Genomic DNA, 60,948 nt, shown 5'->3' with positions numbered 1-60,948 from the left:
AAAAATAAAAAAGATAATCTTAAAAGCAGTCAGAGAAAATAGGCATATTACTTTTAAAAAGGCAGTAAGACTAATAAGGCCAGGTGTGGTGGCTCACACCTGTAATCCCAGCACTTTGGGAGGCCAAGGCGGGTGGATCACGAGGTCAGGAGTTTGAGAACAGCCTGGCCAATATGGTGAAACCCCTTCTCTATTAAAAATACGAAAATTAGCCAGGTGTGGTGGCAGGCACCTGTAATCCCCAGCTACTCAGGAGGCTGAGGCAGGAGAATTGCTTGAACCCGGGAGGCAGAGGTTGCAGTGAGCCGATATCACACTACTACACTCCAGCCTGGGTAACAGAGCAAGACTCCGTCTCAAAAAAAAAAAAAAAAAAAAAAAGACTAATAATAGCTGACCTTTCAATAAATTATGGAATCCAGAACACAATGGAAAGACATCTTTAAATTGCTGAAAAGAAAATACCCATCCAGAATTCTATTCCCAGTAAAAATATCCTGTAAAAATGAAGGCAAAATAAAAACATTTCAGAAAAGCAAAACCAAGCGAGTATTTGTCACCAGAAGATGTACACTAAACAAAATTCTAAACGGAGTTGTTTAGTTAAAAGGTAAATGATCCCATATGGAAACAGGAAAGCAATGAATACTGGAAAAAGTAAAATCGGAGGTAGGTATAATGATACTGACATACAAAACATCAGTGTCTTGTGGAATTTCACATATATGTCAAATTAAAATACATGACAATAATAATATAGCAAAGGGGGGAAAGAGACAATGGAATCCAGGTGGTCTAAAGTTTTCACATTATAGGGAAAAATGGTACAAGCAATAATTCATATTAAACTATAATCAGAGATAGATCTTTTAATTTAGAGTAATCACATGCACAAAGAATGTCTAACAAGTTATCAGAGGGAAAGAAAATGATACTGTTATAAAAACTGAAAAACCCAAAAGAAGGAGAAAAGAAAGGTGAAAAAAATAAAACATGGTTAAGAAGAAAAAAAAAAACAAAAATGGGAACACAGTTGTTATAAACCCAACTATATCAGTAATTCCTTTAAATGCAAAAGAATGAAATTCTCTAATTGAAATACTAACATGGTCAGATTAGATAAAAACCAAATTAAATAGAACCCAAGTTTGAAATGAGTACTGGAGACACACATTTAAAAAGGGACACAGAAAGATCAAAAATTAAAGAATAGAAAAAGATATACACTGCAAATACTAGCCAAAAGAAACCATACTAATATTAGATAAAGTGGAGTTTAAGGCAAAAGCATTAATACAGATAGAGACATTTCTTAATGTGATATCACAATTGTATGTGTGTGTGTAAGAGAGAGTATCCAAGAATATGATTTCAAAATATATAAGGCAAAAATAAAACAGACAATTTCACAATCATAATGGGAAACTTTTTAACGTATCTCCCTTAATGGCTGTGAGAACAAGCAAATAAAAATTATAAACACAATTAACAAACTTGATCTAATTAGCACATATAAACACTGAATCTAATAATAACAATCCATATTATTTTCAAATGTATATGATACATTTATCATAATTTCCATATGCTGGGCCATGAAGCAAGCTTCAGCAAATTTCAAAGAATTGAAACTATTCATATTATGTTTTCTGGCCATGGAGAAATTAAGCTAGAAATCAATAGCAAAAATTTAACTTAAAAAAAAAAAGCCCAATTGCCTGGAAATAAAACAGTGTATCCTTATATCTAACTCATAAGTGAATAAAAAATTCCAAACAAGAATTAGAAAATATTTTTAACTGAATGACAATGTAGATACGATATTTCGAAACTTGTAGGATGCAGCTAAAGTGGTACTTAGGGGTAAACATAGTTTTAAATACATATATTAGAAAAGAAGGAAGGTTTTTAAAAATTATGTTTCAACCTCAAGAAGCTACAAAAAATGAATCAAAATCAAAAACTAAAGAAAACATAAATAATATAAATCAATGAAACAGAAAACAAATGTACAAAAGAAATTTTAAAAAATAAAATACTGATTCTCCGAAAGATTAATAAAGTTGATAGTCTTCTATCTAGCAAGACTCACCAAGGAAAAAAATTGTGAGGAGATATGTATGACTGCAGATACATATTACCTTCAAAAAGACGAGGATATCATGAACAACTCTATGCCAAATAGATCAACGATTTAGATAAAATGCAGAAATTCCTTGAAAAACACAAAACTGAGTAATAAAAATATATCTAGTCCATATATAAGATATAATTTATTATTAAAATCTTCCCATAACCACCACCACAACAAAAAAACTCTAGACATGATGCCTTCAGAATATTCTTCAAAGTATTTAAGGAAAAAATAGCACAAATCTTCTACAAACTCTTCCAGAGAACAAAGGAAATGTTTCTTCACTGTTTTTATGAGCCCAGCATAACCTGAGGTATGAAATTGACAAAAATATTCAATAAAGGAAATTATGGACCAACTCGTCCCATGAACACAGTTGCAAAAATCCTCAAAAAAATTTGCAGATAGAATCTAGTGGTTTGTAAGGAAGATAAATACATCTCAAAGTGGGTTTCTATCCAGAAATGTAAGGATAATTTAACAGGTGAACATCAGTTAGTGTAGTTCATCACACTACATTAATCAAAGAAAAGGATAAAAATCACAATAATCTTGATAAATGAAGAAAAAGCATTAAATTCAACTTGTAACTCAATAGTAATAAAAATGCTTTAAGAACTAGGAATAGAAAACTTCCTTGATATGAAAGGAACACCATTGTTAATACTGACATGTAAGAGCTTTCCCTTGGAAATCAAGAAAGGATGTTTGCTATTACTATTTCTATTCAGCATGATATTGGAGCTCAGGCTAATGCAACAAAGGGAAAAAAAAAGAAGTGTGGCATATAGATTTGAATAAAATCATCTCTATCTGCAGCTGACATGATTATAAGTAAGTATAGAAAACTAAAACTTTAGAATTGTACAAACTTTTAAAAAGTAAATTTAGCAAGGTTGCAGGATATAAGATGAATATAAATTGCTTTTCTATAAATAATATATAAATATGAAATGAAATGAAAAATAATTTTATAATAGGTTTTAAAAACTTGATACATAGGAATGAATCCAATGAAAAACGTGCAAGACCTCTACACAGAGAATTACAAAACAATTAAAACAATTACCCTATAAAACAATGACAATTAGAAATTAAAGACCACCTAAGTACACTGAGTGATTCATGTACATTGGAATGACTATCAGTAAGACATATTAGTGACCCCAAATTGTTTCCCAAGGAAAAGTAAGGGTCTATGTCCACTTTCCTTGAATTTGAGTGAGCTTGTGACTGTTTCATCCAATGAACTACACAATCTCTGACTTCAAAAGCTAGATCACTTAAAAAGGCAGCTTACTCCTCATTCTCTTGGAACACTTATCTCCAACTGCTCCCTCTTGGAAGTGGGCAGCCATCTTGTGCAAAGATCAAACCACATAGAAAGGCCATTAATAAGTGACCTAGAATATAATACCTGTCCTGGTGCCAACGTATGAGTGGAGAAACCTCCAAATGCTTCCAGCCTCAAGCCATCTGAGTCATCCTGAGCTAAGAACCTAAGTACCGGGGAGTAGACAAGCTATCCCTCCCGTGCCTCATCCCAATTCCTGACCCAACAGAATCCATGCGCATAAAGGAATGGTTGTTCTTTGACACTACTTAGCTTGGGGTGGTTTGTTGTTCAGCAGTAGATAACCAGAACAAAAAATGTCAACTTTACCAAAATTGCTCTACAGATTCAATAAATCCCAATTAAATCTCAGGACAAATGGCAAATCTTACCCTAAAATACATACGGAATTACAAGGGGCCTGAATGAATAGTCAAAACAGTACTGTGAAAGAACAGAGTTGGAGGGCACACACTTCCCCATTTCAAAAGCTACTACAAAGTTACAGTAATCAAAACAGTGTCATACTGGGATAAGGCATACTGATTGATGGAATGGAACTGAGAGACCAGAAATAAACCTCTATGGTCAGTTGGTTTCCAACAAGGGTACTAAGGCCATTCAAAGGGAAAGAATAGTTTTTTTCAACAAATTATACAGGCCTGATCTTTAGAATGGCCTGTTTACAAGGTTTGCCCTTGGCTGACATCTAGAAACCTGGCTTCTGAAACCATCCCTGAGTGATAAGATGTGCTTGCTGTGCTAGCCTGACTAGACTTCTTAAATAAACAGTGTGATTTATGGTGAACACCTGCTTTCCTTCTAGAAGACTAGAATTTTGGAAAACAAAGGATGCTTATGTGATTAGCCCCCAGTAAAAACCCTGGACTTTGCGTTTCACACTAGCATCCTAGGGCAGAAACACTATGCCCATGCTACTACTAGAGGAAGGCTTTACTCTTGTGGCCCCTTCAGGGAGCCTGCACGTGGATTCCTCCAGACTGCCTGGTCTGTCTTTCCCCCTTACTGCCCCCGCTGTGTATCCTTGCCAGGTGGCTGTAATAAATCTTAACTGTTGAGTATGATGGTATGTTGAGTCCTGTGCATTCTTCTATCGACACATTGAATGTGTGGGACTGCCAAAACAAGTGTACCAAAAGTGCTAACACAAGTGGTATCACAACTGTTCCCACAATATGTATATTAAGAGTTTATACTGAAATATTTCATATGCAATTCATGGTGATCTTTTGCACTCAAGAGATCTTAACAGTTTTTCCTGCCAAGTAAATTATATGAGGAAAGCAGAGTTCAGACCTTCAGCATATGCCAGTATAATAAAAGCAACCTCCTCTGAGAGAAGAAAGGCACATCTCTCCCTCGACAACAGTAGGACCTAAGAGAGTGCTAACCAAGTTTTTAGAGAAATGTTTCTTATTACATAAAATGCCCCCCAATACTAATACTCTCAGGTGAATTTTCTCTCTTCCTATTAGTTCAGTTCATTTACAATTTAAAGTCACATTCTTATATAACAGGATAATGGGAGCAGAATTGTAAATGTAACAAAATACAAATAAGGATATAACATCTATTAGGCATCTACCAGGACACTATCAGCCGTCTACAAATTTTCAGTTATCACCACTACTGAAAAAAACTAGGGAAAACATATTAATTACACAGTTTAAGAAGAGCTTACAGACACATTACTCAGTTCAAAAACAGAGAGAGTAGAAATGACTAGTTATCTACCTATAAGAACTTTTGTAAGTGAAATTAGATGAGACTCTACCTGCTGCCCTATTTGTGCAACACAACCATCAGAACAATGAAAGAGAAGCATTATAAGACCTTTCATAAATAATCTGCATTACATTTTACAGCTATTAAATTGTGATTAAGCCTCTGCTTTAAAGAAAAAAAAATTGTGAAAGTCCTACTTTACAGTTGAAAAGTGATAAAACTAATTTTTTAAAAATCAGATTTTTTATTGTAGTAATAATCACTTAAAAGACTGAAACAAACAAAGATAAACAGTACTTTCAACAATCTGAATACAATGAAGCTCTGTTTTTATGGCCATGGCTAAAGCACTGATCACATTTTTCATGGCTGGTCCTAAGAAGATAGAATAACAGGACTGATGATTCTACTGCAGAGCTCAAATTTTAAAGCATTATCAACTGGGCTGGGCTTTTGTACAGTTCAAAATGACTACCAATAAACAGACATGATATAGTTTCATGACCAATAATTTCTTTTAATTTGGGAGGAAAATTAATTTCCTTAATCTCTCCATTTAAAAAATACAGAACTGTGGGAGAGCAGGATCTTGACAAACATCAATGACTGAATCATTAGATAGATCACTGTGATAAATAAGAAAAATTTAAAACTGCAATGTATTATTTTTTTCTCATGAAAAGTAACTTTTGAACGTTAACTCTTAGAGTTGTCCTTGATATGTAGTTCATTTATAATTTTTAATTTTCCCTATCAGCGTTTAAGAGGGGTGAAACAGGGAAATAATGCAAAAATTAATAAATAAGGTTGACGGAGGCATATATGTAAAGCTTGTACTTCAGGAATTGTATGCTTTTGAGATAGTTGGAGGATGGTGGTGAGGCTGCCCCTTACAACCCATGTCACTGATGTAGGTAACTGCTGTATATGGCAGTTATAAGCGTTCAGAATCCAATTTGAACATGGTTTTCAACTATGCAACTTCAAGAGGTGGGATCCTAAATCCCCAAAAGACTACCTATTTCTCTCACTCCAAGGAAGTCCTTAAATTAATGCTTAATCCACAAAAGGCCCTGACTTTTATTCTACAGTTTTAAAAGGTAACCGATGTTCTCCTTGTTAGAGTTAAGCAAAAATAATATACCCAAAATGGTGTTCTGACCGATCATGACGCCACTATGGAACTCAAGGTTTTTAGCTAATTATGAGAACTTCTGCTTACTCCTCAAGTCCAGTACAATCCAGATGTAAGCAAAGGCAAACAAGTTAGGCAAGTTTCAAAAACTTTAATAAAGAAAAAAAAGAAGACACTTCCAAAAATAAATGCCACACAAATGAAAGTTGTTTTTTTTTTTCGTTTAAAGTGAAGATATTCAAGAAACAAAACCCTTTACTATCAAAATATACTAAATATTTAAATCTAGTGATGTTGAGTGTTCAAATTCAGGGCAAATGTAGCTTATAATAATATAGCTAAGTAGAATTTTTCATGATATGGCTGTTTTAAGACATCATTTTATAGATTTACTTTTTAAGCCTATATTTTCTTAAACATCCATTTCACAATTCATTTAATTATTTTACATTCATTTATAAAAACACATATTTTCTAACAATAGGTTATTTTGTGCTTTAATAATAATGAACCATGACAAAATACTCAAGTGATTTAAATGCTTTGCTAATGACTACACCCATCACATATTCTTACATACTTCTACAGCTACTGCAATAATCAGAAGGGCTACAACTGTTCTTAAAAATGACACTCACTCAAGGTTGACAAGCATGCTAAACATTAAAGAGATGTATTTTTTCCCCAAGTTAAAACATTAAAACTTTCTAGTTTTCTTTAAAATCTATAAAGATAACCTGCTTATTTAAATCACTTTTTGATGGCAACTTATAAAAACAGAGGGAGGCATAATTTTAGAACTTCCTTTGTAACTTCTATAGTAAAAAAAAAAAAAGTTTTTCAAATTGTGATGGCATTAAATTCCATTTTAGAAACTCTAGATTTTAAAATGTTAAGAAATGTAATGTCAATTACATCAGGGTGGGGGCATTTTAATGAATTAATCTAGTGACTGTGCAGGTCTATAAAGACCTTTCTTTTGGATGGGTGATACTGCCTTATACTCATTTCAGTACTTTTAACAAATAATCCATTTAGATATAATTCAAGACAAACCCCAAATTACTCTAAATTCTCCTCTACAGCAAGGGATCAACATATATTATCTTATAGACTGACAATTTAGTAAAGAGATACTAACCTAAAACAATAAAATTTATATAACTAATGGTGACTAATGGCAAACAAAATAGATCTGATTTTCACAATTTGGATGTAATTTTCATGCAAAATTTTAGAGTTTTGATCCTTACTTATATTTTTATTTTTTTAAGTAATCAAGACAAATAGTAGAAAAAGCATTTTATTTATATGGAAAAAGCTACAGTAAGATCTGTAAAAGGTGTCAATATAATATTGCCTATACAGGAAAAAATTCAAATGTGAATAGCAACAAATAAAAGTTACACATCTTCCTACTTAGCAGTGCAATTAATTCACATTGCAATAAAGTTAAGTCAAGTATAACAAAATCAAAACAAGTGTTTCTCCATAATCAGTATGCTGAGAATTACAGTGTAAAGATCATTTCAGATTTAAGAAATCTGCAATCAATCTACAGAATATCCTAAGACAAGGGAGACACAGTTAATTCACTTAATTATCAGCCGTTGGGGTTTTTCAATACTGTTCACAGGAAAAAAGTAATGAGTTGACGTACATGTAAATAGAATATATTTAGTCTATACAGTAAAAAAATACAAATTATAAAGTGAGCTAACAAAGAATGAAATCTGAATACAGATTTATAAAACTGACATCTTAGACAACACATACAGTATTTCTCATGTAAAAACATCTAGTTTCAGCAAAAAATAATTTGGTTGCTTTTCAGCTGCATTGTAGATCTTGTAAGCTGAAGATGCAGATGTCCAAGTATCTTAAAAACCATAATAAATGTCTTTCTCAATGCATACAAAATGATAAATGCTCTCATCACAGTCTTAAGGGTATTTTTGGAAGTTTGTTTTGTCTTGCTTCAGAAACACATTTAAAATGGGTAAAAATCAAATGGTTTCATGGTACAATGAAACAGTAAACAGTGCTCAATTTACTGCTAATGTTGAAAAAAACCTAGATTTTACAGTACTCTGGTATATATGAAAATGTTTTTGATTTTTACATTGCATATTTCTGAGTCCATTCTCTTGCATGTCTGTTGTATCTGTAGATACACAAAAAGGATATAGTAAAAACATACAAAATTAATATTTCAGAAGCATCTGTCTAATAAAACTATATATTCTACCTTCTTATACTTAATTGCAATAATCACACATATATCAATTACTGGGTCAATGTGACTTAGGTTCATGCAGAAATAAAACAGGAAAAATAATTTTTTAACTCATGGATTTCTCTGCAACCTATATGAAAATGTATCCAAATATACAAAAATCAAAATGCAGAAACCAGCTTCTAACAGAAATTTACAAAAGCCAATCCTGAAGGAGCATTATCTACAAATTGCAAATGAACCTACAGTACTAGCAAGATGAAGCAGCTTGAGAATTAGGTCAGTTTGGATGGGTACAGAGAGAACTCCTCTTCCTTGGAGAAGATAAGCAATACATATTTAATATTTTCCAATGATTAAATTCTTTCATTTTTAATTTATCACCTAGAATATATACACCTATTTTTCAAATACAGAGTATATACTATTGAACAGTAAGTGGGAAGGAACAAGATTTATCATAAAAGGTCTAACAGAGTTCTAAAAGAAAGGTTTACTCCATTGGAAAAAGATAAACAATATACATATAACAACCATAATCAAATTGACTTAAAACATATTGATAATATTTGTGTTTTGTCATACTATATAGGAATGTATCCATACAGAAACTAAAATAAGTAAACACTTACTTTTCTTTGTCTGATTTATAGATTTGTGCAATATCTGGTACTAAGGGGTCATCTGGATTAGGATCACAAAGTAGAGAACATATGGACAATAAAACTAGATTTAAAAGAGAACATCATATTAGACAATAACCCTTCTACTTCATACAAATTACATATGTGAAAATAATTTTAGTGAATATAGATACTGTACTTATAAAAAAACATAAAATGAACACATCAAATTATATTTTATTCTACTTTGGTTGATAGCAAATTGATCTTCAATTTTTAAAGTTATAAAATTACCATAGGATGCATAAAATATAAAATTATTTTAGCTTTTGAAGTTTTAAATTCCGAGTTCCCATTTATTTAAAAAAATGTGAGCCTCCAAAGTAGCTATTAACAACCTTTAAACTTGAGAGTTCTCTACAGAACAATCAAATCACAGTTAACAGTCCAAACCATTTTGGATACTGTGCTCATACACTCTTTTGCTTTGGCTTAGAGCTATAGTCTGTCTACAAAGAAGAAAAATTTGTAAAATTTTTTTCAATGAATCTTTACTTAATGTAGTTTATTCGTATTGCATGCATTTAAAAATAATGTGAACAGCTATCTTTATATAGCTTGCATATTTTAAAAAAGAAATGAAAATTGAAAAAGTAGTTGTTACTCCAGTACGTCAAAATTCTAATGCAAATAGCTACACTAACACACACACACACACACACACACACACACACGATCTAAGTATCTGAAATAAGAGGGAACAAGGACTCTGGTTCCTCATTTGTCTGCTTCAATTGCATGCCACCACTTCTGAGGAGGTTCATGGAACCTCTGGACCAACCTCCCATTTCCACTTGCACCCACCCCACTGCGTTTCCTTTCTATTTTCGTACTCTTTCAAGTCCAAAGGTGGATTTATAGAGCAGAGTTGACTCTTACAATGACAGGCAAAGGGGGGGGGGAGGTGTTATGAACTAAAGAAAAAATTAGTATTTTATTCATCTTTCTTATCTTCTATCTGCCCAATGAAACTTAAAAGCCTTGTATATTAAACCAACAGGGCAGATTTTCAGGGATAACTTACAGCCCCAGAATGCTTCCAGACTAACCTCATGATAAAAAGCAAAAGAAGACATTTAAAATATGGAAAAGCTCCAGGCAATGGTGGTATGTGCCTATAATGCCAGCTACTTGGGAGGCTGAGGTGGAAGAATCCTTGAGCTTAGGAGTTCGAGACCAGCCTGGGCAACACAGCAACTCCATCTCAAAAAATAAAAAAATAAAAATAATAAGCTGGGCAAGGTTGCTCACACCTATAATCCCAGCACTTTGGGAGACCAAGGCAGGAGGATCACTTGAGGCCAGGAGTTTGAGACCAGCCTGGGCAACACAGCAAGACTCTGTCTATATTTAATTAAAAAAAAAATCTTTTAAGATAAACAAATTAAAAATTTAAAAAAATATAGCAAAGTAAAAAATATACAAACAAATGAGCAAGGTATGATCTATCTTACAAAAAAGTAAGCAAGAAGGAAGTTCCTCCTCTGCTCACCCCTACTGCCAGGAGCCATTTGCCCCAATTTCACTATCATGCACACAAACCATGTCTATCCTTTAAGGTAAGGAAAAGGGTAACAGTTAACATTCATGTAAGTGCCCACTATGTGCTAGGTACATAGCAACCCTGTATGGTAACACTATAAGAATCCCCATTTTACTTATAAGGAAACTGAGGCTGTTTCATTTCTCACAGGATGGTTTCCAGAATCTAACACTACTGATTCTTTATAAAAGGCTACCAATGTCAGAATATAAGTACTCAATATCTGGCAGTTTGCCATTTCTTTTATATGTATAAGGACTTGGCAGTTTATATGCCAAGTGAGATCCATTTTGTGACACCATTCCAGGAAACAGCATATGAACTTGAATTACCCTTCAACACAGAATCTTCCATATATCTAATGCATGACAGTTACACTGTGTGAAAGATTCTTAAAAGAATATGAGAATCTATATGAATACTGTAGATGAGCATCTTAGGTCAGAAAAACTATCGTTCATAAATAATTGAACTGAAAGAGCTATTATTTATCTAATATTTCAAAGAGCTACGGCTGTGGACCCTGCTTCCTATAAACCTTATTACTTTTAAAAACATGCTGTATATTCAAGTAGCAATTATTAAAAATAAAAAATGAGTACAGATTGCTTCCATAAATCCCTTCAAGAGAAACATTTTCTTCAATTTTTTAAAAAGGGAAAACTTGATGGTTGCTTCAGTGCAGCTACTTCTAACCTAAACAGTATTTTCCAACTGTCAGGTTCTCTTCTTTCAGAGAAAAAAGACATAAATTAAGAGTGCTAGCACAGTAAGTAGCAGTGGCTAATGAAATAAAATGGCTTCAGATGCCTATGTATACACCTGATAATCCAGCAAAGAACAGCTATACACCTGTAAAAGTTGAGAATCAGCACAGATCTTGTGTCAGTCACTATAATGATGCTACCGATTATTTGAAGTTTAGACTAACATGCTATATGTACTGCATTATCCTACAGTGTGAAATGTCTTTCATTTTAAATCATTTATCAATCAAATCTGGTATTTTATTCTTGGATGAAGTAAAACAGCTGTAAAGCTTTATTATTGTCAACATTTCCATTTAATGAATGGGACAACCAGTCCCAAAATCTTCCTTTTACTATCTCTTATTCTCTCTCTTCTTTTGCAGAGATGGGGTCTCCTATGTTGCCCAGGCCGGTCTCGAACTCGGGCTCAAGCAATCCTCCCACTTCAGCCTTCCAAGTGTTAGAATAACAGGCATGAGCCACAGTGCCTGGGCACTCTCTCTTTTTTAAAAGACAACACCCAAGCTAAAAGGATAAAATGTCAATAGGTTTATCCCCAAATTTCTAGCTCTGATATTTTAAGGTTTTTTCTCATTTCATCATTTAGATTTGTCCATCCACACTCCCCTCAACCAAAGCTAACTGCCAAAAGCCATAGTAACATAAGAGCAAAGAAAGCAAAACAAAATCAAAACAGGAGAAAGCACAGTTGATTGTTGTTTTAAAACTTTAGTCCATAGGTAATTCTGCTGTATTTTTCCTGTCTCACTGTTATCAACTGTTTCAAACCTGATCAATGAAATTACCTTTTGATACAGTCAGAGCTGGTGACCATTGTGACCTCAGAATATCGAGACAAATACTTCCATTACTGTTTATGTTTGGATGGTAAATTTTTGTTGTGAAAGCAATCTAAACATAAAACAAAACAACAAAATATGACAATCACCTTTGAATCAACTATGAATAAAACAGAACCAATTTGCTCTAGGGTAAAATATCCTCAACTTTACATAACTTTAGAGGAGAAAAGTCATCAACACAAATCAAATAATTATCTACTTTGTGCTACACACAGTTCTAGCTAGTGAGAATGTGAACACAAACAAGTCAGCTTCCTTCTTTTGCCCTCAAAGGAACTGAAGAGTATTTTGGACAGTGTAATAAATAAGTCTCTAGTAGCCGGTATGACTGGTTGAGCAGCATCTAAAGTAATTAACCATGGCTTCCATCATATGTAGAAGTAATCCTTTTCTTAATTTGATTATTGGTGATACCTGGAAGTAACATTTGGATCTAAAACGAGGGTGCTGACGCTGTTTCAGGGCAAAGTTGAGGCGTCTCAGCTAAGAAACCCATTAAGAATCCTAATTTTCCACAAGAGTTGTCATATCATTTCATAAACACAATGTTAATCTGTTTTTAACTATTTAAAATAATTATTTCCTGAGTGACAAAATCTGCCCACTTTTCCCCTCCCTGATATCCCCATCATTTGTTTCCTCTTTAGAGCAAATCTAAATCTAACATGGGTTTCTCTCTCCTACCATACTAAATTAAGGGACTGCTTCATATTTACTTTTGGATTCCCCAGTGTAGAAGAACACAGTAGGTACTCGGTGAATGTTTATTGAATACTTAAAAAAAAAAAACAGAGAAAGAATGATCAACTTTGTAAGGATAATCCCATGAATAGAAAAGTCTGACTCTTAATCATAAAAACGTCCCATACTACACATATCCAATAAGAAGGAAAAGAAAAGCAAGGAATTTAATTTATAGCATGACACATACTGACTTTTGTTTTATAGACTTAATACAGTATTTCAATAAGAAATCAGATTTTAGATTCAGTAGTTTTTACAAAACAGTTTGAAAATGCTAACCTCCCTACAGTCTTTGACATATCAAATGAGCTCTAGATAATCAAATGAGCTCTAGATAAAGAGTAAAATCCCTTACATGGGAGTCACATCAATCATAAAAATAAAAATACCTTTGGTGGTTTAAAAGGATAATCTGTCGGAAAATGTACAGTGAGAAAGAAGACTCCACCTTGATATGCGCTATCAGGCTGAAATTACAAAAGATTTGCATCAGCATTTGATTACTATATTTATTTATAACAACAAAATTATTTCCCCCAAATATTATCAGTTTGAAAAAAATGCCATGTTTAAAATAATTTCATTAAATATTACCAATATGAAAAAAATGCAACCATTTTGTCATAAGTTCAAATCATTTACCTTGAGAACAGGTTTCTCTGCAGGTACGAAGGAGGATTTTCCAACAACTATGCCGACATCATAAAATTTAAAACAAAACAAAAACAGGACACACACAGTGCTGTGACTTGTCCAAACAAATCTGGTTATGAGTACAAATTGTTAAAGATCAGTATACACACAAGACTGCTGTGGGAAAAGATCATTTTCTGCAGCCGTAATCAGTATTTTTTTTGAAAAAGGGTTGAGGATAGTAAAACTTAAGTTCTGATGTTCACTTGATGACCAAGAATGGAGATGAACTGAAGAGGCTGTCATGAAAAGAAAATGCTAAGGACCCTGCTACACAATTTATGTGCCAAATCTTCGTTTAGTAATTATTTATAAAATAACGTAGAGAACCCAAAAAAATCCAAAACAAAATTATATATTCATGCTACTATCAAATTGGGAATCAACTTTACTAGAGAAATTTAAATTTGACCATGTTTCTTTATGGCCATTAGAAAATATAACATTACAAGCAAAAAAATTTAAAAAAAAGAAAAATGCTAGCAAACTATACCTATAATTCTATTTTAATTCTTTCATATTTAATTAAATATATCATGTTATATTAGCACTCTGGTAATAACACCAAGACTCATTACTTTCTCGTTAAGTTTCCACATATATGCTAGAGGATTTTCCTGTATAATAATTCTTACTATATATATTGTTTAAACAATTCTAGTTTATCAAAAATTGTAAGAAATATAGAAAATGAAGATAAATTACGATGACAGATATGGTCCAGAGTACTGTAAATATTTACATTACTAAAGTAAGGGAGTTATGAATAACATGATTATAACCATTTGTTACATGTGATTCACCTAAAAAATATTTGTGAAAGGCCATAATTCAAAAGGTAAGGGTGGGCCTTTAAATGAGAGTATTTTGAAGGTTCTTAGTAACTAATTAAAAACAAACAGAAATAAATGGATTCTTATTGAAAGTTGTTCTATAAATACATTGTATTTTGCCTTTTTAGAAAAACAAACTTAATAAAACAATAATTTGAGACAACTGCCCAGAGTACTGCTTTGAAATTCAGTAGTTTTGGTGTTTTTTAAAGTTAAACACAAGGTCGTATGATTAAAAACTCTATAACTCACTAGATAAAGCTCTTTCAGGGGAGGGAGAAGAGAATGGTGTTCATGGAAACATGTTACTTATGTACTCTCACCCAGAAAGTAGATTTGAGCTGTCAGTGCTCATTCTTATGCAATCAGACTTTTTGCTCATAGAAAGAAAAAGCCTGTTTCAAGTCTTGTAACTGCCTCTAAAGTATTGAAAGAAATAATTTTAACAAAAGTAATAAGTATTGAGAGTAGCCAATTATCAAACAGCAGATAATTTTGTGTTTAGGACAATGCAACAAAATTAAAAGCAGCAAATTTATAAGGAGGTAAAGACAGACCCATTGTAATATTTTATTGATTCTCTTTCACAAAAAAGAACAGTGATGAAACTTATGGCAAACTGACACTTGTTACTTGTAGGAATTCAATTATTGGCTTCATTAGACTAATTTCTAACCTACCAAAACTGTGGATGTGAGAATGATTATGGTTAATTACAACTGACTCTCTGTGACTTAAAAAAAAAAAAAAGATAAACACACAGCCTGGTTGCGAGCTGTGGCACTCCATTATGTGTAATGATCTAGGATTCAGCAAAGGAAAACATAATAGTGATCCCAGGAAATATTTGCCACCAATGCTTTAGAAAATCATTGTAAATCCTTAATAATATTTTGCTTCCTAGGTGATTCAAAGTACAAGAATATTCAACCTTCATCACAAACATCTGATCAAAGGTGAAATGGCAAGAATGAAGTATGGCTGAGGGGGTTAATTTCATAGATATGAATCATACTTACAGGCCCCATAATAGTGGCTTGCCAGTGGAACACTGAAACAAACAAAGGAGTTTTGGAGTCATTAACAAATGTTCAAACCTATATTTTTAAAGGTAGCATAATCCCAGAAATAGAGCAAAGCTTACAGTCATCTCCCACAGGTCCAGCTGAACAGTGAGCAGGTGGATCGCGCTGTAGATCACTCAATTCCTGAAGGAAATCAAAAATATGTAAGGTTAATTCCTTCTTTTCCCAATGAAACAAGGGTAATGATCCATTAAGATGCAAACTATTAGCTTTAAAAACATTTAAAGCAGTTCTATTCAAAATATAAAAACATAAATTGTACTCTGTCATTGACTGGTAGAAAGAATAAGGTACTCAATTCCTCCATGAGATAGCTTCAGACCTTGAAAAGATTAAATGGAAAAAAATACTGTTTTTCTTTAACATCCCTAAGAGAAAAACTATTTAATGAGTACCTACTGTATGTAAAATAATTTATGTAAATGCTAGGTTGATAATATATCAGAAAACAGGTACTATTTTAACAGGTTACAATCTATTGAGGGAGCATGAAGGCTCAGAAAGAATAATACTTCAGGATAACTTTTTTTTTTTTTTGAGACAGGATCTCACTTTGTCGCCCAGGATGGAGTGCAGTGGCACAAAAGCTCACTGCAGCCTCAACCTCCTGGGCCTAAGCGATCCTCCCACCTCAGGCCCCCACTCCTACCCCGAGTAGCTGGCACTACAGGCATGTGCCAGCACACCCGGCTAATTTTATTTGTAGAGATGGGGTCTCGCCATGTTGAACAGGTTGTTCTCCAACTCCTGTGCTCAAGTGATCCACCTGCCTCGGCCTCCCAAAGTATTGAATTACAGGCATGAGCCACTGCACCCAGCTCATTTAAGGACAACTTGAAATGGGAAATAAACGAGCAGCAGTCAGGCCATGTTTTGAAACTTAGAACATTGATTCATACCCTGTTTCCTGCCCTCAAGGCAGCAAAGATCACAGAAAGGACACAGCTTTAGAGTTCACCCCGCCCCTGGGTTGTAATTCCAGTTCTTTCAATTTTTCTTCTTTTCTCTTTTTTGGATTTTTTTTTTCCCTCTAACAGAGAGAATTCCAGTTCTAATAGATCTCACTCTTTGGGCTTGTGGAAGTTACTTCACTTCTTTAGCCACAGTTTGGGAGAAACTGATCATCCCAAAGAAGAAAGGCATACATTCAATATAAAGGACTATAACTGAAGAACTTAATTTAGTTTGGAAGATCAATAATCATCTCTGAGGAAGTGACATTTAAGCTGAAATCTAAAGGATGAGTAGGAGTTACTTTTGGAGGAAAAGAGTGATACTGGGAGGCAGAGTGGCAGAGGATGAGGCTGGAAATGTGGGCAGAAGCCAGGCAGGAAACAGACAACCATACAGACCACATTAATGATGTGGTGTTTTATACCAAATGCATTAGGTAGGGGGTGAGGGAGGTCTTAAGAAGTGGCATGTTCTGATTTAATGGATGGTTGTGACTGGATTAGACATGGGAAAGAGGAGAAGCTACAATATTAGTTACTGCATAGGCAAGAAAAATGGGGGCTTAGATTGGAGAAGTGGCAACAAGATAGAAGTGGTAGATCTGAGATACTCTGAAGGGCCTATCTATCACAGGAGTTGATGAATTACATGTGCAGAGGAAGGAGAGAAGTCATAGATATGTATGATGAAGATTAGGGACAGCTAACATTTATTCAATGTCTTAGTCATTCTAACAATCCTCAGAGATAGGTGTTATTATGTTCCCCATTTTACAAGTGAATAGTTAAGGTGACATACTTCACTGCATGCTTGAGTAACTACTAAAGGGTGGAACTGGGATTCAAACCCAGGTGGGCGATCATCTCATGTTTTAGTTCCACAAATGTACAAATGTGGATGCCATTCACTGAGATGGAGAACAGTAGAAGACAAACTGATTTGGAGAGTAGATATGTTGAATCTGTAATCCTTGTGATATGAAGAAACAATGTGGTTCAACATACAGGGGTGGACCTTAAAAAAGGATAGAAATTGGAAAATCATTGCATATATCTGATATTTAAAACCATGAGAATGATGTAAACATTTTTGTGGGAACACACAAAAATAAATATGCACTTAATCAAATCTAAGATGTCATCAACTGTACAGCACATCCTTATTTTAAGTACCAATAATTAAGAAAAAATGCTGCCAATTTATTTTAAAACACCATCAATTGTAAAATGCATCCACACTTTAGAAAAGTTAAAATGTGAAAGATGTCCACCTTAAATCACTGCAATAAGGTAATTATGGCAATGAGTTCAGTGCTCTAATAGAGACAAACAAGAAGGAGGGTGTGACAGGGAAAGGCCTTCCTAAGAAAGTGATAAATGAGCTGAGTAACTGAGCCAGGTACAAACTCAGGTCTCCTTCCAAGCTCAATGTTATTTTCCAGTATACCTTGGTATTTTCATTTTTGTTTTGCTTTTTTTTTTTTTTTTTTAATAGCTGGTGCGGTTTCTCTTCCTAGTAAGAATTAACTAACAGGGTTAGCTGCTTCTTTGGTCCATGTTACAGTTAAGCAATAACGGACCGAGCAGGCTGATTCATGCCTGTAATTCCAGTTACTTGGGAGGCTGAGGCAGGAGGGTCGCCTGAACCCAGGAGTTCGAGGCTGCAGTAAACTATGATTGGGCCTCTGCACTCCAGCCTGGGTGACAGAGCAAGACCGCATTTAAAAAAAAAAAAAGAAAAAGAAAAAGCAATAAGGAAACAGATTTCAGACTTTGACTTAACTATGCTGGGTAAAAGCAGCAAGGCTTTGAAGTTCAAGTCTGGGTGCCACCACTCACTTCCCACATGATCTTGGGAAAAATCTTTTTTTCTCTCTCCAAAGCTCAGTTTTCAAGTGGCACTACCTCCATCCACAGTTTCTATGACAACCAAGTGAAATGATACATGTCAAGTGTACAGCACAGTCTCTGGCACATAGTAAGCATTCAAATAAAGGGAACTGACAGCGTTCCAATTCTCTAGCAGCAGAATACAATTATTAAAATAGTTTAAATGACTGAGGGAGGAACAGTTCCCAAATCACAGCCCCATTTTAGAAGGGCTGTGCCTTGTAACAGTTTTCTAATTTGGGCTTTTAGGAGATTGCCTCTGTAATTATTCATCATGTTGAATTTTCTAAACATTAGTGTAAATGGGACTTCTTTGCCCTCATTTTAACTAGCAAACTAGTTAATCAGAAAATGACAGTCTCTGTAGTTTTAAAAAACTGTTAATGACTTGCATGTACATATTTTACAGAGTTAATGTGTATGTGAATAAATCATACATATGCACAAATACATATTGATTTTCTTTATTAACAAGAAAAATGAAAACCTTATTTTAGTTGGAACAGCCTTGAACCATATTCAAATTTCACATGTCAGGCTGTTCTTCAAAACCCTTTAAAATATTATATTATATATAAAAACAAAGGTTATCTTGTTATTATTATTATTTTTGATGCACTAATTCTACCTCCTCTGTTAGAAGTTAGGGCTAAGGAAGAGAGAGAAAATCTAACACACACCTGAAAAGGCCGAGTTCTTAAGCTGTCACTTTATTACAGCTCATCCACATAGGAAAGAGGCAGCTGATAGCATATCAAACATCCTTAATATTCACATGGATCATTATTTGTCACAAATAATTACAGCAATGCTTTGGGGAGGAGACTTACATAACCTAGACTTTTTAGGAGGGTCTAGATTCCTAATGTTCTATCCCTTTGTCAATCCATGTGTCTGGAAATACATCCTGTTATTTTTTCAGAAATATGTAACTGAAACTAGGATGCGTATGTGCAGATAGAATGACCTACAGAAAACAAAAGGTACAACACATTCCCACTCTGGTCCACAAAAATACAGACTTTAAATTTGAAAAAAGAAAAATGAAGATATTTTGGAAAATTTTGAGATGTGTTAATGAGGTGAAAATATAAAACAAATAGAAACTACAACTAGACAAACAAAAACCCCACTTTTTTTGCTTAGTCTGTGCAGCAGCCAGTGTACTTTTAGATGACAGACAAAATCAAGGATCACTTTTATTTGTTGAATTCTTTCTTTTGATTTAGATTACTCTAAGTTTTTCTGGAACTGCCTTACTACCTGATCTATGCTTTCTCTGCTATAACTGCCATTCTTAGTTATCTGCTTTTAGCACCACTGCTACATATGGGGTATTAAAGATAATTTAAGGATTTTTATGTTATTCCAAACGGATATGTTAGGATTAGTACTCTCTTCCCTTGCCCTTCTCCCCTACTCACCAAGTAAGAATTAACACTGAATTAGACAACTTGCTCAAGCCATAGGAACCTCTGAAGAGCCAGGACTTAACTCCACATTCCTCACTCTAATAGAAGTCCCTCTTGAGAACAATTTATATACCCCAGATTCCCACTTCTTGAACATTTCTTCCTATTCCACCACTACCTAGAAATCTAAGATGCACCCTATAAATAGCCTCCCAATAACGATTTCATAAGCCCCCCAGGCTTCCTGCCAAGAACTCTTCATGGCCATGCTTTTGTCTTTATCACATGCTGCATTAAAAGATCTCAAAGACAAAGGATTTAAAAGCATTCAATATTTTCATTAAGTATTTTATCTACATATGTGTGTTACAAAAGCAAAGCAATGATTTGTAGGAAAAAAGAGAGAGAGCAATGTATAGTTAAGCACCCACAAGACCATACCTGGACCAAACCATTGTCAATTACAATACTTCCATCCACAGCTTTGTTGGGAAATAAGCATGTCACTCACTGTTGGAGGGAGGATAAGTTGATACAGTTTTTTGGAGGGAAATTTGGTAATAACTGCAAAAGTAGAAAATGGATATGGTCTCTGACCCAGCAATTTCACCTCATAGAAATTACTGCCCTGGTAGCTAAAGATACATATATAAGGATATTTACTGCAGCATCTTGTATAAGTATGAAAACTGAAATAACCTAAAGGTCCATCAATAAGAGAATGGCTTCATGAAATGATACAGCCATATTATGAAATACTGAGTAGCTATTTAAAACAGTGAAACAGATCTATATATATTGACATTGAAAAATGTTAAGTGAACGTAATATACAATTGAATGAAAAACACAAGTTACAGGACAGTATGCCCATTATGATCTCATAATATATATATAAATTCTAGGCAAAAATAAATAAATAAAAGGATACACAACAAATTGTTAATGGTAGTTATCTCTGGGAGATACTACTGGGTTGCTACTTCTTTATGTTTTCTACACCATTTAATTTTTTATAATACTTTTGTAACTTTTTAAAGAAAAATAAAGATTTTTATTCAGGTTCTTAAGCATTTTAAAAGATAAAATATCCCACTCTGAGAGAATGGAGGTAATAAATAAATACATAAATATAAAAAAAGAGATAAAATGGCATTGGTTTTTTTTCCTCTACATATATATTAAGCATCTTCTCTTTTCATTAAAAATGTTTTATAAGACAATGAAAGAAAGACTGAGGTACTGTCACAGATTGGAGGATAGCTACTAAGAAGACCCAACAATTAAATCCAGTGTGGGATCCCAGATTGGATCTTGTAACAGGAAGAAGGCATTAGTGAAAAAAAACTGGTGAGATCTGAATTATGTGTGTAGTTAATAGCGTGATACCAAGGTTGCTTTCCTTGTTTAACTGCACAGTGGTTATATAAGTTGTATTAGGGGAAGTTAGGTTAAGGATATATATGAACCTTATTATATTAACAACTTTTTTGTAAAACAAAATTATTTCAAAATGTTAGAGGTAAAACTTTTTATATACAATCTAAAACTTAATTCCCTACTTTCTTTCCCAAGCTTAATTATTTTCCTGTACTCCCCATGCCTGTTAATGGGACATAAGCCAACCAGTCATAAGGCTCAAAATCTTAGCACTGTTTTGACTTTCCTCTTTGTCTGTCCTTTGTATTTAATCAGATATACTATATTTATATTCTTCCTCAAAACCCATTACGTTGCTTACCACAGTTACCTCAAATATCAATTACAGTTCAATTGTAACTGCTTCCAATACTCTAGGCATTACTTGCAATAAAAAAAATCTTCTAAAAGCACAGCTCCTTTTATTTCACTGTTCTACTTTATTTCAGTGGCTCCCCATTGCTTAGTAAAGACCAAATTCCCCCAGTGAACATCTTTTCATTATCTAGTCCCAAACCTACACTCTTATTTGGGTTCCCCTTCACAAACTTGCCCAGTGATTCTCCAAAGAACCCCCTTGGGTTTTCTAAAATGCTTTCAGGAAGTCTATGAGATCAAAATTAATTTCATAATAAAACTCAGATGTTATCTGTCTTTTCATTCTCAATATCTCATGAGTATATAGTAGAGTTTTCCAGAGGCTTAATGACATGTGATATTTTAACAGATTAATGCATAAGCATATGTGAGAATCCAGCTGTCATCTGTAAGCTTGACTATAACGAGATTTGAAAACATAAAACAATGCCACTCTACTTTTTTGTTTGGAAAATATAGTTATTTTTCATAAAAAATGTTATTTATGTTAATGCAGTGGATTTGTTATTCTTAAATTATTTACTATTTAAGATGTTTTATTTTCTATTATTTATTTACTTATTTATTTGAGAGACGGAGTCTTGCTCTGTCGCCCAGGCTGGAGTACAGTGGTACTATCTCGGCTCACTGCAACCTCCACCACCCAGGTTCAAGTGATTCTCCTGCCTCAGCTTCTCAAGTAGCTGGGACTACAGGCATGTACCACCACGCCCAGCTAGTTTTTGTATTTTTTAGTAGAAATGGGGTTTCACTATATATTGGCCAGGCTGGTCTTGAACTCCTGCCTCAGCTTCCCAAAGTGCTGGGATTACAGGTGTAAGCCACTGCGCCCGGCCAAATATTTAAATTGTTCTAATCTCTCATATGGTAAATGATAATACAAATAACCCACAGAAACAAAAAATTCTTTGGATTCTACAGTACTTAATAATATTAAAGGTTAATTTGTTCAGTGGCAACCAAAAAAAAAAAAATTAAAGGGGTACTGAAACCAAAAAGTTTAAGAACTGCAGGTATAACCTGACTACTTGGATGTTTCCTAGACACAGTTAAGTTTTCTGGCCCTTATAATTTTCTTTCTTCTAAAATAACCTTCCTTTCATCTCCCATGATCAAATTTTACCTGCTTTCCTTAATGCTATCTTTTCAAAGTCCAATTACTAGCTGTGTGACCTTGGGCAATTTACTTAACCTCTTTGAGTCTCAAGTGTGCCGTATGTAATATGGGGACATCTCTGGTTACCTTTAAGAACTGTACTGAGAATTAAAATTTCATACCCATGTATAAAAATACATAGGTAAAGCACCTAGCTTAATACCCGACATGTATAATAGATGCTTAATAAATGCTAACTTTCCCCCATCTGTTCCTCTTCTACCGGAATGTTTTTTAAAACTAAGAATTTTATGCACTTTATTTATGGATCCCGCCATAATACTTAGCACAATGCCTTTCACATAAGGTGTTTGGTATTATTTGAATCAGCAATAAAATTTAAAGAAAAATTTCATCAGTAGAAGATAAATATCTCAAATTTCAATATTTTACAAATGCAAGTGATTAGATTTGAGAATCAAATCAAAATAAATTATTCTTTTATATAGATATGCAGATTGCATACAGTAAAAAGTATAACAGGTGTTAGAATAGTGCAGGTCACTTGAAAACACTATGGTGAGCTTTTAAATAACATGTGAAACACAAAAATGAATATCAAAAGAATATTAATTACTAAGATATTATGCCATTGTCACAACTATTTTCAATTTACAGAATGTATTATATATTCTAGCAAAGTATCCAAAGCCACACAAAATTCCTGTTAAATTTTTGTTTCCATTTCTCTAGTTCAGAAGATCTCAAAGCTCTAAACATTCCTTACTGTTTATTTAGGATGGTATTGACCTACTTTCAGGACACAGCTATGGGTTGCTTTCCAAGGGGAGTTAGGGGTTTGTGCTGAGCTGACCTCATCTCAAAGTCTTCTAACCACTGGCAATCCTTAGTGACAGAGCTGCCCACAGACAGGGCTGCAGTCTGTGGCGTGGACAGAGATTTTGTTTGTTTGTTTATTCCATGGTTAACTTAACCAGATGGGCTAAATGTAGAAATTTATTAAGTACTTCTACATCCTTTCTAACAGGCATTATTCAGATTTTATACTTTCATCCCAACTATACCCCTCCAAGGCATTAAAGATTTAATGCAATAGTATCAGATTATGATGCTAATAAAAATCCTCATAAATCACTGGTCAGGCACATTGTTGATGATTAAACTGGGGCATGAAATTAAAGGAGAACTTACTCATTTGTGGAAAAAATATTTTTACAAGATGTAGCTTAAAAGGTATAGCAAAGAGGTCCTCTAGGTTCTTAGAAACTTAAAAGTAGCTACAGAAGTTGTACCTCCAAGGAAATACAAGAGTAGCTATAAGTCTCAAGGGTCCCCTTCTGAATGTGTCACTAAAGTTTAGAATACTGCAGGGAACCCTGGAAAGAAAGTTTATCCTAGGACAGAAGAGTGATCTAGTAAGGAACTAGTAAAAATAACTGATGTAAACTACCTTCTAAATCAAAAATAAGGAACTAGTAAAAATAACTGATGTAAACTACCTTCTAAATCAAAAATAGAAACTGATATATGAAATATTAAAAAGTAAGGTGATAAGACCTGGTAAATTCTGAAAAGTCACAAGGATTGCCTCAGAGTTTACTTCCTATCCATCTCTTTAAACTTGGGGCACACTTTAGTACCCCTATTTGTGAAATGGTAGATTGCTGGGGGCATAGAAATAGTAATTTTTTTTTTCGATTTAAGAGATGGGGGTCTCCTTATGTTGCCCAGGCTGGACTCAAACTCCTGCGCTCAAGCCATCCTCCCGCCCTACCCTCCCCAAGTGGTTGGGATTCCAGGCACATATTGCCACATCCATGATTTTTTTTTTTAATTTGCCAGTTATTACAAGTAGGACTCAGGGCTGCTGCCATCTTGCCACACAGACCGTGTGCCACTGACAACAAAGGACACCATTCACACAGGCCCCAAAGTGAGTGTTGCTCCCTGGGAGCTCTGCAAAGCCTTAATACAGAAAGTTGCACATAGGAAATAAACATATCCTTTAAACCTAACTTAGCATATCATCACTGTCTCAGGCAAACAAAAGTGCTTCCACTTTTGATGTGGAAGCAAAAGTGATGGTGTTTGGCATCTGAATGGGACCAAGAATACTTATTTCACCTTTAGCTACTGTGACAATGTGTTGAAAATGGAAAGAAAAAAAAAGAAATGTGAAACCCAGAACTCAAAAATTAAAAAGTGAAAACAATGACATTTCTAGTAGAGGGAAAGTTTTTTTTCAATAGATGGTGCTGGGTCAATTAGGTATCCATATGAGGAAAAAACAACCTTGATCCCCCTACCTCAAATAATATACAGTTACGTGCCACATAATGTCTCAATCAACTGATTGCATATATAGTGGTCACATAAAATTATAATGGAGATGAAAAATTCCTATCACCTAATGACCTTGTAGCCATCCTAACATCGCACTGCAATGTCTTACTCATATGCTTTAGTGATGCTGGTGTAAACAAATCTACTGTGTTACCAGTCCTATAAAAGTATAGCACATACAACTGTGTATGGTGCATAATAAATGATAGTGATAATCCACAACTATGTTACTGGTTCATGTATTTACTACATTGTACTTTTAATCATTATGTCAGCATGTACTCTTTCTACTTATAAAATAAAAAAAGAACTGTAAAACAGACTCAGGCAGGTTCTTCAGTAGATATTCCAGAAGAAGGGACTGTTATCAGAGGAGACGACAACTCCATGCTGTCCCTGAAGACCTTCCAGTGGGACAAAATGTGGAGGTGTAGAGGTGGAAGACAGTGATACTGAGTATCCTGACCCTGTGTAAGCCTAGGCTAATGTGTGGGTTTGTGTCTTAGTTTTTAACAAAAAAGCTTAAAAAGTGAAAAAAATGTGAAAAAAATTAAAATAGAAGCTTATAGAACAAGGATATTAAAAAGGAAATATTTTTATATAGCCATATAATGTGTTTTGTGTTTTAAGCAAAGTGCTATTACAAAAGAGTCAAAAAGTTAAAAAAATAAAGTTTATAAACAAAGAGTTACAGTAAGCTAAGTTTAATTTATTATTGAAGAAAGAAAAATATTTTTCATATAAATGTGTATATACTAAGTGTATGTACAGTGTTTATAAAGTCTACAGCAGTGTACAGTAATGCCCAAGGCCTTCACATTCACTCACCACTTACTCGCTGACTTACCCAGAACAACTTCCAGTCCTGCGAACTCCATTTATGGTAAGTGCCCTATACAGGCATACCATTTTTTCTCTTTTATACTATATTTTTACTGTACCTTTTTAATGAGTAGCTATATTTAAATGCACAAATATTTCCCACTGTGTTACAATTGCCTACAGTATCAGCACGGTAACATGCTGTATAGGTTTCTAGCCTAGGAGCAACAGACTACACTATATAGCCTAGATGTATAGTAGGCTGTACCATCTAGGTTTGTGTAAGTACACTCGATGATGTTTGCACAATGACAAAATTGCCTAACGATGCATTTCTCAGAAATTATCCCTGTCATTACACAATGCATGACTATACAAAAATCAATCCTAAATAGACTGTAGGTTTAAGTGTGAAAGCTAAAATAATAAAGCTTTTTAAAACCCCATAAAGGCAGAGATTTAACAGGACACAAAGAGCACTAACAATAAAAGAAAAAATGAAAAATTTGGACTTGATTAAAATTAAGAACATCTGTTCACCAAAAGGCACATTAAAAGTGTGAAGAGACAAGCCACAAAGTGGGAGAAAATATTTGCAATATTACATATATCTGACAAAAGGCTCATTCAGAATATGTAAAAGATATTCCTACAGATCAACTTTTTAAAAAGCAGCTTAAACATACACAGGCATTTTGCAAAAGAAGCTACCCAAATGGCCAATACATATATATATCAGAAGGGGCTCAGTTTCATTAGTCATCAAGGATATGCAAATTTAAACCAAAATGCTATGCCACTACATATCCAACACAATGATTTAAATGAAATAGAAGAGAGTACAAGTGTTGGCAAAGATTTGAAGCAAATGGAACTCTGGAACTCCTGGTGGAAGAGGAAAACTGATAGTAACCACTAATGGCAAACACAGAAATACTCTATGACCTAGCATTTCTACTGCTAAGTATATACCCAACAGAAAAGTGAATATGCATGCCAAAGTGCCATTATTTGTAATAGCCCCAAACCAGAAGCAACTCAATGTCCACCAACAGTAGAACGAACCAGAAGCAACCCAAAGTCCACCAACAGTAGAACGAACAACTCGAAGCATATTCATGCAGTAAGAATGAATGAACTTACAGCTCCAGGCAACAATATAGATGAATCTTACAAATATGGTGAGCAAAAGCAGCCAGAGACAAAAGATACATACTGTATGATTCCCCTTAAATAACGTTCAAAAACAGGCTACAGTAATGTACGGTGATAGAGATTAGAATAGTGATTTACCTTGACGACAGAGGTAAAGCTAAGAAGGGAGAAGAAAGGGTTTCTAGGGTCCTTGTAATACTATTTCTTGAGCTGGGTGCTGGTTTCACAGGTTTGTTCACTTTGTAAAAATTGGTCAAGCTGTATACTTTATGTCTGTATAACTGAAACAAAAAGTTTACATTGTAACTTTTAAAATGTATTTTGCCACAACGAATAACATAATGATAACATAAAAAAAGGGCAAGGATCTATAGAATTCATATAATGGAAAAGATGGCTATCAAATAATAAGACTAGTAATAAATCTGTATATGAAAAGAATTCATTATAGAAGCACACTGTGTGAGTATACATATATTTTGTGTATTTCGGTTTCATTTCCAGTGACTTTTAATCTAAAATTGAAATGCATTGTTGATTCTATTTCCTTCTTCCCCTTTGAGACAAAAATAAGCTTAGAACAAGTCAACCCTATACCTAAACAGATCAAGCAATAAATATCATCAAACTGGTGAAAGTATGTTCCACAAAAAAGTAGTCTGTGCCAATGAAGCAATTTTCTATTCTAATGTGATTAATATTCAAATAAAAAAACTAGCTAGAAGTATCTAAATTTTAAAATAAAAATATAAGATATTAATGATCAGTAAATTAAAGGATAGTGCCTTTATATCATGACTAGAACTATAAAAGCACTTACAATAAAGCCACAAAAATGTATATTTAATGGATTTATACAGCCTTACATTGCTAAGCACCTCTATTCTAGTTCAGATTTCTATAAACAACTAGACACAAAGAAAAGTACTGAAAGGTCTGAAACTGAATTTTAAATTGCCACAGATGGCATGTTTATAACACCCCCACAATATGCTGAGTGTTCTCCATAAAACCAACCTAGACACAATCCCTGCCTCTAGGGGACTTAAAATCTAAAAGTAGATGAGGCAGCCTAATTCAAACAAAGTAAACAAATAAAAGGAAACAAAGAAGGGAATGTAAGAGAAGAGGCCTGCATTAATCTCCTGGCTCCCAGAAGGGTAACAGGCCAATCTGAAGAGAGGAGAATAAAAGCAAACAAGTGAGAGCTGCCATATTTACCATAAAACTTAATATGACACAATGCAGTAAATATTCCCTAAAAAATTACGCTGACCAGACTAAAAATGCTTTGTTGTTTTCTAGCTTCAACAGTCAGAAGATCTAAATCTCCATAACAGATATAATACATACCCCACTGGTTGTGTGTAAAGGACATTAAACAGTCCATGCAAGGGGCTGACTTACAGCCCAAAATTTAAATTATTGAGTCCAAAGCCTGTGAAAGCATTATTTCAAAACTCCTGGCTCAACTGGCAATTAATCAACATGACACAACAATCTTTACCTCAAAATTCCTAAAACAAGACAGTGATTCTTACTGGATTGCATTTTTCATGTTGCCTCTAAAAGGATATATGAGCTGTATTTGGTTTGTCTGTAAATAAACATTTCATGGGCTTACAGTTCAGGCCCTGATCTCCTTATCCAGTTGACTACAGCTATTTCAATAGAAAGATGTCAAACGATCATCAGAAATGTCTCCAAATACAGAACCTCTTTAAGCCTGTGAATTAAAGTACATTTGCATTTTAAACCATGTAGATTCTTCCTGGAAGACTTCAAAATGCTGACAACTTCCAATTAATTAAGTTATAGGAACCAAACTCACTTCAACAAACTGGTCCTATCTGCTTTGCTGTTTCCTTGGATCAAGTCTCTCTGGCAAAAGCTGTTTATTTAAAAAATAATAATGCAGCCAACTGCCACAAAAAAGGAAGACGAAGAAAGCAATAATATGTGACTTTGCCACATCAGTCATATATATTGAATGTGAACTATGAAGAGTGTAATTTAGGGCCGGGAACGGTGGTTCATGCCTATAATCCCAGCACTTTGGGAGGCCAAGGCGGGGAGATCACCTGAGGTCAGGAGTTCGAGACCAGCCTGGCCAACATGGTGAAACCTCGTCTCTACTAAAAATATAAAAAATTAGCCAGGCTTGGTGGCACATGTCTGTAATCCCAGCTACTTGAGAGGCTGAGGCAGGAGAATCGCTTGAACCCAGGAGGCGGAGGTTGCAGCAAGCCGAGATTGTGCCATTGCACTCCAGCCTGGGCAAAAAGAGCAAAATTCCGTCTCGGGGCAAAAAAAAAAAAAAGAGTGTAATTTAGAATAGAAGCTTGAGGTCAGAATTACAGACATTATTTACTCAGTGCCTCACATCTCAACCACTTTCCCCCAGTTTTCTCTGCACCAGGCATAATGATTCAATTTCCCAAAATGCTATCTTGCCTCTACTTTCAAACACGGCTTCCTGTTTAGATGGCGGACTCTTGATCACACTCTCTACATATAATATTTCCATCAGAGGAATTACATAAATAAAAATCTATTTTAGACAAATCCAAAGTAGCCAAGTAAAAGCTGTATTTGAATCTGTTTTATGAAGGCTTACAGTAAAAATGCATTTATTCGTTCTAGTAATTCAAACTCTAAACCTTGGAGTTACCATCTAATTCTTCTCTTCACATCCCACTCCTTCACAATTTGAAAAGTACCAAATTGTTCAGATTCTCCTTCTGTCTAGATCCCTCCCTCTGAAAGGGTCCCAGAAGGCCCATCAAATAGGACAGCTGAGGTCCAACATGAAGAAGAGTCTGATATAAGCCAGAGGAGAGGTAGTTTAGGATAAGAACCCAAAGGTTCCAGCTAGGCAGACAATATTAATATCTGGGACCAGACTGGATAACAGAAGGAGGAATCTGAAGAGATTGCCTAGACCAGGGAGCCTGTGATACTTGACTTGAAAGGCCAAGAAGGTGTAGGCATAGATGGATCACACCAACTCAAAAGGGCCAGGTGGTACAAACACCCTGTAATTTTTGTCATATATCCCTCTTTTCAATGTCCTCTGCTAACACTGTAGCTTAGACCCTCTTTGGATCTCACTTAAGTGCAATATCTTAACTTACCTACTGTCCTCCTATTTGTCTACCTATACACTGCTGCCAAAATCATCTTCTTGAAGAGCCATGTCAAACCTCTTCGATGTTTTCCATTCACCTTCATGTAAGACTTATAAGTCCTTAAAATGACTTGCCAGACCTTCCAAGATGTGACTTCTTTCTAGCGTCATATCTGCAACACTTTTCCCCAGTGCTCTCTGCACTAGCCATGACTTTTAATCTTGCCTTTAGTTGCAAACATGGCTTCCTTTTCGGCAGAAGATACTTAATCACCTCCCCTCCCCAAAACACACTTTCTCCCTCAGTCATTCATTTTATCTACTTTACTTTTACTTTCTTGTCTCATCTTAAACATCATTGCCTTCAGGTTTTCCCTGAAACCTTCAATGGGTCCCTGCTATATTCCTAGAATACTCCATGCATCCCTTTTCATGACATTAATCAAAATTATAATGACAAACAGTAAACAATCTTGAGTTTGATGAGGGCAAGGATGCCTATGATTAAGAGTGTTCATTCCGGCCGGGTATGGTGGCTCACGCCTGTAATCCCAGCACTTCGGGAGTCTGAGGCGGGCAGATCATTTGAGGTCAGGGGTTCGAGACCAGCCTGACCAACATGGTGAAACCCAGTCTCTACTAAAAAATACAAAAATTAGCCGGGCATGGTGGTGCACGCCTGTAGTCCCAGCTACTTGGGAGGCTGAGGCAGGAAAATTGCTTGAACCTGGGAGGCGGAGGTTGCAGTGAGCAAAGATTGTACCACTGCACTCCAGCCTGGGTGACAGAGTGAGACTCCGTCTAAAAAAAAAAAAAAAAAAGTATTAGTTCCTATTACTCAAAAACCTTCAATGGCTTCCCCAATCTTCTGCATTAAGTACATATTTCTCAGCACAGGCCTTCAAGGTTGTCTACAATATGAAGCTTTATGGTCTACTGTTTCTGAACGATTCCCAAAAGCAGGATTATCTGCTCCTTCCCAAATAAGCCAAGCATATTCTAGTGTCTTCATTTCCGTAGCTTCCTCTACAAGCCTGGCTCCCCTAAGTCTTTCAAAATGCTATCCAGTCTTCCCAACCTATATCAAATTCCATCTTCTCCACAGTTTTTCCTGATTTTCCCAAATAAATTTGGCCTCTCCCATCTTTGACTCCCTTCCTGTTTAAATATATTGTATTTTCTGTTTGGTACTTTCCTAAATCCATCTAGTTGTTACAGGACTTTTCTTACACTTATTAATTTTAAATTTCTTAGATAATGGTGATACCTGTTTTTCTATATAACTAGCATCTCCTTACTGCATTTAATATATGCCTTGTATCAGAAGGTGTTTGATAAATGCATTAACTTGAATCTTTTGAGACAGGGTCTTGCTGTCATACAAGCTGAAGTGCAGTGGCACAATCACAGCTCACTGTAATCTTGAATTCCTGGGCTCAAGTGATCCTCCCACCTCAGCCTCCCAAGTAGCTCAGACTACAGGCACGTGCCACGATGCTGAGCTATTTTTTAATTTTTTTTTTAAATAAATGGGATCTCACTATGTTGCCCAGGATGGTCTCAAACTCCTGTGCTCAAGTGTTTCTTCTGCCTCGGTCTCCCAAAGTGCTGGGATTACAGGCATGAGCCACGTGCCCAGCACTGAATCTTAAAAATCTATTACATAGGCTGGGCACCATGGCTCTCACCTGTAATCCCAGCACTTTGGGAGGCCAAGGCGGGTGGATCACTTGAAGTCAGGAGTTCGAGACCAGCCTGGACAACATGGCAAAACCCTGTCTCTATTAAAAATACAAAAATTAGCCAGGCATGGTAGTGCACACCTGTAGACCCAGCTACTCAGGGGGCTGAGACATGAGAATCCCCTAAACGCAGGAGGTGGAGGTTGCAGTGAGCTGAGATCATGCCACTGCAGTCCAGCCTGGGTGACAGAGCCAGACTTTGTCATTAAAAAAACAAAAACAAAAAAACTATTACCTATAAGGCAGCTGTGCGGCTGTGTATGGCAGTTGTCTAAATATGTGGATAAAACAATCTTAAGTACAAAAGCTACCCGTCAAATAGAGAAAAGCTAAATGGAATTAGAGAACCACGTTATGTTACCAGTGCAATAATAGAAATATATTTTATTTGCATCATAAATAATTGCTCTTTAGTTAGAGAATAAGATTTATTGACCTTATACATTAAGAGATGTCAACATTTATTTCAAATCTGATATTTCAAAGTAAATGGAATTTTAAGTCAAGTCTAATATAGCTCCATAGCACAGTGCCAAAGCTCAGTGTTTTTGTGATCACTGTTGTTTGCTGCAAAAAAAATAAACAGCAAATACATTATTTAGGTTTGCCTAAAATTATGATTCAGAAGAGATGATAGAAAGTATCAAGTTCAATCCATTAAGTTTCCAAGTGAGGAGTATAAAGACTGAGTCTCCTGGCCAAGGTCACAAAGCCAAACTAGGACAAAGGGACAGACCATCTGACTTCTACTCCAGCACTCTTCCCACCCCAATTCAATACTCACCTCAACACTGTAACAGCTAGAGCACATTATTTTCAACCAACACTGAAGCAAACAATGCTCCAGTACTGTATTAAGGCCATTTGCACATTTTTAGCTATGCTCCAGAGAAACAAAAGTGTGATAAGTGAAGGAATGAGAAGGAATTCTTATCTTTTCTCAGGAGCTTATATCATATAAAAGGTTAGAAACGAATACTATTTCATAAGCTTTCAGGAGCGTTGTGTTTAAAGACACTCTGAGAGTCAAGAAAAACTTTACAGGAAATTATACACAACTTAAAAAAATAGAATTTTCACATAAAATATGCAAATGGAGCATTTTGAGTGCTCCATTATCAAAACTAACTATTTACTTTACAGTAACCAAAAAAAGATGGAAGAAAAAAGAGAGAAAACCTAGCTGCCTATTTATTAAAACGTGTGTAAAACATGAACATGCCTACCAATACCTACCAAATATTTGTTATTAAATATTGCTTCTTACAGCTCTATACCTAATAACTGGCATATAGTGGGCACTTGAGTGTTTCATAATAAATTCTCTACTCTCTGTTAGTATCATCCAGTATTATTCTTGAATATTATGGTTGTACATCAGTCACTAAAATGTTGCTACTTGTAGAAGAAAACAATGCATACAGTCTGTATCAAATGCAAACGTTTCCAAGGCTAGAACAGTTTACATTATGTGTATATGTGTATCAATATATTTGTGTGTCTCTGTGTATGTGTATATGTATTCATTTGCTCTCCCTATATATGTATACATGTATATGTATGGTTGTATGGCATGTATTTTTAACATTAATTTTACCTAAGGATCTTATGTTATGGAACAGTGATTTTCCAGCTTTCCTTACAGCAATTTATAATATGAAAAAGATTTTACATTACAACCTAGTACACACACACACACAGACACACATACGTAACTAAAACAAAAGTTTCATGAAACAACACCCTTACTATATGCAAAGCACTAATATTTTCTATTCCATTTTAAAAAGTGGATGTTTATTATTCACTAAACTGTTTGGAAACTCATAAAAGAGAAAAAAAAAAAAGATACTGGGAAGGTGTACACCTTAGTTTGGCATCCATTTCTTAGAAATAACCTACAGTCAATAGATACCAACTGGAAAATATCAAAATGAAGTCTACAAACTATTAACCATCATTCATTCAAAAGTGCTGTTGAACACCTGAAAAGGCTGGGTCATAAAACAAGTCCCCACTTGGGAGGCTAAGGCAGGTGGATCACCTGAGGTCAGAAGTTTAAGACCAGCCTGACCAACATGGTGAAACCTTGTCTCTACTAAAAATACAAAAAATTAGCTGGGCGTGGTGGTGGGCGCCTGTAATCCCAGCTACTTGGGAGACTGAGGCAGGAGAATTGCTTGAACTCAGGAAGCGGAGGTTGCAGTGAGCCGAGATCGCGCCACTGTACTCCAGCCTGGGCGACAGAGCAAACTTCATCTCAAAAAAAAAAAACAAAACAAAAAACAAAAAAAACAAGTCCCCACAATTTAAAAGGAGTCAAATAATAATAGAATTTGTTCTCTGACCATAATGGAATTAGAAATCAACAACAGAAAGCTATCTGTAAAATCTCCAAACATATGGCAAATAAATAATGTATTTCTAAATAATCTAAGGGTCAAAGAAGAGATAAAAAGGAAAATTAGAAAATATATTTAAATTTAAGTGAAAACAAAATACAGCAAAATTTGGGAGAAGCAAAAACACAAGCCAGAGATTTTCTGGTTTAAGAGAAGAGAAGAAAAATGAGCCCAGACCATTCGTTAGGTCCACTTGGTTTTCTCTAGACAATCCAACCATACTACTCCCAAACTCTGCTCGCATAAGGAGGGTGGCCACCTAGAATGAGAACAATCAGATTATTATCTGAGGAAGCTTAAGGTGAAGGAACCAACTCCTCAGCTCACCCCCACTGGAGAAGTTTCTTAAGTCTGAAAAAAAAACCAGGAATCTAAATAAGAACTGTGGTGTCACTAAAAGAGATGAGCCATACAAACGGGACCATATGAATAGAGGACAGTGGGAAATACATCCAGAAAGAGGTAAGACAAGAGGATGCAGAGCATGATGGTGGAATGGACAGCACTAGACTGTATGCTTCTAGATAGCAGCTTCCTCCCCATACTAAGGACAATCCTGGAACACAACAGCCTGTTATTGTCTAATGTGTGAAACTGAACCTTCACAGATTCATCTCAGAACCAAATTAAGCACAGAAAAACCTTAGCTTCTCAGAGACCATCAAGACCAAGATGGGCCAGAAATAAAACCTGTCCTGCCTTCAGACACATGTGCTAAGGTGGCCTGAGGACCCACCCCTCCAATTCCCAAACTCTGCAAATATGGTCATATTATATATTCTAGTATCATTTATTCCAGCATTTCACAGGAGAGGAGAGAGGATAAGTATCTCAATTCCTGTTGTTAATTCAATGTAATCAGTTTATTCACTATTAAAAAGGCAGGGACTATTACATTAGTAGATGACCATTAACTCAGTTTTATGGCTAAATATTAGGTTTATCGTTTCTATTAGTAGCACTCATTAAATGAAAATAAAGGGCCCATATGTTTTCTATGCGTATTTCAGGGAACTAAAGCGAGTAAGGACGCTATTTTGCTTTCCTGGAGGCAATCCCACATCCTGCTAGGTTTGGTTTTCATATGTGCCTGGCTTCTTAAAATAGGCATAAACAGCTTTATTTAGTTCTAGGCTATTTATTTCCACAGAGAAGAAATCTCAGAACTTTTTAACTGTCATAGGTTACCTCATTTTTTTATACCTCTATTGCGATGAAGAAAGAAAAATACAGTATCAAGGACAAAAGAAAGACTGAGCTTAATTACAAAGATTTTTAAAAAAATTTACATCGTGGCTTATTAGAGAAAGAACACTATCTCGCTCTCATCTCAAGGAAAACCATTTATCCCAAAATGCATAAATACCGTGCTTCTTTAAGTTATATCATTCTTTCTAGAAAGAACTGGAGTCTTGGATTTAATCTCGTAATATGAACAGTTTACTACTCAAAACCACTACAGGAACTAAATGACTCTGTCAATTCAAAAAGTTATCTCAAATAAAAACTTCACAATGCAATGATACTTTTGACAGAGTATTTATGAACTACAACCAATGTTTCAAAATCCTTTTGGAGGAGAGAAATTCAAAGTGATGAAACAAAGATGATCTAAGTTATATTACTGATTTACAATGTTAAACGATCTCAGCATGCGTTACTTTGGAGCAGAGATTTACGAAGCACAATCAACACATTTGAGCAACGTGTCAGTGAAAATGATCAAATATGCCAAGGTCTTAATTATAACACCACTTTACATTTGTATAGAACATTCCAGTTTGCAAAGCACTTATATCCCATAAACCCATTTGACTCTATGTCTTCCAGTTTAAGTACAATAGATACGAGTTCATGTGGATAAGAGAAGCTATGTACTGAAGTGGTTAAGAATATGGAATTACATAAGACACATTAAATTTAATTTTGCTTGCTTCTACTTCCCGTTTTAAAAACGTGGCTACTAGGAAATTTAAAATTAAAATGTAGCTCACATTGTATTTCTATTGGATAGCATTGTTCAGTCAGTTTATTGACAGATTTTATTTGCTATCCTAGGGGGCACAATCATTGGCATATAAAAAGATTAAGACAAGGAAATAACACTCTCTCCACTAAAGGATTTGACATTTTAAGTGAAGTGTCACAGGTTCAGTAATAATATTACAGCCAAGCTTAAAAGCAAAATAAAAAGTAAAGTCATACAAAACTTTGTCAGGGAATGTGGCTGTTCTCTTCTATAAACAGATTACTGATATTAAATTATGGAAAGTGATTTAAGAAACAATGTTACCATCTTTAAAAGCCCACAAATTTGCTCTGCTGAACAAGGAGGAAAATGCTCTGCCCATGGTCTGGTTTCTAGAACCTGAATGTAAAGACAGAATAAGGCAAGTAGTACTCTGATATCGTTTACTCCTTCATTTTACAGAGAAAATGAGTCTTAGCCTGACTAGGTGGCTTATCCAAAATGTCATCATTTCAAAATTTAATCAATATAAAAATGTTTATAAATATCTCATTAGTAACAATTATTTAGATTTGTATACTAGGTCTTCAAATTCCAGTACATATTTTACACTTCAGCACATCTCAATTTGGATACTAAATTTTCGTCAGCAATATTTGATCTATATTTAGATTTCATAAAGCTCAAGGTTGAAAACTAAATTTTCATACCCAATTTGTTTCCATGTGGCTACTGGCTACATTAGACAGAAAGCTTTATAGTATATCTGGTGAGTTCAGTAATCTCAGTGAATGCTCTCTTCAACATCCAAAAACTATCATTCTCTCCTAAGGAAGAAGTGGAAGAGAAGGATCCTTGACTCTCTCTTCAGATAGGCAGTTTGGTAGCTTTCAGTAGCGATATGTAACTGCAACTATTTTTGTGTTAACTGGGCATGAGAAGGTATTAAATAAAAGATTCTAAGACTAAAAAAAAAAAAAAAGAATGTGGAATTGAAGCCAACTGTTTGTTTTGGAATCGTAGCATTGTCACTTACTAGATAACGCGATCATGAGTAAACTACTCAATATTTCCCTGCCTTAGTGTCATCATCTGTAAAATGGAAATAACACTGTTTCTACCTCTTGGGTATACTAAGAATTAAGTCAATTAATATATGTCAAGTACTTAGAAGGCAGAGTAACGATTACAAACACCCTGGTTTTTGAGATCAGCAGCCTCATATGTATGGATATCCATACATATCCATTGTATGGAAATGTATGGAAAATATGTACTAGCCTCATTGTACGAAGCTAGTAAGCCACACAGCCAGGAATAAAAACCAGACCTTTGGCTGCGTGAGGTGGTTCACGCCTGTAATCCCAGCACTTTGGGAGGCTGAGGCGGGTGGATCACCTGAGGTCAGGAGTTCGAGACTAGCCTGGCCAACATGGTGAAAACCCATCTCTACCGAAAATACAAAAATTAGCCAGGCGTGGTGATGCAGGCCTGTAGTCCCAGCTACTCAGGAGGCTGAGGTGGGAGGGTCACTTGAGCCTCAGAGGCAGAGGTCACAGAAAACCGAGATTGTGCCACCGCATTCCAGCCTGGGTGACAAAGTGAGACCCTGTCTAAAAACAAAAAGAACTCAGACCTCCTTCTTCCATTTGATGCTCCGTCCATAGAGGGCTGGGTTAAGTATCCTAAAGTTTTCTAGACTGACATAAACAGTTTAACATAAAATTCTACAAATCAAAAAAATTCAGCAGCTCAAACATTTATCAAATTTGATTTTAATCTATGTCTCTCTATATATGTTTCAGATTACATTGATTATTAAAAAACAAAAACAACTAATGTTCCATTTGGGGGCCAGAATTACACACTAAGGAATAGTTCTCTGAATTGCTATGTTTGTAAAACGGAACTCTATTGCCTCACTTTTCAAAAGACAAAAATGTAAATAAACTTATCACATCACATCACATAATGCTAGTATGATGTTCATTACCTCAAATTCTTTATCAAATAAAATCTATGATGATGATAATGACTGTTTTAGGATTTCCTTTTTTTTGCCCTTTAGTTTTCAAAACATTTGGTATTGGGATATTAACACCTGTAATTTAAAAAATAATCCTCCCCAAAAAAAGTGTTTCAAGGAATGAAAATAGTATTGATAGAAGAAACAACTTAGAAATTACTTCTAGAAAATAGATACCTAGGTGAAAAACTGTCCTCCTCTTTTCAGACATGTTTTAGGTATCTTTCCTTAGACTTTGTTCAAACTTTTTTTCTTTTAATGATTTAGGTGACTGTGATAACATCTTTCACTGTTATTTAAAAATAGGGCATGGGTGTGTAAATTTATGAGCTGGAATGCAAAACTGGCACACTAAATCAGAGCATTAAATCATTTAGTATATTCTAGTATAGTTAGTTTATTCTACTATAAAAATATATTTTAAGCATTGATATCTCCATGCTCTGTCTTTACATATAATTTTAATCCAATCATCTTTATTCTTTTTCATAGTGAAGAAATGTGAAATCATGAACTTTTTAACACTCTCAAATAGCCAAGCCAATTAAGAGATTATTGGCCGGGTGTGGTGGCTCACACCTATAATCCTAGCACCTTGGGAGGCCGAGGTAGGTGGATTGCCTGAGCTCAGGAGTTCGAGACCAGCCTGGGCAACACGGTGAAACCCCATCTCTACTAAAATACAAAAAATCAGCGGGGCATGGCAGCATGCGCCTGTAGTCCCAGCTACTCAGGAGGCTGAGGCAGGAGAATTGCTTGAACCCAGGAGGCAGAGGTTGCAGTGAGCCGAGATCATGCCACTGCACTCCAGCCTGGGAAACACAGCAAGACTCCGTCTCAAAAAGAAAAAAAAAGAGATTATCTTTGGACAAAGCACTCCTCCACTCCAGGCCTCTGGATCCTTCCTTGAATAAGGACAGGCCAGAACATCAGTGGTCCTCAGTCTTCTTTCCACCCCAACCGATCTGAGGGATTCAACATCTCTCCATTTATAGAAGTGATGACAGTCTGAAAACGTCCCACAGGTGATTCTAAGACACTGCCTTAGAAGCTGTTCCCCTGCTTGTACCCTCTACTACACTACAGCAGGCTTATCTGAGGTTCCACACAGCTCTATGGCCTGCCACCATCTATAGGTACAGGAAAATTATAGTAATACTTCAGTGAGCTTAAGAAGAAAGGCCAAAAGTTAGTATACATCTTCATTTGTTGGAACATGAAAGATTCAAATAAGAATTTCTATACTGATGACATCAAAGAAGATGGTGTAAACTGTTCATACAGCAGGCAGCACATCTAACCTAGAATTGGCTTCTAATCAAGGAGGTAGGTAAAGGAGGAGGAAAAGTAGGGAATCAATCAAAATAATCACCCCTAAGGTTTGAGGGATTGGTCTGAATGTGTGATTAATGGAAAGAAGATTTGTGTAAGTCGATTTTCCTGATATCAGAAAGGGAAGCCAAAAATGAACACACAGAGATGTGATGGTGTGTCATCCCCAATTTCTTCTCCAAAATATCAATTTGTCACGTTTGATATCAATTCTATGTAAGTAATTTTTTTTTTACTCAACAATTCTATAAATAACCAATAAATACTAAAAAGATTTGGACACACGCCATATTATAAATATAAATCAAATACACTAGTTCAGCATGGTGATTGATGAGAACTGCCAAGGGTGGTATTTACAAATAATGTTCATATTTCTTTGAATATCCACTTACTGTGGACAAATTATACAGCATTTAAAAGCTATTGTTAGTTGGGTATGGTGACTTGTGTCTGTAATCCCAGACTTTCTGGAGGCCAGGAGTTCAAGATCAGCATGGGCAATATAGTGAGATCCCCATCTCTTAAAAAAACACAATGAAATTTAAAAAGCTCTTGTATGTGCAAAATCATGTGAAAAATTCTCACAACTAGGAAAGAAGGAAATAGAATTTTAAAACTTCCTTGGAAGATGTGCATTTTCTGATCCAAATGTGAACCAATATTACTTCGTCATTAATAAGTATGCAAGGTATGGTAAAGATGCTAAGGCTTCAAAATTAGGGTATTTATATAAAACAATGTGTAATTGCGCTACCTTCAAACAAGAAAACATTATTACTTAATAAATGCTGATGCTGATTGTTAACTGTATGTTTTACAATGAGATGACCTTTAAATGGCACAAAAAATAACAGGTGATCCACAGATTTAGAATTTGAAAATAAAAAACTGGCAGGCTCTAAAAGTTGCTGTCCTCTGTACCTAAAGATGTCACCAGTGGCGAGTCAGAATGCAATGCGTACGTCACTATCACTGCTCTAACATATACTATTGCTATAATGGACTCCTGGTCAAAAAAGTGGATAAAAATGTGGGCATCAATTTCTTCTGAAACAACTACAAAATACACTGTCCATTGTTGCTTAACTTAGTGAAAAGCACTCCCTATTTAACAAACACATTCTCAATGTTGCCAGTGTGAACTGTAACTGTAAAACCTAAAACTTGGGTCAGTACACAGACCAACAAGAAATAAAAATGAACAGAAAGAAATGCCCGAATCTGAATTCTGAAGGATGTTCGCATCTGAAATGGTGGCAATAAATACTGTGAAAAAAAGACAATTCCATACACAGGGTTGAGATGGGTAAACAGTTGTTGGATGAAGATATATATTTCTTCCTCATTCTATACCCATGTGTCAAAGCATCAAAACAATTTATTTGCAACAGTTTATGTTGTGTCTCGAACTTTACATCTAAGTTTATCATGAGGGGGAAAAAAACCTGTTTGGCTTGACTCACCGTGAATCACAGCCAGGAGGTCATCTTGTTGTGTATCAGCAACTATGTTTTCGCTACAGCTATGTGACCTGAAGTGGCAGCAGCAGAGGCACCAAAATAGAAGGGGCAGGAGCCTTCTCCTGGCTTCTTGGCCGCAAATGGGCTTTCCAGCCCATTCGGGCAACTGAGCAAGAGCCAACCGCAGAGGAGAGAAAGAACCAACCCGACAGCTCCGCGGAGAAAGGCTGCAGGCCCACCCCACCTTCCGTGCCCTCCCGGGGAGGCCGGGTAAGCAAGAACATAAAAGAGGACAGGCTTAAGAAACAGCCTGGAGAAAACACAGCATGACAGGGGTCAAAACTAGCCCCATGGAGGGCAAAACCCGGCCGTGACCGTGAAGCACAGATTTCGGGACGGTCTGGACGCGCAGGAGGCTCTCTACCCTGGGGCTCCGGGAGCGGCTCCGGCGCGAACGCGCGCGGGCCCCCAGCCTTCAAGCTCCTCCGGCCGCCTGGGACCTGACCCTGCTCCCACCTCACCTGTCCGGTGCCCGCTGGCCCGGCCCGAGCCTTCAGCTCCCTGCCCGCACCCCGGCCCACCCTTCCATCCCTTGCTCTCCCCGCATGTCTCTCGGGACCACTGGCCGAGTCAGCGTGGGCAGGGGGCCGCTGCCCCGCAGCCCCAGGCCCGGCCCCGGCACTCACTTTCTGAATCCTCTTCAGCGCCATGGGTCAGGGATGGCGGTGGGGACACCGGCCGGCAGGGGTCGGCTGCGGGGCTCAGGGGCGTGGGTCGTCGCGGGTTGGGCTCGCTGGCAGCTAGGCTGGCTCCGCGCGGTGGGTCCCCGGTTAGCCGCTCCCTGGCTCGCTCCGGGCGCCGGTCCCTGCTCCGTGTGCGCCCGAGCGCGAGTGTGCGCGAGTGTGCGGGCGGGGACGCCGGCGAGACTCTTTTGTTTCCGCTTTTGCTTCTGGGAAGGAGCCTGCGCCCTCCCCGCCGCGCCCCGCCCCGCCTGGCACACTGGGAAGTGTAGTTCCAGCCCTGTCCTCGGCTGCAGGCCCCCGGACGCTGCCAGGTTACTTACTGCTGACCTCAGCCAGGCAGCTTAAGGTGAGAGCTGCCGGGGGCTGGAATTAGCCTCTACAGTCTCATTTAGAGCAAATTGCTGAACCTGGGGTGCGCATCTGTAAAATGGGGATAACAAATGAGCTCCTAACGCACATACAGGAATTTCTAAATCATCAGTTAGTAATTCCTTATCCAATAGGTGCCACAGCTGGTTTTATTATTTTTACCTTTAAAGATTTCACTGTCTTTTCTCAAATATATGGATTGTCTCAGTCACCCTGCACACATGCACAAACTCATATCAGACCCCCTACTTACCTCCTTGGTTCTTATTGCAGAGGAAAAAGGTGTCTCTTCTGTCCAATGTGCAAATCTTCCTTGTCTGAGTGCATTGTCTGCTTGTAGGTATTCCCCTCCCATAAATTACCCGCTTCGAACACCGAGTTCTGGGCTCTCACTCCCATCATTGGTTCCTTCCCTTCCGTTGACAGTCCCTGACCAATAGTCAACTCACGCTCCCCACTCTCCAATTCCTATGCACTTGTGTACCCATTAAAACTTGGCTTCTTGGCCGGGCGCGGAGGCTCACGCCTGTAATCCTAGGGCTTTGGGAGGCTGAGGCGGGCGAATCACCTGAGGTTGGGAGTTCAAGACCAGCCTGGCCAACATGGTGAAACGCTGTCTCTACTAAAAATACAAAAATTACCCAGGCATGGTGGCGGGCGCCTGTAATCCCAGCTACTTGGGAGGCTGAGGCAGGAGAATTGCTTAATCCCGGGAGGCGGAGGTCGCAGTGAGCTAAAATGGAGCCATTGCTCTCCAGCCTGGGCGACAGAGTGAGACTCTGTCTCAAAAAAAAAAAAAAAGGAAAAAAAAGTGCAAAAATCAACAGATGTTGGTGAGGCTGAGGAGAAAAGGTAAAATTTATACACTGTTAATGGGAGTGTAAATTAGTTCAGCCACCGTGAAAAGCAGTTTGGAGATTTCTCGAAGAACTTAAAACAGAACAACCATTCGACCCAGCAATCCCATTACTGGGTATATATCCAACAGAAAACAAATTATTCCACCAAAAAGATACATGTTCTCACATGTTCATCAGTACTATTCACAATAGCAAAAACATGGAATCAACCTAGGTGCTCATAAATGGTGGACTGGATAAAGAAAATGGGGCATACACCACGGAATACTATGCAGCCATTAAAAAGAATGAAATAATATCCTTTGCAGCAACATGGATACAGCTGGAGGCCATTATCCTAGGCGAATTAATGCAGGAAGAGAAAATGAAATACCACATATTCTTACTTATAAGTGGGAGCTAAACATCAGATACTCATTGTATTAGTCCGTTTTCATGCTGCTGATAAAGACATACCCAAGACTGGGCAATTTACAAAAGAAAGAGGTTTAATTGGACAGTTCTATGTGGCTGGGGAAGCCTCACAATTATGGCAGAAGGCAAGGAGGAGCAAGTCATATCTTACATGGATGGCGGCAGGCAAAGGGACAAATGAGAACCAAACAAAAGGGGTTTCTCCTTACGAAATCATCAGATATTGTCTGGACATAGTGGCTTATGCCTGTAATCCCAGAACTTTGGGAGACCAAGGCAGGGGCATCACCTGAGGTCAGGAGTTTGACACCAGCCTGGCCAACATGGTGAAACCCCGTCTCTACTAAAAATACAAACATTAACCAGAGGTGGTGGTGCACGCACCAGTAGTCCCGGCTACTTGGGAGGCTGAGGCAGGAGAATTGCTTGAACCCCAGAGGCAGAAGTTGCAGTGAGCTGAGATCACACCACTGCACTCCAGCCTGGCAACAGAGTGAGACTCTATCTGAAAAGAAAAAAAAGAAAGAAAGAAAGAAAAAAAAATCAGATCTCATGAAACTTATTCACTACCAGAAGAACAGTATAGGGAAAACAACTGCCATGATTCAATTATCTCCCACCTGGTCCCTCCCACAACAAAGGGAACTATGGGAGATACAATTCAAGATGAGATTTGGGTGGGGACACAGCCAAACCATATCACTCAGGGACATAAAGATGGCAACAAATAGACACTGTGGACTACTAGAGAGGGGACCGAGGGAGCAAAGGTTGAAAAACTGTTGGGTACTATTGTCAGTACCTGGGTGATAAAATCATTCATACCACAAATGTCAGCATCACACAGCATACCCAGGTAGCAAACTTGCATATGTAGCCTCTAAATCTAAAATAAAAGTTGAAAAACAAAAACAAACAAACAAAAACAGAATCTTGAGCCCCACTCCAGACATGCTACATCACACTTTGCAGTTTAATAAGACTCCTAGGTGATTCAGATGAACATTAGGGTTTGAGAAGCACTATGCTGGAAGGCATAAGAGGAGATCCTAAAAATGCAGATTTCCTTTAAAGGATTTAATTTAGCAGTAAGTTTTGGGTGAAGCTCTGGAGTCTAAACTTTAGAACAAACTTCCCAGGAAGTTAGGATGCAGGTATCTGAGGACACTTTTGAGAATCTCCACCTTGAGCAAATCTTCAAATCCTTCTAAGCCTCAATTTCCTCACCCATAACTAATGCAATAAATGTTGTATTTGTTTAAAGGGAATAGAGCTGAAACTTTTGGTGCCCTTCTAACTCAAAGGTCTATGATTTGCACAAAAAATGGTGATTTTTTTTCTCTTCTTTATAAATAGAAAGAAACCTAAAAAGTAAGCTTACAAGATTATTTTTGTCTTTCCTAGGGCAGTTTACCTCCCAACAAAAGAGAAATTAACACTTATTAAAAAAAATCTACGTTGGCATCTTGCAATAATAATTTACACTTTAAGATTGCTTTAAATGGGCTGGGCACAGTGGCTCACGCGTGTAATTCCAGCACTTTTGGAGGCCAAGGCAGGTGGATCACCTGAGGTCAGAAGTTCGAGACCAGCCTGGTCAACATGGTGAAACTCCTTCTCTACGAAAAATTCAAAAATTAGCCAGGCATGTTGGCACATGTCTGTAATCCTAGCTACTTGGGAGGCTGAGGCAGGAAAATCGCTAGAACCTGGGAGGCAGCAGTTTTACTGAGCCGAGATGGAGCCATTGCACTCCCGCCTGGGTGACAGAGTGAGACTCCATCTCAAAAAAAAAAAAAAAAATTGCTTTAAGCTTTTCAAAACATTTCACACACATTTTTGCAACATGCAAATACATGTGCAACATATAGTAGTTCAGTGTGTTACTTAATCTCCTACTCTTTCTCCCAGGGTGTAGTTTCAAAACATAGTTTGTGATCAACTGCATAACTAATTCAAAAATGTTACTTAATGCTTACTATATGCCAGGCACTGAAGACACATGATAAAGAAAATAGACAAGATCCCTACTCACAAGCAGAACATCAAAATCCTATGGGGTGGGGAGGAGGGTACAAGACTTGTTAAAAATGCAGATTTCTAGGCATCAGGCCACACTGTCAATAAATAATCCTTGCCCTCCGAATTATCTCTGTTTGGGATACTATACTGCACTAGGTGGTAAAATATATGCAAAAGAAAGATTATATTTGGTCTTAACTTCCATAAACTTAAAATCTTCATGGTAGGAAGATAAATGCATAAAACAAATAAGTAGCAATGCAAGATATTCATTCATTCAGTCAGTCAGTCAGTCATGCAGACAACAGCAACAACAAATTTCAGGAAAATTTCCTTAAAGCAAAACAAATGGTGCAGAGGATAAGGGCTAAAGATGTTCAAAAGGGCATTGCCATGGACGGAGAGTAAGGGAAACTTTGTAGAGACAATAGAACTTGAATGCAAGACACATTTGGAAAAGCAAAAGAATAGGTGAAGAACTTCCAATCGTAAGGAAATGCATGTGGAATGGACATAAGTATGAAATGCTCAACATGGAGGCCAAGCAAGGAAATACAACTAAGTCCAATGGTTGAGATCAGATAGTGAAGGACATTGACTGTTAGTCTTAGAAACATGAAATTGAGCTTAAATGCAACAAGAGGTTGTGTATCAGGAGAGTATTATTGTGACAGTGATGCATTAAATAGACAATTAGTCTAGTGGAGGGACATAGAATGAGGACAGAATCGGGAAAGGGAAACAAGTTCAATTGCTATTGCAGTATTTAGGACCAAAATAATAAGGGCCTGCCTGTACAAGGTCGATAGCACTAGAAACTCAAAGAAGAACTTTTTGAGAAAAAAAAAAAAGCCATGGAACTTTGTTGCAATTACATACAGAAGTAGAAAAATAGAAGAGTAAATATGAACTCTAAATTTATGAGTGGTGGATTGAGTTAAAGGTGTTAACATTGATAAGCTTTTGGAGGGGAGAATGGTAAACCGAGCTTAAGACATACACATATATGAAATGTATGTGGTATTCAAGTGGAACTTCCCTAGTGGTAGGTAGAGATATGGGGCTGAGAATATGGATATGACAGCAATCATGTGAGAGAATGATTTTGAAACCGTAAGATACAAATTGCTTCCCAAAGAGGTAAGGGGAAGACAGAGAAAAGAGAAGGCACTAGAAAATGGGCTTTGGGGAGCAGCAACAGTGAAGACTTATGAGGAAAAAGATGGGTCATGGGTGGGAAAGTAAGTGGAATACCAAGAGTGTTTTGTGTAGTGGCAGCAAAGAAAAGTGAGAGCTTTAGGTAGGAAAATAGCTTCAAAAAGATGTATTTTGCAACAGGGATCTAAGGGAATAAGGAACAGGAAATGGATATCAGAATTAGTGAGGTGCTACCTTCAAGGATAGTGTTTAAGAAGGGTGATGGGTAAATAAGACATAGTGAAAGATAAATGGGTAAATTAAATGGAGTCAAGCAGTGCTTATCACACTTTGGAAAATGCTGGGGAGGAAGGGGCATGAGATAGGAACTAAAAGAGGGCCTGTGATTTTTCCAAATGTGATCTCTGCATGCTTGAAGGTAGATGTGAAAGAGTTAGTGGGTCTATTATGTATTGCTTCAAAGCAAATTACCCTAACCCATAGCAGCTTAAATCAACAATCAACATTTATCATCTCACATAGTTTCTGTGGGTCCGGAATTTGTGAGCATCTTAGCCGGGTGGTTCTTCCTTGAGGTCTTTCATAAAGTTGCAGTCAAAATGTCGGCCAGGGTTGCAGTCATATGAAGTCTTGACTAGAGATAGAGGATCCACTTCTAAAACACTTCGCTTACATGGACAGCAGAATGGCCTTTTTTTCTGGCCATCTGGACTTTTTCATAGGGCTGTTTGTGTGTCCTAACAACATGACAATTGGCTCCCCCCTTATTCCTTCTTCAAGGAAAGAGCAAGATGGAAGTCACAATGTCTTGGAAGTCGCACACTGTCAACTTTACCCAATGTGGAAGGAAATTACACAAAGATGTGGGCACCAGGATATGGGAATCCAAGATGAGGGGCCATCTTGGAGGCTCGCCACCACAGAGGGAAAGGAAAAGTTAATGCAAGTGTTAAGGGAAAGGCAGAAGCCCTTGATACTCAAAGTATGGTCCACTGAGTGGCATCATTTGTGAAATTGTTAGAATTGTAGAATCTCAGGCTCTACCTCAGAACTACCAAATCAGAATTTGCATTTTTAAAAGATCTCCAGGTGACTCATATGCATATTACATTTTGAGAATCATTGATCCAGGGTACAGAAAGGATTCTCTTTAGAGAAGGAAACTGTAGCCTATGCAGGAGGAAGGAAGTGTAGAAGTGAGTCTTGTGACAGAGGTGAAGCAGAATAAATAAGAGTGCCTACAAATTGACTGCTTACCACACAGAGTTAGCAGTTAAGGCAACATACGACAAAATTAGACAACTTAATGAAAATAATCCTGTTTTATAATAGCTAATTTAATGCAGTGGAAAGAGTATGACCTTGGAATAAAAACATAGATTTGTATCCTGTTTCTATTGCTAATTAGCTGTATGTCTTTGGGCAAGTTTCTTAACCACTCCAGTTCTTAGTTTTTTTCTTAAATTATATGATGGCAATAATACCAATTCTATAAAGTGGGGTAGAAGATGAAAACAACAGACTATATAAAGCACTGAGTTCAGAATAAGTACCCAATAATGTTATTTTTCTCCTTTCCTCCTTGTCTTCCAGTGCTTTAAACTCTCCATCTAGGTCCTATCTTTTACCCTTTTAATCATGGTTGCTACCTGTAGGAATATTTCTGTTTAATTTTCTAGATTTTCTGTCTCAATCTTAATGATTTTATTAGAGACAACATATTACAGTTGCAAGTGCATATCTGAGAAACCATAGATATTTGGGAAACCCCTAAATCTTCTCTCATTTCATCAGAGTTGATGGAATAAAAGGTGTTATATTGAGCATGTAGTACTGGCCAAAAAATACAGGCCAATTGCACAAGAGAGGTGGAGATTGTGACTAGTGTTAACCCTACCTAAGATTATGAATATCCCTTTCCCCACCCTAGTATTGGCTCTGCATCTCCATTGTCTGCTTCTCCCCCAACACCAAGCCCCCAATTTCCCCCATTTTTATCCTGGACCCTCTTGGAAACCTATAACAGGTTTCCTATTTCTTCTTCTCACATCCTTTCTCTAAATTCACAGACACCTTTACTTTGAGACTCTTTAGAAGGCATTTAATATAAGTAACAATATGGAAACTGAGAACATCAACATACATAATGAACTACAGTGGCATGACAAATTTATAAGAATTATTTAGAAAAAACATACTACAAAACTATTAAAGATTGGTTCTCATCAAGAAAGTGAAAAGGACCGAGTGTGGTGGCTTATACCTACAATCCCAACACTTTGGGAGGCCTAGGCAGGAGGATTGCTTGAGCTGAGGAGTTCAAGACCAGCCTGGGCAACATAGCAAGACCTTGTCTCTACTAAAAATTAAAAAATAGCCAGGCATGGCAGTAGTATGTGCCTGTAGTCTCAGCTAGCCACTCAAGAGGCTGCAGCGGGAGGATTGCTTGAGCTTGGGAGATCAAGGACGCAGGGAGCCATGATTGTGCCACTGTACTCCAGCCTGGGTGACAGAGTGAGACCAAGAAAGAAAGGAAGGAATGCAAAGGAAGGGAAGGGAAGGGAAGGGAAGAAAGAAGGGGAGGAAGGAAAAAGACAACCCACAAACTTGTAGAAAATATTTGCGAATCACACATCTGATAAGGGACTTGTATCTAGAATATGTAAACAACTCTTATAACTCAATAAAATAAAGATAAATAACCCAATTTAAAAATAGGCAATAGATTCAAATGAATATTTCTTCAAAGATATACAGATGCATGATAAGCACATGAAAACATGCTCATCATTAGTCAATGAAGAAATGCAAATCAACGAGATAAAACTTCACGCTCACTGGATGGCTGTACTCAAAAAGATAGACAATATCAAGTGTTGGAAAGGATGTGGAGGCATTGGATCCCTCATACATTGTTGGTGAGAATGAAAAATGGTGTAGTAACTTTGGAAAACAGCTTGGCAGTTCCTCAGTATGTTAAAAATGAAGTTTCCATATGACCCAGCAGTTCTACTTCTAGGTAGCCACCCAAGAGAAATGAGAATATATATCGATGCAAAAGCTTGCACATGAATATTCCTAGCAACATTATTTGTAATAACCAAAAAGTGGAAACAACCCAAATGTCCATCAACTGGTGAATGGAAAAACAAAACATGGTATATCTAAACTATTGAATATTATTCAGCAATAAAAAGGCATAAGGTACTGAAATATGCTATAACAGGGATCCCCAACCAGTCTGTGGCCTGTTAGGAACTGGGACACACAGCAGAAGATGAGTGGTGGGCAAGTGAGTGAATGTTCATCTGTATTCACAGCCACTCCCCATGGCTCTCATTACCACCTGAGCTCCGCCTCCTGTCAGATCAGTCACAGCAGTAGATTCTCATAAGAGCATGAACCCTATTGTGAACTGTACATCTGAAGGATCTTGGTTGCATGCTCTTTATGAGAATCTAATGCCTGATGATCTGTCACTGTCTCCCATCACCCCCAGATGGGACCACCTAGTAGCAGGCAAATGAGCTCAAGGCTCCCACTGATTCTACATTGTGGTGAGTTGTACAATTATTTCATTATATATTACAATGTAATAATAATACAAATAAAGTGCAAAATAAATGTAATGCACTTGAATCATCCCGAAACCACCACCCCATCATCCGTGGAAAATTTGTCTTCCATGAAACTGGTCCCTGGTGCCGAAAAGGTTGGAGACTGCTGTGCTACAACATGGATGAACCTAAAAACCACAATGCTGCTGGGAGGAACGGCACATGCTCATAGTCCCAGTTACTCCAGAGGCTGAGGTGGGAGGATTGCTGGGCAACATAGTCACCCCAACTCCAAAAACCCAAAAAAACAAAGCCCAAACCATTATGCTAAGTGAAAGCAGTCAGTCAAAAAAGATTACATATTGTATAACCTCACTTATATAAAACGTCCAGAACAGGCAAACCTATAGAGTTGAAAAGTAAATTTGTTATTTGCTAAGGGCTGGGAGCAGGGAGGTTTGGGGGAGAATGAATGACTGCTCATGGGTATGGGGTTTCTTTGGGGGATGATAAAATTGTTCAAAAATTAGATTATGGTGACGTTTGCAGAATTCCTTAAACACACTTAAAACCATTGAATTGTACACTTATTAAGCTTTAAGGTATGTAATTATATCTCAATAAAACTTTTGTTAAAGTCAATTCTGTCCTCATTGGGATTTGAACCCTCAGGCCTCATCACCGTCACTTTCTTTCTTGGGGATTCTTTTTGAGGACAGCCCTATCTGTCTGTATGTAGCTTCCATCTCAGGGATGCTGTTTCCGTCATTCCATCCCACCAAATAAGAAAGGAAAGAAGATCTCAAAATCTCCCAGCCCCAGCATCTGTAAAGTAGAAATTCTCCACCCTGGCTGTGCCTCAGGACAGCGTGAGTCACTTTTTAGAAACCCCGATTGGCTGGAGGCACAGGGAGCGCAGGCCCAAGCAGCTTATCCAACGGCCAGGCCAGGACCGCGTCCCGGGAGCCCCCGCCCAGGACTGTTCGACCCCTCCCAGCCTCGGTTCGCCAGGGCTGACTCGTCACCTGCCCCGCTCCGGGCGGCCAGGGAAGGAGCGAGGACGCCGCAGGAGCCGGGATCCATGTGACCGTCACCCACAGCAATGCGAAGCCTGGGCCTCCTGTCACCCCGCAGTAGGGCTGCAGCAACCCAGTTCTCCCACACCCGGCCCAGCTTACGGAAGAGGCCACAGGGATCCTGCAGCCTTCAGAAGCTCAGATTTAAGAAGTCTCTGCAGGATACGGAGCAGGCAGCAGGAGTTGTCAGCGCACGGAATACAGAGTGGTTCCCGGGTCACGATGGGGTGTGGAGGCGGGGGTGGGGGGAGATGGTCCAGAGAAAGAGGGTGAATTAAGGAGAGGGGCAGATTTGGAGAAGTCTTTGGAGAGGATCACTGGCCAAGTGGAAGAGGCGGATGAAGAGCTCCCTGGGTGTGCTGCTGACCAAGGCAGATCTGGAGGAAGAGTCAAAGCAACAGTCGGCAATCGGGCAATTTATGAAGACGTTGAAGGAAGGAGTTGACACACGGATTCAGTCAGAAATTTCAAAGAGAGTAGAGTGAAAAGAAGGGTTTGGTGAAATGATTCAGGCATTCCTGGTGGAGGTGACATAGTGGAGCAGGACATCTACCAGAAGTCCCGGGGCTATGGTCCATGAGCTTGGCCCTGGCGGAGTGAGGCCAGTGCAGCCTGGCTCCGCTGCAGGAGATGCCAAGACAAGGCTGCCCTCTCTGGAACAAAAGTGACCTCATTTCTCAGGTACTGCTGGGGACTGCCGGCCAATTGCCAATTTTGCCTCTCCTTCACTCAATGAAGAAGTGCTTGTCTTTGCAAATACAGGAAGCACTCTTTTTTGTTTTCTCCTTGTGCTGTTGAGGCTTTGCTGTCCAGGAGTGGTTTCTGGGGAGGGCCACCCCATCCAATGTCCCCACCTTTTTTGACCTTTGGGTGCTTTATTTGGGCTGGTGAGAACTCTCATTTGTCCTGGGGGCAGTTCTGAGCTTATAGGCCACTGAGGTCTTCATATACAACAGGGCCTATTCCTTTTGTGATTGGGTAGTCCCACCAACTGTAACACCAGAATCATCAGGAGGTAGAGCCCAATCAGGAGAGCTGGGAATGAATGGCTCAGAACCGGTGTTTGGCACACATGTAGGACAAGCATTCTTCATGTGTCTTATTTTGAACAGCTGTCTGGATTGTTGTCTCACAGGTTTTGGCATTATGTGACCCCCACATCCCCAATTCTGTCCTGCTACAGGCCATAAGATTTCAGGGGGACCATTCCCAGGGTGGTACCTGTGGTTGATATATGAACTTCCTTGTCCCCCATAAATCTCCACAGGGTTCAAACCCAGTGTTGAATGAGTCTCTGTTTGAAATTAGATTAGAACCACCACTTGGGAAGGGCAAAGAGCAGACAGCCTCAACAGTGGTGGAGCCAACCATGAACTTCTCAGGAGTGACCTGTGCTTCCTTCAAGGCTGTTTCTGTTATGTGTATCCTTCTAAGACCTGCATTTCTTTCAAGACTGATCCTGTCCATTTTGTAGCCCATTTTTCTTCATTAACAATAAAACCAATTTTGAGCACCAAAGAGCAAGCAGAAGAGTGTTTAAACATTTTTTCTTTCTTTGATTAATGAAGTACGAGAAAAAAAAAATCCCTCTGTGGTTCTATTTAGTCATAATTTATTTTCATAACGTTCTGAGGGGCCCTGGGAAGTTAGACCCCTTCTTAAACAGGGCAGCTGCATCCCCCCATTCTTCAGCAAAGCACCCAGTGGACAGGCTCTTGATGGGCCACTCTGAGGCAGAGGGGGATTTCAACAAAGACCCCGGAAGTTAGGACCGGGTTGTGGGAGCTGGGACAAGGTTGTGGTGAGGGCAGAAATGTGGATGTGGCCCGTTCCCTCTCATCCCCAGCTGTAACTGGAGCAGTTCAGTATGTGTCTGTTTTTCTAAAGTATCTGAATGGACTTGGGTGAGCTTCCTCATATAAAAATTAGTTTAATAGCACCTACCATGTATGATCAACGAAAACAGAAGGTAATGTGTAATGCACTTAGCACAATATGGGGAACATGGAGCTTGTTCAGAAAAATGGGAGCTATTATTGTTCTTGAATTCCACATTAGAATTTATTAAAAGAATGGCTTCCAACGCTTGAAAAAAAAGTTTGGAAATCACTGATTTCGCTCATGGCCTTTGTTAACACAAAGAAAAAAACATGTTTTGATAAATTATATGGAAAGTCTGGCCTGTAATCCCAGCACTTTGGGGGGCCGAGGAGGGCAGATCCCTTGAAGCCAGGAGATCAAGACCAGCCTGGGCAACATGGTGAAACCCTATCTCTACACACACACATATATGTATATATATTAGCCAAGTGTGGTGGTGCATGCCTGTAATCCCAGCTACTCGGGAGGCTGAGGCATGAGAAATGCTTGAACCCAGGAGGTAGAGGTTGCAGTGAGCCTAAATCATGCCACTGCACTCTAACCTGGGTGACAGAGCAAGACTCTGTCAAAAAAAAAAAAAAGAAAGTAAAAGAAAGAAAAAAGAAAGAAAGAAAGAAACAAAGAAAGAGAGGGAGGGAGGGAGAAAGGAAGGAAGAAAGGAAGGTCTATTATTTAATTTATATAAAATTTTTTAAAATGATGAAAATATAGCAGTTTTATCCCATGATTTATTATCTAAAATGAAAAATGTTTCATGGAAGAATATCCCTAATAAACTCATTTCAAAGTTTTGATATAAAAAAGATTAAGGCAGTGGTAATCCTAGAGCAGAAAGTTACATGTAGAGAGAATTTTATTCCCATAATAGATGTGTTTTACTCTTTTTCAGGGTTCCTTCTTCTCAGATATATATTTTTTTCTTTTTTACAATTCCATTTAACAGTTTTCTCCAGCCAGATGAGGTGGCACACGCCTGTAATCCTAGCACTTTGGGAGGCTGAGGTGGGCAGATCACTTGAGGTCAGGAGTTCAATATGGCCAATATGGTGAAACCCTGTCTTTATTAAAAATACAAAATATGAGCTGGGCATGGTGGTGTGTGCCTGTAGATCCAGCTACTCCAGAGGCTGGGGTGGGAGAATTTCTTGAACCCGGGAGACAGAGGTTACAGTGAGCCAAGAGTGAGTGCATGCCATTGCACTCCAGCCTGGATGACAGAGCGAGACTTCATCTCAAACAAAACAAAACAAAACAAACAAACAAACAACAGTAAAAAAAAAAAAAAAAAAACGAAAAAAAAAATAGCTTTCTCCTATCTTGTGACCCTCCACAAGCATGTTTAGAAATTTAGTTCCTTTCTTCTTTGATATGAATTGTCATTTTAGGCTATGATATAAATATTCTGGATGGAGTCTTTTGACTTTATTGCTCTAATCAATTTAGTTCTATATTATAACAATTGCACATTTTGCAGCTGATATGCCATCTAAAAGCAAAGATTATTCTTTTTTTTTTTTTGAGATGGAGTATCGCTCTGTAGCCCAGGCTGGAGTGAGTGGTGCGGTCTCGGCTGACTGCCACCTTGCCTACCATGTTCAAGTGATTCTCTTGCCTCAGCCTCCCAAGTAGCTGGAACAACAGGCGCATGCCACAATACCTGGCTAATTTTTTGTATTTTTAATAGAGACGAGGTTTCACTGTGTTAGCCAGGATGGTCTTGATCTCCTGACCTCGTGATCTGCCTGCCTCAGCCTCCCAAAGTGCTGGGATTACAGGCATGAGCCACCGCTCCCTGCAAGACTATACTTTAAAGCAATAAATGAGCACCTCACTCTCTTAACTTTTTAAGTAATCTAGAACAATATATTGTCATTTACTGAGATTGATTCTTGTAATTTTACTCCTGAGATTAAACAGTAATAAACATGTTAATGCTATAAACATTGTTAAACAAGTCTACATGACACAGCTCTTTAACAAACCTATTTCCAAGTGCTCTGAATCATGGTTGGTTGTACTTTTCTGCAATGCCTGACAGAATCTAATTACAGGCACTAAATGCAAAGCCAACTTTATAATCAATTAAGAGTGATGGGGACTCCAAAGCCAGCTGGCTTAGGAAGACCTTTATATATACTGTATAATATAATCTTGTGAAAAGGCAGAAAGATATTTACACTTTACTGACACAGGAAGTTCGGTGGTTGGGCTCACCGTAGGGATACAATATGTGTTCCTAATTCCTTCCTGTATGCCTTTCTACTTTTTGGAAACTTTCTCCCAAATCCTTCTCCTTCCCTTCCCATTACTTTCCCATTCCCCTGCAGCCAGGAGTGAGAGACTTTGCTAAACCCTAAGGATGATAAATACAGCATTCCTTATCCTTTAAAAATCTGTGTCTTTAGCCTTAAACAGGAAGGAAATTCTGACATAGGATGCACCATGGATGAATTTTGAGGACATTATGCTAAATGAAATAAACTGGCCACAGAATGACTTAGTCTGTATTATTCCACTTACATGAGGTTTCCGGAGTAGTCAAATTCACAGAAACAGGAAGTACAATGGTGGTTTCCAGGGTCTAAGGGTCACGGCAGGGCATGGGGAGTTGTTTAATCGGTATAGAGTTTCAGTTTTGCAAGATGAAAAAGTTCTGGATACTGGTTGCATAACAATGTGACTATACTTACCACGACTGAGCTGTACACTTAGAAATGGTCAAGGTGGTACATTTTGTTATGTGCTGTTTTGCTACAATTAAAAAAAAATGTCATTAAAAAGACAGACAAATGTTGGAGAGGATGTGGAAAAACTGGAACCCTTATCCACTGCTGGTGGGAATACACAATGTAAGTACAACAACTTTGGAAAAACACTTTGGCAACTTCTTTAAAAGTTAAACATAAGCTGGGTGTGGTGTCGTGCACCTGTAATCCCAGCTACTTGGGAGGCTGAGGCAGAAGGATTGCTTGAGGCCAGGAATTTGAGACCAGCCTGAGCAACATATCAAGTACCTTATCTCAAAAACAAACAAAACACACATATACAAAAGCTAAACCAAAATGTAACCATATGACTCAACAATTTCACACTTAGGAACCTATCAATGAGAAATAAAACATATTTCTACACAAATACTATGCACATGAATATTCATAGCTGATTATTTCATCAATAGATAAAAACTGAACATAACCCAAATGTCAATTAACTGGTGAACAGATAAATCGAATGTGGTATATCTACACAATGGGATATTATTAAGCAATAAAAAGGACAAATTACTGACACATGTTAAAACATGGATGAACATCAAAAACATTACACCAAGTGAAAAAAAAAGCCAGATGCAAAAGACCTACATATTGTATGATTTCATTTATATGAAATGCCCAACAAAGGCAAATTTATAAAGACCCAAATAAAGCAGATCAGTGTTTGCCTAGGCTTGGGAATAAAAGTGGGGATTAACTACAAAAACGCACAAAATAACTTTTTGGGGTGGTGTAGATGTTTCAAAACTGGATGGATGGTGGTAATGGTTGTACTGGATAAATTTACTAAAAAATCATTGAAATGCACATTTTAAGTTGGACTTATATATAAACTATACCTCAATAAAATAAATATTAAAATTTAAACATGTAGAAAACACCACACCCAACACATGGGTAAGCTTTCTTGGAAGCAGATCCTCCAGTCCTATTCAAGCTGCCCAGGCTGTTACCTCTTGGGGTAGAGGTCAGCTGAGACAGCTGACCTCTGCCCAAGTCGAAAATTTGTGGGCAAAAGAAATACACACACATACACAAACCAATGGCCTACTAATATAAATAAAATCTCATGTTCTCACAGATTGTAATATATTTCCCCTACTTTCTTGAAGAGAAAACATCTGTCACTGGAGAATCCCTAGCAGTGAAGTGCATTTTACAGTCACTATCACCTTGAAGCCTCACAAAAACCCTAGCAGGTAGTTACTAGTAGTATTAGAGTTCTCCAGAAGGACGGAACTAACAGGATATATGTATATATAAAAGGGAGTTTATTAAGGAGAATTGACTCACACGATCACAAGGTGGAGTTCCATGATAAGCCATCTGCAAGCTGAGGCACGAGGAAGCCAAGAGTGGCTCAGTTTGAGTTCCAAAGCCTCAAAAGTAGGGAAGCCAACAGCGCAGCCTTCAATCTGTGGCTGAAGACCAGAGAGCCCCTGGCAAACCAGTGGTGTAAGTACAAGAGTTCAAAGGCTGAAGAACCTGGAGTCTGATGTTCAAAGGCAGAAAGCATCCAGCATGGGAGAAAGATGAAAGCCGGAAGACTCAGCAAGACAGCGTATTCCACCTTCTTCCACCTGCTTTTTCTAGTCACACTGGCAGCAGATTGGACGGCGCCCACCCACACTGAGGGTGGATCTTCCTCTCCCAGTCCATTGACTCAAATGTTAATCTCCTCTGGCAACACCCTCACAGACACACCCGGAAGCAATACTTTGCATCCTTCAATCGAGTCAAGTTGACACTTAATATTAGCCATCACACTAGTATACAAATAATGTAAAACAGCTCAGATTGTAAGATAATTCCAATTTCATTGCTATGATTTGAATATTTGTCCTCTCCAAAACCCATGTTGAAATTTGATCCCCAGTGGGGCAGTATTGAGAAGCTGGGCTTTAAGAGATGATTGGATCATGAGGGCTTTTCCTTCATGAATGGATTGATTCATTCATGGATTAATGGGTTATCATGGGAGTGAGACTGGTGGCTTCATAAGAAGAGGGCATGAGCATCTTAGCAGTCTCAGCCTTCTCACCATGTGATATACTACACTCTCTTGGGAGTTTTCAGAGTGTCCCCACCAGCAAGAAGGCTCTCACCAGATGTGGCCCCTCAACCTGGGACTTCCCAGGCTCCATAATTGTAAGAAATAAATTCCTTGTCTTTATAAATTACTTCATTTGAGGTTTTCTGTTAAAAGCAACAGAAAATGAAGTAAGACAATTCATAAACATTGAAATACCAGAAAAAAAGTCTACCTTCCAATGAAGGAGATATTTTATTAGCCTCATTTTACATATACAGAAACTGAAGTTTAAAGAGAAAAAATAATCTTATGAGATCCCATAGCCTGTCAGTGACCACACTAATGGCCATGCTATTAGCCAGGGCACTGTACTGCCTTCCACTGCACTATTATATGCTTTTTCAAAATATATATGCTACACACACACACACACACACACACACACACACACCCAAATCCTATTTTGAGGATAGTTGATCTCTCAGAGGGTGGGATTTGGCATTCACTGTCTACCCTGGTAAGCCCTGGAAAGTCAGGCCAAGAAATGTTGCTTATTCCTTTATTGTAGGGAGAACAGATGAGTGACCCTCAACTCGGTGAGCCTGTCCATGTTGTGTGTCTATCTCTTGGGCTTTTATTTGTCCAAGGGCTCCATCCATTGGTGTCCTAGGGAAAAGGGACATACTCTATCAGGAGATCAGAAAATGGAAAAAGTGAGAAGAGATTGAAAATGAGAGGGTCGATAGGTGCAGTAAACTATCATGGCACACGTTTACCTATGTAACAAATCTGCACGTCTTACACATGTATCTAGGAACTTAAAAGAAAAGAAAATTAGAGTGTCAGCACACTTTGTGAAACTTGAAAGTAAAAAGAATACAGCTTCCGGCCAAGCTTGGTGGCTCACGCCTATAATCCCAGCACTTTGGGAGGCCAAGGCAGGTGGATCACGAGGTCAGGAGTTCAAGACCAGCCTGGCCAATACAGTGAAACCCCATTTCTACTAAAAATACAAAAAATTAGCTAGGCATTGTGGCATGCGCCTGTAGTCCCAGCTACTCGGGAGGCTGAGGCAGGAGAATCACTTGAATCCAGGAGGAGGAGGCGGAGGTTGCAGTGAGCCGAGATCGCGCCACTGCACTCCTGCCCGGGCAACCGTGTGAGACTCCATCTCAAAAAAAAAAAAAAAAGAATACAGCTTCCTGGGAAAAAGTGGACAGAAAGCATATTTGACTGGGAGAAAAGGTTTAAGACTTTGGGCGAGGCCCTTTTGCTTGCTACAGGAGACTGTGCTGTTTGGAATAGGGAGTGGGGAGAGGGCAATTGATTAGAAATGGAAAGGAGAGCCACAATTTCTGGGTTTTGACAGAAATATCCCATAAAGGATGTGCTTACATAAGTGATTGCTCTGTTGTTAATTTCTGAACTCTCCCCAGCCCACCACCTTGGCAGGGAATGGGAAACAACTAAGTCACATCTTAACATTAACATCCCGCCCACCTCAAAACAAAGCAAACTTTTGGTATCTGGATTAAAATTTCTCCTGCCTGTGTAGGAAAAGGAGGTGGAATTAGTATAAATGTAGGTGTTTTAACTACACAGCTGCTGTAGCCTTTGCACCTTAGCAAAGAAGGATCACCGTATTCAGCTGGTGCTAAAAAGTCTCAGGCAACTGGCAGGTTTAAGAACATTAAGCCTCTCAGAATAATTTTCAGATATTTCTAACATAGAACGCTGGAGAGAGGAAAGGAAGAAGGAGAGAAAGAGTGAGGGGGAGAAAGACAGAAACAGATAAGAAACTGCAAGACAGAAAATTCAGTATTGGAAGCAGGGATACTGCCAGGTCATTCCTGAATACGTCATTTAGTGCTGGATTCCAGAATCCCCTGGATTACTGTGGTTTAGCATTTGGGCAGTCATAATAGATATGGCATATATTTGGATCCTTGCTCTGAGTTTAAGCCTAATGGAGTAGAATTTAATAATAATTACATTACATAGAATTATGAATACACTAATTGATCCAGCAGTGTGCCAAGGTTGTAAGGATATAGGTGCTGTTTGCCCTGGTGCAGACCATAGCGGGCTTATTGTAGGGAATTTAAGAATAATATAAATCTTTCAGTAATTCTACAGAATGCCAGTGATGACATACTCCTATCCCCCAAAATATATTACTGATTTAAGTTCTAAATAATCACTGCAGTTCCTCTTAAGGTTTTTTACCTTAATTCACATACCATAAAAGTGACCTATATAAAGTGTACAATAAAATGATTTGTAGTATATTCACAGAGTTGTGTAGCCATCATCGTAATCTAAATTTAGAATATTTTCATCACCTATTGAGTTTTAATACACTTACATAAGCTTCTAATTAGTACATTTACATTACTAATCCTTTAATAGCTTTGCATACTACTACGTGGAAGTTAATTTGGAGAATTTCCAGTTATACTGTTAGCCTCTGACCCATGGAATTAAACTATATGCATTTGTTTTGAAAGTAAGCTCATAACAGATGATAATTGTTTGAAGTTTCTGGGCAACCAACTCCATCACTTACACATTCCTGCATTTAAACAGTGGATTCAAGACAAACAATCATAGATGTAAGCAATATTTTTTGAATTTTTTTATGGCACAAAATTTTTAGATGAGGTTAATCAGATATAAAAGTGTTTGCAAATAGCCACAATCAGACTTGAATAATATACAATGAAACACAAAACTTTA

At 37.5% G+C, this 60,948-nt stretch overlaps 1 protein-coding gene across 4 annotated transcripts; it reads right to left on the bottom strand.

Moving 5' to 3' along the window:
• Positions 1 to 6,484: 6,484 nt before the first annotated feature.
• UBE2D1 (ubiquitin conjugating enzyme E2 D1) lies at positions 6,485 to 42,305 on the bottom strand. Of its 4 annotated transcripts, XM_063781797.1 has the most exons (9): positions 42,013 to 42,271; positions 27,404 to 27,546; positions 15,837 to 15,900; positions 15,712 to 15,743; positions 13,809 to 13,929; positions 13,556 to 13,633; positions 12,366 to 12,471; positions 9,217 to 9,310; positions 6,485 to 8,512 (listed from the first exon to the last, which is right to left on the bottom strand). In XM_063781797.1, exons 3-9 carry the CDS (start codon positions 15,840 to 15,842, stop codon positions 8,467 to 8,469), a joined length of 483 nt encoding a protein of 160 aa, XP_063637867.1. In that variant the 5' UTR covers positions 15,843 to 15,900; positions 27,404 to 27,546; positions 42,013 to 42,271; the 3' UTR covers positions 6,485 to 8,466. The 4 variants fall into 4 exon arrangements, with proteins under 4 accessions (XP_063637867.1, XP_063637866.1, XP_016773833.1 ...); XM_063781796.1 differs by lacking the exon at positions 27,404 to 27,546 and having other exon boundaries at positions 42,013 to 42,277; XM_016918344.4 differs by lacking the exon at positions 13,809 to 13,929 and having other exon boundaries at positions 7,636 to 8,512; positions 42,013 to 42,264.
• Between the last annotated feature and the right edge of the window lie 18,643 nt (positions 42,306 to 60,948).

Source organism: Pan troglodytes, chromosome 8 (assembly GCF_028858775.2).
Source record: "Pan troglodytes isolate AG18354 chromosome 8, NHGRI_mPanTro3-v2.0_pri, whole genome shotgun sequence".
NCBI classification, from domain to species: Eukaryota; Metazoa; Chordata; class Mammalia; order Primates; family Hominidae; genus Pan; species Pan troglodytes.
The sequence above is the reverse complement of the archived record's forward strand: the minus strand, read 5'-3'. Positions and strand labels throughout refer to the sequence as shown.

Bases quoted from the DNA above. Each gene is read 5' to 3' on its own strand.
- UBE2D1 (XM_063781796.1), bottom strand. The intron at 12,472-13,555 runs GTATTTTTATTT...TTTTATGTTTAG, and splicing joins ATCCTTTTAAACCACCAAAG to ATTGCTTTCACAACAAAAAT. The intron at 9,311-12,365 runs GTAATTTCATTG...TTTTAAATCTAG, and splicing joins AGCTCTGACTGTATCAAAAG to TTTTATTGTCCATATGTTCT.